Here is a 72,089-nt window from a genome sequence, read left to right as displayed (position 1 = left end):
GGCTGCAAAGAAATACATCCCAAAACTTGTAAGACACAAATGTATACTATCTATTAACTTATAGGGCTTAATATATGATACAAAACATACTGCATTCACATTATTGGAAGTAGAGGTAACATGCCCATTCACTTTCCACTACATTCAAGTGTGTATAATCAGAGACAAAGTAATGAATTGTGTACAATTCAAATATATTCTCTGCTTTGGTTGTTTATTTCAACTTAAATTTCTCTAGGCTGTTATGTTAGTGTCTTTCAGATTTATAAATTTTGCTACCCAGCACAATTCCTCCAGGCCAAAGTAAGAAGGATTTCACAGTCATTTATTTTCGGTCTACCACTATACTGTCTAGGACTCAGGACAATTTCCCATACAGGACTAACCTTTAAAGCAATAGTCTAGACAAGAATTCAAATATTAACTCAGATATACCTGGTCAGAATCAAACTTTCAAAATCACATCATAAATACACATATACATATCAATACATATTAGACAAATTTATTAAACAACAACTAATTGGATTATGTTATTTAATTTTAACAATTAAAAATCACCACTTCTAAAATTATGTATTCCTTATTTGCCTAGAATACATCAAGTAAAGTCACTCAGACCATACTAGACTTAGCATGGTGCATTTATCTAGCTGTCCCTTTTTTATGGGTTCTTATAAAAAAAAAGATACAAACCAAACAAGGAAAAAAAATAATAAAACCATAATTTAGAAAAGTGATCTCTGTCATACTTACATAATTTGCTGAGATTGTCTTCTCAGCCCTCAAAAGGGCCTTAAATCATAATTACTTTCTAAGGTAAAACTAATTTCCAAATGCCATACATATTTTTTCTCATTATGTATGCATCAATTGAAAAAGTGTTTCTCCCTTTATTTTGAACATTTTTATGTCAAAATAATATCAATGGGCTTATAACTCTTATACAAATGTGTAAATTAATAAAATCCAAACCTGACCTAGTAAAATTCTAAAATAGACTGGAAAAGAATATGTAATATAAAATAGACATTATGGAGGCTAGAATTAAGGTCAGCAGTGGATCACTTAGTAGCATGTGTATGGTGCTGGGTTTGATCCTCATTATTGAAAAAAACATTAGTAATAAAAATACAATTGGGCTGGGAATGTGGCTCAAGCGGTATCGCGCTCACCTGCCATGCGTGCAGCCTGGGGTTCGATCCTCAGCACCACATACAAACAAAGATGTTGTGTCCACCGAAAACTAAATATATATATATATTAAAATTCTCTCTCTCTCTCTCTCTCTCTCTCTCTCTCTCTCTCTCCCTCCCTCCGTCTCTCTTTTAAAAAATTTAAAAAAATACAATATACTTTATTAATAATTCTAGGAAAATAAATTTTAAATTATATATGAACAACACACATTTTTGAAAATGCAATAGACACACTTATAGTCTCCTAAACTATTTTGGGCAAAATACTTTTAACCACACACATCAAAATATTAAGGACATAACTTATAAGAATGTAAATTATTAACAAATATGGAAAGATTCTTATTTATTTATTTGCTTAATAGTATAGATATGACAATTCCAGGTATACTTATAACACATTGAAGCTGTCAATATTTGGCAGACTAATAAGGCATGATTCAGTAGAGTTCATACAGAAAATGTAAATGCAAAGGTAGATTTACTTTTACAAATCTGAGGAGAGGAGATTGTTAGTAGAAGCATGCTTTGTAAATTGAATTTCTAGGTTCCCATGTGGCTGGGACTACATGCCTGAGCCACCATGTTTTGCAACTTCTAGGTTCTTCCCTTTGTTATGTAAACCTCAGCCAGTTAATTAGTACTGTGTTAGTTTCATGTGAAAAAATGGGGATGATAATAGGATACCTCATAAAGAAGACTGAAATTCACCTGATATACACAGATATGATAAAATCAATTTCCAAAATAGATATCTATTTCTTTAGGTCTCTTAACCACCCCTGGCCATTGTGGTCCCTTTTGGGGTCCCTTAGAATGCTACACAATCCAACAACTAAAGCATGTGTGCATTACACACCAGGTAGGGAGAGAGCTAGCTACAGGACCTTACTATACCAGATGTTAAATATTTTGACTATTAACACTAATCGTAGTGAATTTTGTTATAATTAAATGGATCAATAAATAGAAAGGGCTTTAGAGAGTACCTGGAATACAATAAAAAATACAGCTACTTAAGTATTAACTATCATTATTATCAATTAAAGCTTTTACATCTATAAATCAAAAGAACCATTATATATTTCTCTTTATACTTGAAATTATGCAAAATATATAAAAAATATTTCCTAGTGTGATGTTGTCTTTAATAGTAAACATTAGAAACATTCTAGTAGAAATCAGAAACAGAAATAAAATAATAATTTAAAACTATTATTGATTTTTTACCCAGTGCTATGACATATTAAGCAAAGTTAAAATCAATAACTACTGAAAGAGAGAACATATTTATTATTTATAAGTTATATTACATTTGACATAGAGTATTCATTAGTACTAACAAGAGAGAGCAAAGAAAAAAATTAAATGAAAATTTTGATGGACAAGATGTTTTCACAAGGAAAAATAACCAAAATGAAGTATTTAAACTAAGAAACAGAAAAGTTTAAAAGGCCTAATAATAATACTTTGTGATAAATAATGTTGTAGGTAAATACACAGAACTAGAGAACATCATGTTAAGTAAAATAAGCCAGACTCAGAAGTCAATGGGTGAATATTTTCCTTAATATGCAGTAGCTAGAGAGATGAAAATAATTTAAACAGGGGAACTCATAAAATAGAAAGAAGATCAGTAGAGGAGAGTTAAGATATGTAGGGGGAGGAAGAGAAGGAAAGGGGAAGGTGTGGGAAATAAAATTGACCACATTATACTATATGTATGTACAAATATGCCATAATAAATCCCACTTTTATGTACAATTATAATACATTAATGAAAAATTACATGTGCATAAATTGAAGGAAAATGATCTACATAAAAAGAAAAATATAGAAAAATTGTTGAGTGAATTAAAATAAAGCTTATATGAATCAAAATATTACTATATAATTGTATGGAAAACTGCAGAAATATAAATACAGCATTTCTTCACAAATCACAACTTTAAACTTTCCCCAGTGAAAATTTCAATAACTTATTTTTTTCATGATGAAGGATTTAAAATTATTCAATAAAAATAAAAGAGTAAGAAAATTAAGAAAGTTGTATAGAGAAGAATCTTTAAGAAGAACTTGCCTTATTTGATATGCTTTTTTCAATTACTGTAGGAAAGAAGATTGGATACCATAAAGATGTAAGATAAATCAGTGGAGTAGAGGAAGGAGAACAAGAAAGAGACAGGAAAGAAAGAAAAGGGGTAGGAATATGGGAAGAAATAAATGATAACTTGTTACATACATATATGAATGTACCGAAAAAGAATTTCATTTGTGAGTGTGTGTGTGTATATATGATTGTGTGTGAAAAATACCAAACATAAATAAAGAAGTAAAAATGTTACAGAGCAGGAGCCTTCTTGGAGACTGAGGCAGCATGAAGAACCCCCTCTTCAAACCCTAATTCTTGTGATCAAGTCAGAAAGACTTTGAACGTGTCAGAGTAACAGGAATGAGTTTATTGAAGGGATAGGAAAAGGAAAAAGGGACAGTATCAAGGGAGAGAATCAGTCCTCTCAGAAAGGAGAGGGATAACATGCCTCTTCTGCACCCAGTTTTATTGGAGAACCCAGGGAAGTTTCCAGAGAGTCCTGCCCAGGTCTATCTCTTGATTTTGACTGACAGCAGGTTACATCAGACTTTCAAGTCCCCATTCCCATTATAACTATGTCACCTTGGCCTAGGCTGACTGGTTCTAATTGGATTCTTAATCAATTTTTACAGGTTTTATGGTTAGGAGGGATTATACAGATCTGGTCTGTGAAAAGGGTCACAGAAGTCTCTCCCTTCAAAGTAACTTGGGTTCCTTTTATCAACATTATTTCCTGCCTGCATTTCCTTGTGTTGAGGAATGTGTTATATCCTGTCCATTTAGGCCAGGCAGGCATGCAGGTAAATTGCTTTTTGACAAAGAAAGCATGTGGGGGTCCAGAAAGCATGTGGGAGTCAGCACACTGGGCTCATTTTATAAAGTTATTCTCTTAATCTCTTCTTTCCCACCTTTCTCATCTGTCTGTCCCTAACAAAAAGGAAGATCAATAGAAGAGAGGAGAGGGAACTAGGAAGGTAGAAGGAAAGGGAAAGAGAAGGGGGTTAATGGGGATAGAAATAAAATTCCTTGCTTGTATGTTTTGTCAAAATGAACCCAAATACTATGTAAAATTATAATACTCTAATTTTTTAATGCTATAAATTGGAGTTAGGTAAAGCCATTTGGCACTGGGGCAGATTCAACAAATAGAACATTAAAACAGAATAGTTAGCCCAGAATACATATACTGCCACCAAGAAATTGTACATCCATGAATTTATAGTAAAGAAATAATGAAGATGCCACCAAGAATTTATTATAATTTTTTTTTCTGTTATAGTACAGGTTAACTCAATATGAAGTATTTGATCCCTTAAATATTAAGACATTACAATACTCGCAATTAAAATAAGGTCAAATAACTTTTTTTACTGTTATGCCGCTACATAAAATATTTTAAATAATGTTACTTACATTAGTAATTTTGGATATTATCATATGAAAAAGTGATATACTTTTAAAATATGTGACACAATAGTACAATACACTCTAGCTGAGTTTCTCAATTTTATTAAACAAAAGAACACATACAATATGCACACACTTATATACATATACACATATATATGTATATGCATGTTGCTATAGAATGAATGTTTACTTCTCCCCCACATATGTAGAAATTCCTAGCCCCCAATATAATAGGTTCTGAAGATGGGGCCTTTCAGAAGTTAAATAAGAATAGTGAATGGTATTACTCAATAGGAATGGGCCCCAATTTAGGTCTTGTTCAAATGTGGAAACCACACCTGGAGACTAACCCATTTTGCCCTTCCCTTCCATTATTGTTCATAGATTTTATTTTTCAAATTTGTGAGTCAAGGTTCCAGAAGGAAATCTGCAAAGGGGGAAATCTAGTCTCATCTCAAAACTTTGGTTTCAAAGTGATTAGGTAATGAGAGCAGAGCCATATTGTATGAGATCAGTGTCTATAAACAGAGGTCTAAGAGAGAGTTGTGCACACAAAACTACAATCCAATTTTGTAAAGCACAAATAGTGGTGCCTATTAAATTTGTATAAAAATAGTATTTGAAAGAAATATACCAGTATTTCTTTTAACATCATGGGACTATACTTCTTCATTTTTTATGTTCTAAATTTTTATTTTCTAATATGAGATTTTGCTATCATAATCAGAAAATTAAAACAAAACCTTTCTGTTAGACTTTTTTTAAATTAATTACTACTTTTGAGTTTGTGTAGAATTCCAATTCTACTTTTATTCTTTATTAAAATGACACTTTGTTTCTAGAAAGTGAATTTACATTTTTTTAAATCATGTGCAAAGAAATTATCATCCCATGTTAGATTCTACAGTTTGAATTTATTTGACATGAAGTTTGTGCTTTGAGACTAAGAATAAAACAGATTTTTTGACCCTAAATGGATAGTTAAACTAAATGTTGAAAGATATTACTATTAAAAGATAGAGGAAACCAACTTTAATTTTATTACAAACTTTACTAGACATAAGCATCATTTAGATGAAAACAAAGAAATCTATATCTAATGACAAATATTGATGAAGTTTCTATAAAGTACACAGAAACAAAGAGATGAAGGTTAAAATTTTTTCCTGTTTTGCCTATTAGTTAGCACCCTGTTTTTCTTTTTCTTCTCTATCTCCTTTTCTCTTTTTGAACTTTGTAAGAGAAAGTTTTATCCATCCCTTGAATTTAAAATTTAGAGAAAAATAATGTAACTGTTCAGTTTTTAAACCCTGTCACTAATTTAAGGCTATGAAGATACATCAATTTTTTTTTTTTTTGTATGCTACTGACCGGCTTGCTATTCTCTGACCATACCATATACATTCATACCTGCACCATGTTGCACATGCAGTTCTGTATTTTCTTTCCCCCTCTTTTCTCCTAGATGAAATCATTATCATCATTTACAAAATTTAAACGCAAATGTACTTTCTTTGAGAAAACATTCAGTCATGCATTCCTTTATTCCCTTTCTCACTTTGCATCTACTTTTGTGATTCAGTTAGGATTATTTCTGTAGCAAATGAAAGAAAATCCAAAATTGGTGTGAGAAAAAGAAAAAAAAAAGTGTTCGATCCTCTTGGCAGTTCTTAAAAAACACACATGATTTGTTCTTTGATAAACTTGCCTTTAAAGCTCTGAGCCAGATACTGTGGTTAGGTCCAGACTGGCAGATGGGCTGGATATTGACCTACCCATGAATCAATCACTGTGTTTCCCAGGATTACGTTTTGACAGCTTGGGATTGCATAGACTGAATGGAAGCAATGATTTTAATAGCTGAAATACGGGAGAACATTTTTCTTTTCATTAGATGATGAAATTTTACTTTAGTATGAGAACTAAACTAGGTATGTAGAATCTACAAGTGGTTCTAATCCAAATTATAAATAATTATACCAATTCAAGAACTCTATAGACTCTGAAATAGCTATTAAATATATGTTTTTTCAATCTAGCAGTATAATAAGAACCTCACTTTTTTTCCTATAGATTGCTTTATAAGTTAAAGGCTTTTAAGATAATTAAATATAATTTATGGGAGTCAAGCATTTTGGACTGAACCCCTGATAAAGCACCAAGAGACCAGATCAAAGCAGAGAGCAGTGTGTGGTAATAATAGGTACCAAATAATCAAACTGAAAAACTGCCCAATATTCCAAAATTGCAAAAAAAACAAACAAACAAAGAAACAGAACCATATATTCAGAACAACTAAGTAGAAGGGACCCAGGCAACCTGAGCTAGCATAAGAAAATTCCTTCCATTTTAAACCTATAAATAAAATGACTTTGAAATGATCGATCTGGTTTTCATTTTTGTTTCTGCTTTCTTCGGGCTTTTCTGCTGAAAAAAAAATCCACTTCATTTACTCAGTTCATCAGAGCAACTTTTTATTCCTTTTATTGTGTAGATAGGATGCTGCCTAATTCATGAATAATTTATAAAAGACAATTATTTCTTTAAACTCAATTTGTTAAAATTTTGAATTCTATTCAAGAAAAAAGGAAAGGCATATACAGTAGACATTATAATTTTATAATATGGTTAGAATAATGGGCTGGGGATGTGGCTCAAGCGGTAGCGCGCTCGCCTGGCATGCGTGCGACCCGGGTTCGATCCTCAGCACCACATACCAACAAAGATGTTGTGTCCGCCGAGAACTAAAAAATAAATATTAAAAATTCTCTCTCTCTCTCTCTCTCTCTCCTCTCTCACTCTCTCTTTAAAAAAATAATATGGTTAGAATAAGCTTTATTTATTGTTATTTAGAAATTTATAGAGAAAATAAAACTCACATAAATATATATGATGCATTTGGTGAAAACAAATTTTACACTGTTTTTCAGATATTATACAAGAATAGTCCCATTTTTGCAATCACAGTACAATCCTATGGACCATAAAATTAAATGTATTTATATCTTTCTTCTTCTGCAAATATTATATGACTTCAAGACACAAAAACAGATTATATGTGTTGGCAAATACTGGGGAGTTTTTTTTTTTATCATCAAACTGGAATTCTTTGGATCAATAACTTTGCAACACAAGATTTACAATCTCTTCCAAAGAAAGCCAGAAATCGAACAGTGGTGCAGTGTTGTGAAGTAGACACCGTTGTAAGGATGCATGTGAAAGATTGCAGTCCTAGAAACCTTCCATAAACAAAGACTCCTGGCTACTTAGACTGCAATTAAAAGGTCACTCAACCAATCAACAACAACAGTTGACCACTAAATTTGTAGGTCTGACACTCTGCAATATTTTCCATCACATAACTAATGTCAACAATCTGGAAAACTGCCTAGTGCTATAGCCTCAGCTCTGTTACTTTTTTTTTAAGAGAGAGTGAGAGAGAGAGTGAGAGAGAGAGAGAGAATTTTAATATTTATTTTTTTTAGTTATCGGCGGACACAACATCTTTGCTTTTTTGTATGTGGTGCTGAGGATTGAACCCGGGCCACATGCATGCCAGGCAAGCACGCTACCGCTTGAGCCACATCCCCAGCCCCAGCTCTGTTACTTTTTAACCTAGCTTCACAGTCAGCTATAGTAATACCTGTTGGACCAAGAGTAAAATATGATGGTATTTCTGAGATTCTGATTCCATAAACTAAGCAAGCATCACTTGGCAGATTTAGCCGCAGTTCTAGAACAGTGTTGCTTCTTTTTTAAGAAGAAATAGTTCTAAATAACAATAAATAAATTTCTAAATAACAATAAATAAAGCTTATCCTAACCATATTATAAAATTATAATGTCTAGTGTATAATATTTATAAAATAAAATTTTGAAGGAAATATCAGTAATATATAATCCTATCATAAATAGGTAACTTGTTTAACCAGTAGTGTGTTGTGTATCACCTGTCAGGCATTTATCCCTGTAATATATGGCATAGTAATAAAGATGATTATGACAACAATTGACACTATTTATATATACCCTAAGTATACCCTCACTCAATTTTAACAACTTTAAATGAATTATATACTTAAACCCTCAAATAATCTAAAGATTGATTATCCAAATCTCTGTTTTACATAGGAACAAGAAGCTTAACATGGGAAAATAAACTGTTCAAGTTTCATCCATGTTGTATAATACTTCAGAACTTCATTCATTTTGTTGTTTTTAATTGACTTTCATTTTTTATTGGTTGTTCAAAACATTACAAAGCTCATGACATATCATCTTTCATACATTTGATTCAAGTGGGTTATGAACTCCCATTTTTACCCCAAATACAAGTTGCAGAATCACATAAGTTACACACCCACATTTTTACATAATGCCATATTAGTGACTGTTGTATTCTGCTACCTTTCCTATCCCCTACTATCCCCCCTCCCCTTCCCTCTCATCTTCCCTCTCTACCCCATCTGCTGTTATTCAATTCTCTCCCTTGTTTTTTTTCCCCTTTCCCCTCACAAACTCTTCTATGTAATTTTGTGTAACAATGAGGGTCTCCTTCCATTTCCATACAGTTTCCCTTCTCTTTCCCTTTCTCTCCCCCAACTCGTCTCTGTTTAATGTTAATCTTTTCCTCTTGCTCTTCTTCCCTGTTCTGTTCTTAGTTGCTCTCTTTATATCAAAGAAGACATTTGGCATTTGTTTTTTAAGGATTGGCTAGCTTCACTTAGCATGATCTGCTCTAATGCCATCCATTTCCCTGCAAAATCCATGATCTTGTCATTTTTTAGTGCTGCATAATACTCCATAGTGTATAAATGCCACATTTTTTTATCCATTCATCTATTGAAGGGCATCTAGGTTGATTCCAGAGTCTAGCTATTGTGAATTGTGCCGCTATGATCATTTTTTTTTTATTGGATGTTCACAACTTTACAAAGCTCATGACCAATCATATTTCATAAAATAGAATCAATTGGGTTATGAACTCCCATTTTTTCCCCAAATACAGATTGCAGAATCACATCGGTTACACATCACATTTTTACATACTGCCATATTAGTGACTGTTGTATTCTGCTACCTTTCCTATCCTCTACTATCCCCCCTCCCCTCCCCTCCCATCTTCTCTCTCTACCCCATCTACTGTATTTCATTTCCCTCCATGTTTGTTATCCCATTCCCCTAGTAAACTCTTAAATGTAATTTTGTATAACAATGGGGGTCTCCCTCCATTTACATGTGATTTCCCTTTTTTTCTCCCTTTCCCTCCCGCCTCATGTCTCTGTTTAATGCTAGTCTTTTCTTCCTGCTCATCCTCCCTGTTCCGTTCTTAGTTGCTCTCATTATATCAAGGAAGACATTTGGTATTTGTTTTTTAGGGATTGGCTAGCTTCACTAAGCATAATCTGCTCTAGTGCCATCCATTTCCCTGCAAATTCCGTGATTTTGTCATTTTTTAGTGCTGCGTAATATTCCATGGTGTATAAATGCCACATTTTTTTTATCCATTCATCTATTGAAGGGCATCTGGGTTGGTTCCACAGTCTAGCAATTGTGAATTGTGCTGCTATGAACATCGATGTGGCAGTATCCCTGTAGTGTGCTCTTTTAAGGTCTTCAGGAAATAGTCCGAGTAGGGCAATAGCTGGGTCAAATGGTGGTTCCATTCCCAGCTTTCCCAGGAATCTCCATACTGCTTTCCAAATTGGCTGCACCCGTTTGCAGTCCCACCAGCAGTGAACAAGAGTACCCTTTTCCCCACATCCTCGCCAGCACTTGTTGTTGTTTGACTTCATCATGGCTGCCAATCTTACTGGGGTGAGGTGGTATCTTAGGGTGGTTTTGATTTGCATTTCCTTGACTGCTAGAGATGGTGAGCATTTTTTCATGTACTTGTTGATTGATTGTATGTCCTCCTCTGTGAAGTGTTTGTTCATATCCTTGGCCCATTTGTTGATTGGGTTATTTGTTTTCCTATTGTCTAATTTTTTGAGTTCTCTGTATACTCTGGATATTAGGGCTCTATCTGAAGTGTGAGGAGTAAAAATTTGTTCCCAGGATGTAGGCTCCCTATTTACCTCTCTTATTGTTTCTCTTGCTGAGAAAAAACTTTTCAGTTTAAGAAAGTCCCATTTGTTGATTCTTGTTATTAACTCTTGTGCTATGGGTGTCCTATTAAGGAATTTGGAGCCCGTCCCCACAATCTGTAGATCGGAGCCAACTTTTTCTTCTATCAGACGGAGAGTCTCTGATTTGATATCTAGCTCCTTTATCCACTTTGAGTTGACTTTTGTGCATGGCGAGAGGAGGGGATTCAGTTTCATTTTGTTGCATATGGATTTCCAGTTTTCCCAACACCATTTGTTGAAGATGCTATCCTTTCTCCATTGCATGTTTTTAGCTCCTTTATCAAGTATAAGATAGTTGTAGCTTTGTGGGTTAGTCTCTGTGTCCTCTATTCTGTACCATTGGTCCACCCGCCTGTTCTGGTACCAGTACCATGCTGTTTTTATTACTATTGCTCTGTAATAAAGTTTGAAATCTGGTATCGCTATACCACCTGATTCACACTTCCTGCTTAGAATTGTTTTTGCTATTCTGGGTCTTTTATTTTTCCATATGAATTTCATGATTGCTTTATCTATTTCTACAAGAAATGCCATTGGGATTTTGATTGGCATTGCATTGAACCTATAGAGAACTTTCGGTAAAATCGCCATTTTGATGATGTTAGTTCTGCCTATCCATGAACAGGGTATATTTTTCCATCTTCTAAGATCCTCTTCTATTTCTTTCTTTAGGGTTCTGTAGTTTTCATTGTATAGGTCTTTCACCTCTTTTGTTAGGTTGATTCCCAAGTATTTTATTTTTCTTGAGGTTATTGTGAATGGAGTGTTTTTCCTCATTTCCGTTTCAGAAGTTTTGTCACTGATATACAGAAATGCCTTTGATTTATGTGTGTTAATTTTATATCCTGCCACTTTGCTGAATTCATTAATTAGTTCTAGTAGTTTTTTTGTAGACCGTTTTGGGTCTTCTAGGTATAGAATCATGTCATCCGCAAATAGTGATAATTTAAGTTCTTCTTTTCCTATTTTTATGCCTTTAATTTCTTTCGTCTGTCTAATTGCTCTGGCCAGTGTTTCGAGAACTATATTGAATAGAAGTGGTGATAGGGGGCATCCCTGTCTTGTTCCAGATTTTAGAGGGAATGCCTTCAATTTTTCTCCATTCAGAATGATGCTAGCCTGAGGCTTAGCATAGATTGCTTTTACAATGTCGAGGTAAGTTCCTGTTATCCCTATTTTTTCTAATGTTTTGAACATAAAGGGATGCTGTACTTTGTCAAATGCTTTCTCTGCGTCTATCGAGATGATCATATGGTTCTTATCTTTAAGCCTATTGATGTGGTGGATAACATTTATTGATTTCCGTATATTGAACCATCCTTGCATCCCAGGGATGAATCCTACTTGATCATGGTGCACAATTTTTTTGATATGTCTTTGTATCCGATTCGCCAGAATTTTATTGAGGATTTTTGCATCTAGGTTCATTAGAGATATTGGTCTGTAGTTTTCTTTCTTTGAGGTGTCTTTGTCTGGTTTCGGAATCAGGGTGATGTTGGCCTCATAGAATGAATTTGGAAGAGCTCCCTCTTTTTCTATTTCCTGAAATAACTTGAAAAGTATTGGTATTAATTCTTCTTTAAAGGTTTTGTAGAACTCCGCTGTATACCCATCCGGTCCTGGACTTTTCTTGGTTGGAAGTTTTTTGATTGCTTCTTCTATTTCATCTATTGATATTGGTCTGTTTAAGTTGTGAGTTTCCTCCTGACTCAGTCTGGGCAAATCATATGACTTAAGGAATTTATCGATGTCTTCACTTTCTTCTATCTTATTGGAATATAGGTTTTCAAAATAATTTCTAATTGTTTTCTGTATTTCTGAAGCGTCTGTTGTAATATTGCCTTTTTCATCCCGTATGTTAGTGATTTGAGTTCTCTCTCTTCTTCTCTTCGTTAGTATGGCTAGGGGTCTGTCGATCTTATTTATTTTTTCAAAGAACCAACTTTTTGTTTTGTTAATTTTTTCAATAGTTTCTTTTGTTTCAATTTCATTGATTTCTGCTCTGATTTTAATTAGCTCTTGCCTTCTGCTACATTTGCTATTGTTTTGCTCTTCCTTTTCTAGGGCTTTGAGATGAAGTGTGAGCTCATTTATTTGTTGGTTTTTCCTTTTTTTGAGGAATGACCTCCAGGCAATGAATTTCCCTCTTAAAACTGCTTTCATTGTGTCCCATAGATTCCGATATGTTGTTTCTGTATTTTCATTTATCTCTAAGAATTTTTTGATTTCCTCCTTTATGTCTTCTGTAACCCATTGATCATTCAGTAACATATTGTTCATTGACCATGTGAAGTAGGATTTTTCCTTCCTTCTTTTATCATTGATTTCCAGTTTCATTCCATTATGATCTGATAGAGTGCATGGTATTATCTCAACCCCTTTGTATTTACCGAGGGTTGCCCTATGGCATAATATATGGTCTATTTTTGAGAAGGTTCCATGTGCTGCTGAGAAAAAAGTATATCCACTTGATGATGGTTGATATATTCTATATATGTCAGTTAAGTCTAGGTTATTGATTGTGATATTGAGGTCAATAGTTTCTTTATTCAACTTTTGTTTGGAGGATCTGTCCAATGGTGAGAGAGGTGTGTTGAAGTCACCCATAATTATTGTGTTGTGGTCTATTTGATTCTTGAACTTGAGGAGAGTTTGTTTTATGAACGTCGCAGCGCCATTATTTGGTGCATAAATATTGATAATTGTTATGTCTTGTTGGTGAATGGTTCCTTTTTACAGTATATAATGCCCTTCCTTATCCCTTTTGATTAACTTAGTCTTGAAGTCGATTTTATTCGATATGAGAATGGCCACGCCTGCTTGCTTACGAGGACCGTGTGCTTGGTATATTTTTTCCCAACCTTTTACCTTGAGTCTGTGTATGTCTTTTCCAATCAGATGTGTCTCCTGGATGCAACATATTGTTGGGTTTGTTTTTTTAATCCATGTTACCAGCCTATGTCGCTTTATTGGAGAGTTTAAGCCATTAACGTTTAGAGTTACTATTGATATATGGTTTGTACTTCCTGCCATGTTTGATTATTTATCTTTTTTTTTTTTCACCCTAATTTAGTTTGTTTCTCCATGATTAGCTTTCCCCCCTTCCTCTGTCTTTACCGAGGCACTTCCCGCTGATGGTTTTGGTTATTGTTTTCCATTTCTTCCTCGTGTAGAGTTTTGCTCAAGACGCTTTGCAATGCTGGTTTTCTGGCTACAAATTCTTTTAGCTTTTGTTTATCATGAAAGATTTTTATTTCGTTGTCGTATCTGAAGCTTAATTTTGCTGGATACAGAATTCTTGGTTGGCATCCATTGTCTTTCAGTGTTTGAAATACGTTGTTCCAGGATCTTCTCGCTTTCAGCGTCTGTGATGAAAAATCCGTTGTCAACCTTATTGGTTTACCCCTAAATGTAATCTGTCTCTTTTCTCTTGTAGCTTTTAATATTTTCTCCTTGTTCTGTATATTGGATAGCTTCATAACAATGTGTCTTGGCGTTGGTCTACTGTGATTTTGTGTGCTCGGTGTCCTGTATGCATCTACAATTTGTATATCTGTTTCCTTTTTTATTTCTGGAAAGTTTTCTGTAATTATCTCATTCAGCAGGTTATTCATTCCCTTGGCATGAATCTCTGTGCCTTCCTCTACCCCGATGACTCGTAAGTTTGGTTTTTTTAAGTTATCCAAAATCTCTTGGATGTTTTTCTCGTGATTTTTTACCAGCCTATCTGAGTTGGCTAGACTCTTTTCAAGTTGACATATTTTGTCTTCATTATCTGACGTTCTGGCTTCTACTTGCTCCACTCTGTTAGTGATAGTCTCGATTGAGTTTTTAATTTGGTTTATCGTTTCCTTCATTTCTAGAATTATTGTTTGATTTTTTTAATAATCTCTATCTCCTGATAAAGATTCTTAACTTCTTCTTTTATCTGTTTTTGTAATTCCTTTTCAATGTGATCTTTAAGGTTCCTTTCCATCTGTCTAAGGTGTTCCTTGAGTTCTTTATATGGCCATTTTTCTGATGACTCCAGGTCCTCCTGAATATTTAGGCTGTCCTGCATTGTTTGTACTCCTTTTCTTCCTTCCTTTTTTATGCTCATGATGCTTCTTGTTCTGTTTGACTGCTGAGTTACTGTTTACTCTTATAAATTTATTTGATGCTTGGGAGGAGAGGTATTAGAGGGGAAGGGAAGAAGTCACTAAAGAGAGTGAGTGTAGGCAGGTGGGGTTCAAGAGAGGGGGAATAAGAAAGTTGAAAAGAAATGAATAGACAAAAGAGAAAAGTGAGATGAAAGAGAGAAAAAACGAAAAAATAAAAATTTAAAACAAACAAACAAAAAATTATAATGGTATTAAAAAATGGAAATTGAAGTTTAAAAAAAGAATAGTAATAATAATAGAATAAAAAGAATTAAAAAAAATTGAAACCATTGATAAGAAAGTTAAAGAACAACAACAACGTCAACTACAAAAAGTGAAAATAAAAATTAAAAAAATACTAATAATAATCATTAAAAAAAAGAATAAGAATAATAATAATAAATGCAGTCATAGAGCTCGATTAACTTCTCTTCCAGTAGGTGGAGCTATGCCCGCTGGGCCAGGCTTCTCCTCTTGATAGGTGGAAACCGATCACTGTGCCTCAGCTCTTCTTCCCATACTGTGCGAGTCTCCAGTCCTGAGTGCTTAGGTCCTTCTCTTGTGGTTCCCCAATCCAGGCCCCACTCGCCTGTGATGCTTACCACATTACTGGCCACACGCCGGGTCTGCTGCTCCTGGGAGCCCTGTTTTCCAGGATGCCTGGGCACACCCTTTCTGTTTTCCTCCCTCGGACCCTATGTTTGTAGGGCTTGGGGCTGAGGACCCCCAGCGAGTTTGTTTGCCCTCAGGTAGCAACTCCCCTGGTAGCTGGTGCAAGGGACCTCTGTTGTCAGTCCTGGTGGGAGCGATAACCGCGTTTTTGGGCACCGCGCTGGTCCACGACCTTAGCAGCGCCGCCGCGGCCTCCGCCTAGCTCCTGGGGCCCAAGCGGCTGCCGCTGCGTCTCTCCAACCCCCTCCTCCGGAGCACGGGTCCCCTCGCAGGGGGATGCCCAACGACCCCAGAGCAGGCTCTGCCCCAAGGTGCAGCAGGGAACAGGCGACCGAGGCGCTTGAGGCCGTGGTCCAGCCTTCAGAGGACAGGGCTCGGCATGCAGCCCAATTCCAGTCTCTAGATGTGGCTGCTGGACCGTGTAGACAAGGCCATCAAGGCAGCATGCCGAAAGCAAATGGCGGCTCCCGCGGAGTGGGTTTTCGGCCCCGAAACCCCAGCCCAGCCAACAATTTCAGACCACTAACTCTCCCTGTATAGTCATTATTCAAAAAAAAAAAAAAAAAAAAAAAGGGCGGGGGTGTACTGAGCTTTCTTTGCCTCAGGTACTTAAGATCCACTGCTGATTACCCATTCAGCTTCTCCGCAGGGGGCGAAGTGAAAGAGGAAGCATATGGGCGCAAAGCGCCAGTGGCTCTGAACAGGAAAGCGTCCGGGAGCCAAGCGTCTCTTTTTCAATCTCTTTGTTTTTTCTGCTGCTTGTTCGGGTGGTTCACTACAGACTAATGGTGAAAGGAGCTCTAACAAGCTGTGCAAAGTCTCTATTAAAGCCACTACTCTGAGCACCAGTTTCAGCACTTCAGCAACCCCCGTATGCAGCCCAGTTCGCTATTTCATAAAGGCTTGGTTAGATTCCCTTCACGTCGCCTCCTGCGCTGGGTGGGTGGGGGGCTGTTTGGCGTGCGGGCGGGGACCCTTATCGCCGCGCTGGGCCCGGCCGCCTGGGGCTGTTTGCAGAACCGGGCAGGCGGCGCCAGAGGCGCCGTTTGGCGGCGGCTGGCAGTGAGACTGAACCCCTGCACCGCGTGGCCAAGATTCACTCGTCTAGGACAAACTGTCACCTCTGATAAACTTACTGATTCCCGGCAGGTCTCCTTTCCACGGAATTTTGCTAGAAGTCCCTCCGTAGGTAGATTCTAGGTGTATTAATGGGTCTTTCTGAACGCGTTACTGTGGAGATACTGAAAATACTGCTTCTTCGCCGGCCGCCATGTTGGGTCTCCTCCGCTATGATCATTGATGTGGCAGTATCCCTATAGTATGCTCTTTTAAGGTCCTCATGGAATAGACCGAGAAGGGCGATAGCTGGGTCAAGTGTTGGTTCCATTCCCAGCTTTCCCAGGAATCTCCATACTGCTTTCCATATCGGCCGCACCAGTTTGCAGTCCCACCAGCAATGTACAAGTGTACCCTTTTCCCCACATCCTTGCCAGCACTTGTTGTTGTTGGACTTCATAATGGCTGCCAATCTTACTGGAGTGAGATGGTATCTTAGGGTGGTTTTGATTTGCATTTCTCTGACTGCTAGAGATGGTGAGCATTTTTTCATGTACTTATTTATTGATTGTATGTCCTCCTCTGAGAAGTTTCTGTTCAGGTCCTTGGCCCATTTGTTGATAGGGTTATTTGGTATCTTGTTGTTTAATTTTTTGAGTTCTTTGTATATTCTGGATATTAGGGCACTATCTGAAGTGTGAGGAGTAAAAATTTGTTCCCAGGATGTAGGTTCCCTGTTTACCTCTCTTATTGTTTCTCTTGCTGAGAAAAAACTTTTTAGTTTAAGTAAGTCCCATTTGTTTATTCTTGTATTTAACTCTTGGTCTATGGGCATCCTATTAAGAAATTTGGAGCCCGACCCCACAATATGTAGATCGGAGCCAACTTTTTCTTCTATCAGGCACAGAGTCTCTGATTTGATATCAAGCTCTTTGATCCATTTTGAATTAACTTTTGTGCATGGCGAGAGAAAGGGGTTCAGCTTCATTTTGTTGCATATGGATTTCCAGTTTTCCCAACACCATTTGTTGAAGATGCTATTCTTTCTCTATTGCATGTTTTTAGCCCCTTTATCAAATATAAGGAAGTTGTAATTTTGTGGATTGGTCTCTGTGTCCTCTATTCTGTACCATTGGTCCACCTGCCTGTTTTGGTACCAGTACCATGCTGTTTTTGTTACTATTTCTCTGTAGTACAGTTTGAAATCTGGTATCGCTGTACCTCCAGATTCACACTTCCTGCTTAGAATTGCTTTTGCTATTCTGGGTCTTTTGTTTTTCCATATGAATTTCATGATAGCTTTATCTACTTCTACAAGAAATGCTGTTGGGATTTTGATTGGCATTGCGTTGAACCTATAGAGAACTTTGGGTAATATCGCCATTTTGATGATGTTGGTTCTGACTATCCATGAACAGGGTACATTTTTCCATCTTCTAAGATCTTCTTCTATCTCTCTCTTTAGGGTTCTGTAGTTTTCATTGTATAAATCTTTCACCTCTTTTGTTAGGTTGATTCCCAAGTATTTTTTTTTTTTTTGAGGATATTGTGAATGGGGTGGTTTTCCTCATTTCCATTTCAGAAGTTTTGTTGCTGATATATAGGAATGCCTTTGATTTATGCATGTTGATTTTATATCCTGCCACTTTGCTGAATTCATTTATTAGTTCTAGTAGTTTCTTTGTAGACCCTTTTGGGTCTTCTAAGTATAGGATCATGTCGTCCGCAAATAGTGATATTTTAAGTTCTTCTTTTCCTATTTTTATGCCTTTAATTTCTTTTGTCTGTCTCATTTCTCTGTCTAGTATTTCAAGGACTAAATTAAGTAGAAGTGGTGAGAGAGGGCATCCCTGTCTTGTTCCAGATTTTAGCGGGAATGCCTTCATTTTTTCTCCATTTAGAATGTTGCTAGCCTGAGGCTTAGCATATATAGCTTTTACAATGTTGAGGTAAATTCCTGTTATGCCTAGTTTTTCTAGTGTTTTGAACATAAAGGGATGCTGTACTTTGTTGAATGCTTTTTCTTCATCTATTGAGATGATCATATGGTTCTTATCTTTAAGTCTGTTGATGTGGTGAATAACATTTATAGATTTCCGTATATTGAACCAACCTTGCATCCCAGGAAAATAAACAATATGTTACTGAATGATCAATTGGTTACAGAAGACATAAAGGAGGAAATCAAAAAATTCTTAGAGATAAACAACAATTCAGACACAACATACCAGAATCTATGGGACACAATGAAAGCAGTTTTAAGAGGGAAATTCATTTCCTGGAGTTCATTCCTCAAAAAAAGAAAAAAACAAGAAATAAATGAACTCACACTACATCTCAAAACCCTAGAAAAGGAAGAGCAAAACAACAGAAAATATAGCAGAAGACAAGAAATAATTAAAATCAGAGCAGAAATCAACGAAATTGAAACAAAAAAAAAACCATTGAAAAAATTGATAAATCTAAAAGTTGGTTCTTTGAAAAAATAAGTAAGATCAACAGACCCTTAGCCATGCTAACGAACAGAAGAAGAAAGAAAACTCAAATTACTAACATACGGGATGAAAAAGGCAATATCACAACAGACACTACAGAAATACAGAAGATCATTAGAAAGTATTTTGAAACCCTATATTCTAATAAAATAGAAGACAGTGAAGATATCGATAAATTTCTTAAGTCATATGATCTGCCCAGATTGAGGCAGGAAGACACACACAATTTAAACAGACCAATAACAAAGGAAGAAATAGAAGAAGCCATCTAAAGACTACCAACCAAGAAAAGCCCTGGACCGGATGGGTATACAGTGGAGTTTTACAAAACCTTCAAAGAAGAATTAATAACAATACTTTTCAAACTATTTCAAGAAATAGAAAAAGAAGGAGCTCTTCCAAATTCATTCACTTCAAAGAAAGAAAACTACAGACCAATATCTCTAATGAACATAGATGCAAAAATTCTCAATAAAATCCTGGTGAATTGAATACAAAAGCATATCAAAAAATTGTGCACCATGATCAAGTTGATTTTTCATTTTTATTGTGCTAAATTTTACATAAAATAAAATTTCATATATCATCCATTTTAGACTGTAAAATTTATTGTTATTTTGGATACTCAGGATATTGTATATCATCACGACTATCAAGTTTCAAAATGTTTTCATCACTTGTGATATTTTGGTAAGATCATAAATATTATATTTGGGTTTTTTTCCCCAGTTCCTTTCACCTAAGTCCTAAAGCTTTATAATTTCCCAAGTCATACAGGTGCTATATCTTTTTTTTTCTAATATTTTGTTTTTGACTCCAGTTCCTCATACACAGTTTCTAAATACCTTGGGATTTCTTGGGTGATAGAGGTACCTTTTTATTTTAATGAGACAACCCTTGATGAGCTACTGGATGGAGACTGGTCACTCCTGTAAAGACCAAATCATGATTAAAAGTTTGAATCAGTTCCACTCTCCCATCCCTAGGGAAAGGGAGAATACTGGTAGACTGAGTTAATACCATGCATACTGGAACAGTAACTCTGCTTTAGACATGTTCAAACCTTGCCTTATATACTTCTTCATCTGCCTGTCCATGTGTATTCTTTGTAATATCCTTTATAAGAAGACATTAAGCACAAGTAAGTGATTTGCTGAAGATTGTGACCCACTCTAGCAAGTAATGAAACCCGAAGAGGAGATTGTAGAAACCTCTTATGTTCAGCTTGTTGGTCAGAAGCACAGGTAATAATCTGGACATAGGACTAGCACCTTAAGTCAGAGACAGTCTTATGGATCTGAAACATTATACTGTGGGTCTGCACTAACTTCAGCAGTATTCCATCAAAATTAAATTGAATTAAAAAATTATAAATACCCAACTGGTATCAGAGAATTTGCTGGTATTGGAAAAATCCACACACTTCTGGTGATAGAAGTAAAGGTGTTCTGAATCCTTATAATTATGATATCTACATGGAGAAGCATGTTTACCTATATATAATGTACTTTTTCATCTTAAAACTGTTTTTATTTAAAGTTTATTGTTTCTGATATTAGTATAGACATATCAGCTTATTTTTGTTTAGTACCTGCATGGGATATATTTTTATGTCCCTCACTTTCATAGTCTTTGTTAATTTTAAATAAATTAAGCCTCTTCGTATTATATAGTTATATATTATTTTGTTTTTTTGAGTCAGGGATTGAAACTAGGGACACTTAAACACTGAGCCACATCCGCAGCCCTTTTTCATATTTTATTTAAAGACAGGATGTTCCTGAGTTGTTAAGGGCCCAGTTAAATTGCTGAGGCTGGCTTTGAACTTGCAATTCTCCTGTATCCTTCTGCCTCAGTCTCCCTAATCACTAGGAGTACAAGCATGTGTCACTGTACTCAGCTGTATATATTTTTAATTTTCTTGTCCAAATCTTACCTTTTAATCAAATATTTTAATTCATTTCCATGGAAGAATTTATTCTCCTTTTTGCTTTTTTTCTACTTAACATATCTTTTTGTTCCTCAATTCATCAATTATTGTTTTATTTTTGTTTGTTATTTTGTAGTATACTGGTTTGGCTTTCTTCTCATTTCTTTTTCTGTATATCTTTTGGGGTTTTTATTAGCTGTGATCTTGAAGGTTAAACTTTACATCTCAAATATATAACAAACTAGTTAGCATTAACTCAAAATTACCTTCAACAGTATATAGACCTCCATTCTTCTATAGATCTATCTTTTACTCTTTGCATAATTATTGTCACAATTTACTAATTTATAAATTGTGTATCCATTAATATAGATTTATAATTATTGTTTAATGCATTTATCTTTAAAATGATACAGTAAATTGGAATAAAAGTAACATATCAAAAATACAATATTGACTTTTATATTTGTTTATATATTTCACTTTAACAATGTCCTTTATTCATATTACTTGAAGTTGTTGTCAAAGAATTTTCATTTTCTCTTCAAAAACTTCCTTTAATATACCTTAAAGGGAAGGGCTATGAAAAACAAACTCTTATAGCTTTTGGTTAACTTGCAATGTTAATTATTTCTTCATATTTAGAGCATAGTTTTGGTTGGATATTGATTTTTGTTGTCAGTTTTCTCATCAGCACTTTAAATATGTTATCCAATAGCCTTCTGGACCCCATGGTTTCTGATTCAAAAGTCAGTTGTTAATCTTGTTGAGGTTCTCTTGTACCTTGCTGTTTGCAAGATTATCTTTTGTCATTGGTTTTGATGGTTATGTTGTAGTAAAATACATTGTGAAACTCTTTTAGTTTGTCTTATAATCCTTAAACTTGTTCAAATGTATATTCATGTATATCGCCAAATTTTGAAATTTCATAGCCTTCATTTCTTAATAGGTATTTTATTCTCTTTTTTGTCTCTTCTATCATTTTGCCTTCTGGAACTCCTTATACGTTTATGTCAGTATATTTACTTGATGTCTTTCTTGTCATTTGACCTCTAGTCATTTTCTTTATTCTTTTTCACTCTAAAATGGATAATTTCAAATAATCTTAAAGTCCTTTATTTTACCTTCTTAAGTCTGCATTTTGCCCCCTCTAGTAAGATTTTCATTTCAATTATTTAACTTTTCAGCTCCAGATTTGTGGTTCATCATTTATAACTTTTATCTGCTTTGTGGGGTGTTTGGTGAGACGTCATTTTATTGATTTCTTTGGTTCTATATCTATGTATTCCTTTAGCTGTTTAAGCATATTTAAGACTTGATTCAAATCCTTTGCTGAGACTGTCAAACATCTGGGCTTCCCTAAGGGGTAGCTCTTCATAATTTATTTTTGCCATATATGAACCATACTTCTTTTGTTTTATTTTTTAATTGATTTTGATTTTCAACTGAAAACCAAATGTATTTAATCTTAAAAGTAGATTAGTTTCATTTTTCAGTGGTGGAGGTAGTTGTTTGTTTTCAGTTTTACTTTTATTTATTTACTATAAAAATTCTAATGGCTGCATTCTTTTGCCATGTGTGGTAATTATTACATATGCTGTTTCATTAGTTTCATAACCAGCACTAGATTTGAAAGAAAATTATTTAAAAACCTAAAGCTATAACTAAACAGACAGGAAAGGAAAAGTCCTGCTCCTATTCTTGTCAGATTGGCTCTGACCATTTATAACTCTGCCTTACACTTTACATTCAGGTTGTGTTTCCACTATATATCAATAAGGAGTAAAAGCTTAGGGTTGTCTCAAGTTTTTCTCTGAGCATATGTCTAGATATGGATAGGTGAGCTTTCTAGTTTCCGCATCACGTGCAGGATGTTTCACAAACCCTTATTCTCCATACATCTCATTCTCTAGACTTTTTTTCCTAGGATTTTGGTCTGTCTGATATTTTATCTGCTTATTAAGAAGCTATACACTAAAACCTTATTAAATTTTTGGATAACAATTAGAAATATGTATGTCAATCTGAGATAGCTAGAAGCCTCAAAAACAGAAGGGAATTTGTGCTTGCCTAGGAATTTTTCATGATCTCTATCAGGTATTTGTGAGAAAGATTAGGATAGGACAGAAGAACATGCCTTGGTGATGAAAGGGTGTAGGAAGTGACTTTCTACCTAAATCCCAAATCTCTGCCTAGATCCTTATGCCAAAAATTTAAGAGGCAAAGGAAAGAAACAGCAAACCACAATACCCCTTAAATATAGGTAAAAACAAATTCTGGCTAATGGAATTCATTTTATTTTTTTCTTCTTCTAAATATTCAAAATTATTATTATACAATGGCAAATTATATTAACACAGATTTCTTAGTGAAATTATATTACTTAACACAGATTTCTTAGTGAAGTCTTATAAATTTCTAGTTAGCTCACTTTTTATATTTTAATACTTATAAACCATATTCAAGCTATTTTAGATTTTTTACATGAATATATATATATATATATATATATATATATATATATATATATATTCAAGTTTTCATTAAAAACCAATATATACCTTTTTCTACTTTTAGTAATCTTGGGATTTGAATGTTTTGATGTTTTGATTATTGAAAAATAACTGCACTACATATATGGTTAAAAAAACCTCGTTTAATTATATTCCATACTTGTATAAGTACGTCAAAATGAATTCCAATATTGTGTGTGTATAATGAATTAATGATAATTGTTAAAAAAACCTTGCATTCTTATTAAGTGATCAAATTAAATATATAAGATTCATTACTAGGGGCTTGAGTTGTGGCTCAGTGGTAGAATGCTTGCCTTGCCTATGTGAGGCACTGGGTTCTATCCTCAGAACCATATAAAATAAAAATAAATAAGTAAAACAAGGGCATTGAGTCCATGTTCAACTAAAAAGATAAAAATATGTGAAACTATTAAAAAAAGTAAGCGATTCATTACCAGCTAGGCACAGTGGCACACACCTGTATTCTCAGTGGCTCAGGAGGCTGAGGCAGGAGGATCTTGAGTTCAAAACCAGCCTCAGCAATAGTGAGGCACTGAGCAACTTAGAAAGACCCTGTCTCTAAATAAAATACAAAATAGGGCTGGAGATGTGTCTCTGTGGCAAGTGTCCCTTCCTGAGTTCAATCCCCAGTACCTTACCCCAAAATGATTCATTACTAAAACCAAATAGTTCATCCCACCCTGATAAGTGATCTAATGTATCTTACTCCCAATTCTTTGTTATGCATAACAGTATTTCACTCTCTTCTCTTCTCGCCTGCCTATATATATATATATATATATATATATATATATATATATATATATATATATATATACATGCACACATATATACATATATATTCTTTTTTCTGATATACATAGTTTAATTTATTTTTGATTATTAGAGCATTACAGTTATACATAGTACTTAGGTACATTTTGACAAAATTATACATGCAAGGAATTTGATTTCAACCCGCTTCTCCCTTCTTTTCTTCCCCTCTTCTCCCCTCCTCTACTTGACTGATCTTCTTTTGCTCATTTGCTCATTTATTTATTGGTTGGTACTTTATACATCTACATAAAGGTGAAATTCCTTTGGTACATTTATATATGCATATAACAAGATTTTTAAAAATTCATTCCATATTTTCTTCCCTTTCTTATCCTTCTCCCTTACTCTCATTCTTCACTTTTTACTCCACTGACATTCCCTATATATTTGTAATATGAATCCCCCACCACTATCTTCTTTCCCTTATTTTTCTCTAGCTTGCACATATAAAAGAAAATATTGGACCTTGATTTTCTGAGTGTGGCTTATTTCACTTAGCATAATGTCCTCAATTTCCATCCATTTACAAGCAAATGCCATTATTTCATTGTTTTTGTGTGGCTGAATAAAACTCTATTGTGTTTTTTCCACACTTTTTGATCAATGTCTCATTCATCTATTGATAGGCACCTGGAACAATTCCATAATTTGGCTATTGTGAATTGTGCTGGTATAAACATTGAGTGATTGTATCATTATAATATGCTGTTTTTATTTCTTTTGTATAAATAGTAAGGGGTGAGATAACTGGATCATATGGAAGTTCCATTTCTAGTTTTTTGAGGAATCTCCACATTGCTTTCCAGAGTGGTTGTATGATTTTGCAGTCTCATCAAAAATGTATGAATGTACCCTTTTTCCCCACATCCTTGCCAACATTTATTATTATTTGTGTTCCTGCTAATTGCTATTCTCACTGGAGTGAGATGAAATCTTAGGTAGTTTTTATTTGCATTCTCCTGATTATTAGAGATGTTAGAATTTTTTTCATATATTTGTTGACCATTTGTGTTTCTTCATTTGAGAAATGTCTGCTTAGTTCGTTTACCCACTTATTGGCTGGGTTAATTGGTGGTTGGTTTGGTTTTGTGTATGTTTGTATTTTTTCGGCATTGAATTTTTTGAATTCTTTTATATATTCTGGATATTAGTCCCCTGTCATAGGAGCAGCTAAGAATATTTTTTCCATTTATGGCTCTTTATTCAGAAGAAAATTTTAATTTGATGTCACCCACTTATTTATTCTTCATTTTATTTCTTGCACTTTAGTGTCTTATTGAGGAAGTTGATGCCTGCACCTATATGATGAAGTGTTGATCCTATGTTTTCTTCTAAGAGTTGCAAGTTTACAGGTCTAAAACCTAAGTCTTTAATCTATTTTGATTTTATTTTTGTGCAGGGTAAGTTATAGGGAACTAATTTCATTCTTCTACATATGGATATCCAGTTTTCCCAGCACCAATTGTAAAAATTACTATCTTTTCTCCAACATATGTTTTTGGCACTTTCATCAAGTATTAGATGGCTGTAAGTATATGGGTTTCTCTTATATCACACATTCTGTTCCATTACACTTCATCTTTATTTTTATGACAATAACCTGTTTCTTTTTATTACCGTGGCTCTATAGTATAATTTGAAGTCCAGTATTGTGATGCACTAGCATCACTCTTCTTGCTCAGAATTTCTTTGGTTATTCTGGGTCTCTTATTCTTCCAAATTAATTTTAAAACTCTTATTAATAGTTCTTGGATTATAAAAACGGGGGTCATTGGTATTTTGACAGGGATTACATTGAATCTGTATACTGTTTTTGTATACATATACTTATGACTATACTGACAGTATTAATTCTACCTGTCAATCTTCTTCATTTTTTTTCTTTAGTGTTTTTTAGCTTTCATGGTAGAGATCTTTCACCTCTTTGGTTAGATTAATTCCCAAGTATTTTATTTTTTTGAAGTTATTGTGAAAGTGATGGTTTTTCTGATTTCTTTTGCAGCAGAATGGGTGATTACAGAAAAGCTATTGATTTAAGAGTGTTGATCTTGCATCTGTTACTTTAATGAATTCATTTATTAGCTCTATAAGTCTGGTGGAGTTTTGGGGTCCTCTAGGCATAGGATCATGTTATTAACAGAGGTAGTTTGACTTTTTCTTTTTCAAGTTGTATCCTTTCAATTTTATTATTTTGCCTGATTGCTTTGGATAGAGTTTTAAGAACTTTCTTGAATAGAAGTGGTAAAAGGGGACATCCTAGTCTTGCTGCTGATTATAGACAAAATGCTTTCAGTTTTTCTCAATTCACTGTGATGGTGGCTTTGGGTTTGTTGTATATAGTCTTTATTAGGTTCAAGTAATTTCCTTCTAACCTTAGTTTCTCTAGGACTTTAACATAAATGGGTTCTGTATTTTATCAAAGACCTTTTTTGCATCTATTGAGATGATTATATAATTCTTAACCTTAATTCTATTAATGTGGTAAATTACATTTACTGATTTGCATTTGTTGAAGTAACCTGCATCCTTTGGATGAAGTCCCCTTCATCATCATGTATTATCCTCTTGATGTGTTTTTGAATGTAGTTTGCTAAAGTTTTATTAAACATTTTTGCATCTATGTTCATCAGTGTTATCGGTTTGTAGTTTTCTTTCCTTGATGCATCTTTGTCTGGTTTTGGTATCAGGGTGATACTGGCCTCATAGAATGTATTTGGGAGAGTTCTCTCCCAGTAAATTTAGTGGAATAATTTGAGAAAAACTGGTGTTACTTCTTCTTTAAAGGTCTTACAATGTAGATGAGAATCCATCTAGTGTTGGGCTTTTCTTTATTGGTAGGCTTTTACTTGCTGTTTCAATTTTATTACTTGATATTGGTCTGTTTAGGTTTTCTGTATCTTTCTGGTTCAATTTGAGGAGTTGATATAATTCTAGAAATTTGTCAGTGTCTTCTAGATTTTCCAGTTTATTGAAATATACATTTTCAAAATAGTTCCTAATGATCCTCTGGGTTTAAAGTGTCTGTGATTATATCTTCCTTGTCATCTTTAATTTTGTTTGTGTCTTCTCTGTCTTCTGGTTGGTTTGGCTAAAGTTTTATCAATCATTTTATCTTTTTGAAGAACTAACTCTATTGCATTGATTCTGTGTATTTTTTTTTTAATTCTCTGATCTTTATTTCTTCGTGTGTCCTACTGGTTTTGGAGTTAGTTTATTCCTCTTTTTCTAAGATCTTGAGGTTTTCTAAAATGTAGGCACTCAAAGCTATACAATTTCACTTTAACAGTGTTTTCATAACTGTCCTCAGAGATTTTTATGTATTCTATTGCTGTTTTCAATTGTTTCCAAGAATTTCTTCATTTTAAAATTTCTTTTTCTGGGCTGGGGTTGTGGCTCAGTGGAAGAGCTAGCTGTTTGTCTAGCACATGCAAGGCCCTGCGTTTGATCCTCAGTACCACATAAAATAAATAAATAAAATGAAGGTATTTTGTAATTGTGTTCAACTACAAATAAAGAATATTTTAAAAAATTCTTTTTCTGTCCATTTTCATCCATTTCATTGTTCAGTCTCCATATGTTTATATAATATTTTTTTCTTATTTATTTCTAGTTCCATCCCATTATGATCCAACAGGATGCACAGGATTATATCTTTTTTTTTTTTTTTTTGGTATTTGCTAAGACTTTCATTGTGATCTAGAACATGGTCTATTTTGGAAATGGTTGCATAAGCTGCTGGGAGGAAGATAAATTGAGCTGTTTTGGGATGAAGTATTCTGTAAATGTCTATTAGGTCCATTTCAGTTTTAGTATTATTTAAGTTGGATGTAACTTTTTGATTTAGTGCTTTGATTACATGTCTATTTATATTACGTGTATGTTGAAACCATCTACTATTATTGTATTCATATCTATCTAAAATTTAATGTCAATGAGTATTATTTTTTATGTAATTGTATTCACTGATATTTGGGGAACATATGTACAGCCATTATATCTTGTTGGAATGTTCCCTTGTTGGATTGTGGCCTTCTTTATGTCTTCTGATATTTCTTGTGCTGCTTGATAATTTTTTTCCACACCTAGAGAATTATCCATTACTTACAGAATGCTTTCCAGCCCTGGGGTAAGTTTCTTTGGTTTAGTTTTTACTGAACTGCTTTCCCTAAGATTTTGTGTCTATTAATATTAGCCTTCCTCTCTAAACCTCAGGTTTCCTCAATTCATTTTTTCCTTTTTTTTATTTTTATTTTTATCTGCTGGCCATGCTGTCCTCTCTACCTATAGCCCCCTCCCTCCACACCACTGCTAGCAGCTATACTGGAGTATTTCTGACATATTATTTTTTATATTCAAGTTTTTTGATTTTTCTGTGTCTCTATGGTTTCTTTTACAATCTAATTTTAAGTTTCAGTTAGTTCCCTTAATTACTCACCTTGATGAGGAGCAGCCTCCAACTTCTTATGTCTACTGCTAAAAAACTGAAGGGAAATATTTCCTTCCTCTAATCCACCATCCTCTCTCCTGTATATTATTAATATGAATTGTGGCGTAAGGATTGGTTATTGAGTCATAAACAGTCTTTTTCTCAAAGGTGCTGATTACCTCCTTTCAGCAGGAGAGTTGCTGAATAAGCATCTTTATTTTGTTTCAAACCAGAGGGGATTCAACTTTCATTTATGAAGCATTTTCTCAAACAGTCTCCAAAATCTTCGAAATAACTTCCATTAATATTATCTTAGTTGGCATTTTTTACTTCACCCACTAAAATGAAAATATTTTCAAAAAGTACATGTAATTACCAGTGGTGTGATATTGATGATGATTTGTGCTCTATCTGTATCTTGGAGCATTATTATAAATAAATATATTTCACACAAATATTGTGCCTTCCAGAATCTCAAAGACACTGTTCATCTTGCACATTTGCATGATAAAATATCTATTCTAACTGTTGAGTTAGGAAGGTAGAACAGGAGTTAGGATCACAAACCAAATCTTTCAACTAATCCTTAATTTTTTTAATGTTTTTGATTGATATTCAGTAATTGTATATATATATATATATATATATATATATATATATATATATATATATATATAAAAGAATGTAATATTTTGATTCATGTATATACTATGTAATCATTAACTCAAGGAATTAACATAGGCATACTTTTAAACATATATCATTTCTTTATAGTAAGTACACACAAAATCCTTTCTTCTAGCCATTTTGAGATGTAAAATGCATTAGTGTTAATTATATTCATCCTATTATGCCATAAATCACCAGAAATTATTCCCTCTAGCAGTAATATTTTAACATTTTACTAATCCACTCCTACTGTCTCTAGCCTCTGTTCTCAATCTCTATGAGACAAATATTTTTAGAATCCCATGCAAATGAAATTATACTGGTTGTATTTCTATGCCTGACTGATTTTGCCTAACATAATGTCCTTTCAGTCTATCAATGTTGTCAAAAAGAACTGGATTTTGCATTTCTTATGTTTGAATAGTATTCCATTGTGTATATCTACCACATTTTCTTTATCCATTCATCTGTTGAAGGACATTTAGGTTGATTCCACACTCTGGTTATTTTGAAAAGTGTGGTAATAAAAATGAGAGTATAGATTGTATTTTCAATGTACTGATTCAATTTCCTTTTGGTATATTATCCATAATGGTAGTTAGAGTGGTAGTTTTATTCCAATAGAGCTAAGATACCTTCTACAGAATGGGAGAAAATATTCCCAAACTATACATCTGAAAAATATATTTTGAATTTACAAGGAACTCAAACAACTCACTAGAAACAAAACACAAACAACCCAATTAAAATAAATTAAAGGCCTCAATGAACATTCCTCAAAATAAGATAAAATAACTAACAGATCTATGAAACAATATTGAACATCACTAACCATCAGGGAAATGGAAATCAACATTACAATGAGATATCACCTTACCCCAATTAGAATGGCTATTATCAAAAAAACAAAAATATAACAAATTCTCCATAAGATGTCAAGAAAGGGGAACTCCAACACATTTTTGTGAGTATATAAACTATTGTAACCATATGGGAAAAACTATGGAGTTTCCAAAACTCAACAATTTTTTTAAGAGTATCCCTATGTATTCTATTTGTCTCATTCAAGCTGTGATAGATGTGATGTAAATATATATGTAAAGTCGATGCCTGTTTTAGTACATTATTGTTTACAAAACATTATGCATTCAATGTAAAATATTGGAAATTTAATATGTTGCTTTTTGAATCAGCTTTCATTGCTGTGCCTCAAATACCATACTGACAAGAACAATTTAGAGGAAGAAAAGTTATTTTGGTTCATAGGTTCAAAGGTTCAGTCCATGGTCAGTTGACTTCATAGCTCTAGGCCTGAGGTAAGGCAGAAGATCATGGAGGAAGGTCTTGCCAAAGGAAAACAGCTCAGGACATGGAAATCAGGAAGCAGACAGAGAACTCCAGAGACAAAATATAAACCCCAAAGGCACTCCCTCACTAACCTACCTCCTGCAGTCACATCCTACCTGCCTACAATTACCACCCAGCACTGATTAGCTTACAACTCTCAAAACCTAATCTTTTCACCTCTGACTATTCTTTCATTGTCTCACACATGAACTTTAGGGGCAGTCCTTATATCTAAACCATAACAATTGCCTTATATATTCACGTTTATTTTAAATCAAAATTTTTAAAATATTGGTCATACTATGGAAATTATGACTCTGGACAACAAAATTTACAGAAAATAATGAATATTCTGTTAATATATTACATGGCAGTGTTTTACTGATTATAAGGATGTTGCTTAGTTTGGTGCATATTAACTTGTCTAGAAAATATTTTCCATAATGCATAAAACCTATGAAGGCCATTATTTAAAAAGCATTGCTTTAATTAGTCACTGTATGACACTTATTTTAATGTCAGAGAAATATTTTAACTTTTTAATGAGTAATACATTAGACCTCATGTAATCTTGAAGTCTTGATCTTCTGAAGTGTATCTTAAGCAATTGCTTACTGTTTCAGTCTTCTTTCTTTCTTTCTTTTCCAAATATCTAGGGAAGCTGTTAACTTTGTTAGTTATAAGAACCAAGTTTAAAACTGATTCTTAACACTTTTTGTTTTCTTTATTTCAAATTCATCTACTCAGAATCTTACAATTTTTAGTTTTAGGAATCATGCAGAGGTTTCTCAACTTTTTAATTGGTGCATATTAATTATAAATTGTGGGTTTTATTGTGTCACATTCATACATTCACATAACATAACTTCTTTTTCATTCTCTCATCCCTACCTGCAGAACTCCATCCCCTTTCCCTACCCTAGTGGTTTCCCCTCTATTTTCAAGATAATCCTTTTTCTTCTTCTTTACTCCATAGATTCCACATGTGACATCAACTATTACACTTGACTTTCTTAGTCTGGCATCTTTCACTTAACATGATGTTCATCCAGTTCTCTCCATTATCATGCAAATAAAATAATTCTGTTATTATTTACTACTAAATAAAATTTTATTTTGTGTATGTATAATATATGTGTGTACAAAAGAGGTGAAAGATTTATACAATGAAAATTACAGAACCCTAAAAAGAGAAGTAGAAGAAGATTTTAGAAGATGGAAAAATATACCCTGTTCATGGATAGGCAGAACTAACATCATCAAAATGGCTATATTACCAAAACTTCTCTATAGGTTTAATGCAATGCCAATCAAAATCCCAATGGCATTTCTTGTAGAAATAGAGAAAGCAATCATGAAATTCATATGGAAAAATAAAAGACCCAGAATAGCAAAAGCAATTCTAAGCAGGAAGTGTGAATCAGGAGGTATAGCGATACCAGATTTCAAACTATATTACAGAGCAATAGTAACAAAAACAGCATGGTACTGGTACCAAAACAGGCAGGTGGACCAATGGTACAGAATAGAGGACACAGAGACTAATCCACAAAGCTACAACTATCTTATATTTGATAAAGGAGCTAAAAACATGCAATGGAGGAAGGATAGCATCTTCAACAAATGGTGTTGGGAAAACTGGAAATCCATATGCAACAAAATGATACTTGTATTCTTGATAATTGGCATTTGGATTTGTGGTATATTACAGAATAGAATATTTCTCAGCCATAAAGCAAAATGAAATTATGGTATTTGTCAGTAAGTGAATGGAACTCAAGATTATCATGCTGAGTGCACTAAGTCAATCCCAAAAAAACAAAGGCCGAATGTTTTCTCTGATATGTAGATGCTGACACATAATAAGAAGGGGGTGAGAACAGAAGTTCATTGGAGTAGACAAAGGGGAAGAAAGGGAAGGGAGGGGGGATGGGAATAGAAAAGATACTAGAATGAATTGGTTAGAACTTTCTTATATTCATATATGAATACATCACCAGTGTAACTCCACATCATGTACAACCACAAGAATGGAATTCTAATTAGAATAAGTTATACTCCATGCATATATAATATGTCAAAATACACTCTACTGTCATGTATGTCTAAAAAGAAGAAGTAAAAAATGCACAAAAAAGACTAATAACTCTGTTTTTCAATAAAAATAAAGTATAGGTAAAGATATATAGAGAAAATTTTTAAATATTGTATACCAGTAGAAACTTTTGTACTTATCCATGTTATATTTATGAAAATTATAATCTTATTTTTGAATTTTAATAAGTCTCTATCCATGACATATGACCAAGAAATTAATTTTAATTTATAATTATAATAGGAAATGTTGGCCAAGCTCATACTTATATGCTCATGCTAAGAAATATCATTATAATATTAGTAAAATTTGTGAAGTATAATTTCAGATTTTTCATAAGCAATTGAAATTATATGTATTAAAATATATGCCTATTTTAAAAATTAAAATTATCTTATCAATTGAAAATTGTGATTGAAATTAAATCATGAATACCGTGTCAAATAATTTTAAGGAAAATATAGCCAGTAGTGTTTAGTGGCATATAAACAGCATTTATAAGTGTAGTTTTCTAGGCACTGAAACATTAGAGAACTAGTTCAGAAATACCATTATGCACAATACATACATATTTTTTGCATAATTTATTTACTCTTTTGTAATTGTCTAGGTGACTTTTGTCTTATTTGATAGAAATGATGTTTGCTTAAATGGTTAACTTCCAGATCTATGATATTAAGTACATAGAATTTGTCATTAGTTAATGGAAGAGCAGCATTTAAAAATTGAAGAATAAAAATGATAAATAAGTCTGGTTGAGTAAGTACTTCAAACATAGCCATAGTTTCCATGAAAACAATCACAATATTTAGCAAAGTATTCACTGTCCAACAAAAGGTTGCAACCTTTTATGCTCAAGAAATAAATTTTTTGAAATACACTCTTTAAAATATACTCTTCACAAAAGCATTTGAAATTTTGAAATGTATTACTAATTTTATTTGTCAAATGTAGAAGTATATGGGGATAATGAACCACTTAACTTTGTCCATTTTATTTACATATATTATGCATTTCTTGGATATATGTGTGTATCTGAAAATGCATGTCTGTATATATGTTTTTAAAGGTACATTCATAAAAGTGCATGTAGTAATCATTTCCCTTATTTAATTTTCACAAACTGAGTACAGTAATATTAGTGGTACCCCGATTAAGAAACAGAAAATTACCAGCAGTACAAAAATTCCATCATATCCCTTTCAAATCAACAATTTCCCAAAGTTAACAAAAATCTGGCCTTTAATAGAATAAATTAGTTTTGCCCATTTTGAGAGTTAATATAACATGAATCTCATAGTGTACATTGTTTTTGTGTCTGAATTCCAGTACTCTAAATCATTGTGAAATGGAGAGAGTCATTCATATCATTGAGTTTAATTCTACCAAAAATATTTAATTTGTTTATTATCATTGCTGTACAGTATTTCATTGTGTATTTGGGAAGTTTCCAGTTTCAATTTCTTATGAAAAAATGTTGCTACTAACAATCCAGTATATGAATTTTGGTGAACAAACATACCCATAGCTTCTGGGTATACTCTTCTAGTGGAATTGTTAGAATATGATGCATTTATAAGTTCTACTTTTGTAGATCATGTGAAACAACTTTAGACATTCACCCTTTCAATTTGCACTCTATTTCTGTAGTTTATCAGAGTTTCAATTGTCCTACATTATTATTAGCAATTGGTATTTTTTTATTGGTTGTTCAAAACATTACATAGTCCTTGATATATCATACTTCAGACTTTGATTCAAGTGGGTTATGAACTCCCATTTTTACCCCGTATACAGATTGCAGAGTCACATCAGTTACACTTCCACTGATTTACATATTGACATACTCATGTCTGTTGTATTTTGCTGCCTTTCCTATCCTCTACTATCCCCCCTCCCCTCCCCTCCCCTCCCCTCTTCTCTCTCTACCCCTCTACTGTAATTCATTTCTCCCCCTTGTATTATTTTTCCCTTTCCCCTCACTTCCTCTTGTATGTAATTTTGTATAACCCTAAGGGTCTCCTTCCATTTCCAAGCAATTTCCCTTCTCTCTCCCTGTCCCTCCCACCTCTCATCCCTGTTTAATGTTAGTCATCTTCTCATGCTCTTCTTCCCTACTCTGTTCTTAGTTACTCTCCTTATATCAAAGAAGACATTTGGCATTTGTTTTTTAGGGATTGGCTAGCTTCACTTAGCATAATCTGCCCTAATGCCATCCATTTCCCTCCAAATTCTATAATTTTGTCATTTTTTAATGCAGAGTAATACTCCATTGTGTATAAATGCCACATTTTTTTATCCATTCATCTATTGAAGGGCATCTAGGTTGCTTCCACAGTCTTGCTATTGTGAATTGTACTGCTATGAATATCGATGTAGCAGTGTCCCTATAGCATGCTGTTTTTAGGTCTTTAGGGAATAGACCCAGAAGGGGAATAGCTGGATCAAATGGTGGTTCCATTCCCAGCTTTCCAAGAAATCTCCATACTGCTTTCCAAACTGGTTGCACCAACAATGTACAAGTGTACCCTTTTCCCCACATCCTCGCCAGCACTTGTTGCTGTTTGACTTCATAATGGCTGCCAATCTTACTGGAGTGAGATGATATCTTAGGGTGGTTTTGATTTGCATTTCTCTGACTGCTAGCGATGGTGAGCATTTTTTCATGTACTTGTTGATTGATTGTATGTCCTCCTCTGAGAAGTGTCTGTTTAGGTCCTTGGCCCATTTATTGATTGGGTTATTTGTTATCTTATTGTCTAATTTTTTGAGTTCTTTATATACTCTGGATATTAGGGCTCTATCTGAAGTGTGAGGAGTAAAGATTTGTTCCCATGATGTAGGCTCCCTATTTACCTCTCTTATTGTTTCTTTTGCTGAGAAAAAACTTTTTAATTTGAGCAAGTCCCATTTGTTGATTCTAGATATTAATTCTTGTGCTATGGGTGTCCTATTGAGGAATTTGGAGCCCGACCCCACAGTATGTAGGTCGTAGCCAACTTTTTCTTCTATCAGATGCCTTGTCTTTGGTTTGATATCAAGCTCCTTGATCCATTTTGAGTTAACTTTTGTGCATGGCGAGAGAAAGGGATTCAGTTTCATTTTGTTGCATATGGATTTCCAGTTTTCCCAGCACCATTTGTTGAAGATGCTATCCTTCCTCCATTGCATGCTTTTAGCCCCTTTATCAAATATAAGAAAGTTGTAGTTTTGTGGGTTGGTTTCTGTGTCCTCTATTCTGTACCATTGGTCCACCCGCCTGTTTTGGTACCAATACCTTGCTGTTTTTGTTACTATTGCTCTGTAGTATAGTTTGAAGTCTGGTATCGCTATACCACCTGATTCACACTTCCTGCTTAGCATTGTTTTTGCTATTCTGGGTCTTTTATTTTTCCATATGAATTTCATGATTGCTTTCTCTATTTCTACAAGAAATGCCATTGGGATTTTGATTGGCATTGCATTAAACCTATAGAGAACTTTTGGTAATATCGCCATTTTGATGATGTTAGTTCTGCCTATCCATGAACAGGGTATATTTTTCCATCTTCTAAGATCTTCTTCAATTTCTCTCTTTAGGGTTCTGTAGTTTTCATTGTATAAGTCTTTTACCTCTTTTGTTAGGTTGATTCCCAAGTATTTTATTATTTTTGAGGATATTGTGAATGGATTGGTTGTCCTCATTTCCATTTCAGAGGGTTTGTCGCTGATATACAGGAATGCCTTTGATTTATGCATGTTGATTTTATATCCTGCCACTTTGCTGAATTCATTTATTAGCTCTAATAGTTTCTTTGTAGACCCTTTTGGGTCTCCTAGGTATAGAATCATGTCATCTGCAAATAGTGATAATTTAAGTTCTTCTTTTCCTATTTTTATGCCTTTAATTTCTTTCGTCTGTCTAATTGCTCTGGCCAGTGTTTCGAGAACTATGTTGAACAGAAGTGGTGAGAGAGGGCATCCCTGTCTTGTTCCAGATTTTAGAGGGAATGCCTTCAATTTTTCTCCATTCAGAATGATGCTAGCCTGGGGCTTAGCGTAGATTGCTTTTACAGTGTTGAGGTATGTTCCTGTTATCCCTATTTTTTAGAGAGTTTTGAACAAAAAGGGATGCTGTACTTTGTCGAATGCTTTTTCCGCATCTATCGAGATGATCATATGGTTCTTATTTTTAAGTCTATTGATGTGGTGAATAACATTTATTGATTTCCGTATATTGAACCAGTCTTGCATCCCAGGGATGAATCCTACTTGATCATGGTGTACAATTTTTTTGATATGATTTTGTATCGAATTCGCCAGAATTTTATTGAGGATTTTTGCGTCTAGGTTCATTAGAGATATAGGTCTGTAGTTTTCTTTCTTTGAAGTGTCTTTGTCTGGTTTCGGAATCAGGGTGATGTTGGCCTCGTAGAATGAATTTGGAAGTTCTCCCTCTTTTTCTATTTCCTGAAATAGCTTGAAAAGTATTGGTATTAGTTCCTCTTTAAAGGTTTTGTAAAACTCTGCTGTATACCCATCCGGTCCTGGGCTTTCCTTAGTTGGTAATCTTTTGATGGTTTCTTCTATTTCCTCAATTGATATTGGTCTGTTTAGGTTGTCTATATCCTCCTGTCTCAATCTGGGCAGATCATATGACTTAAGAAATTTATCGATGCCTTCACTATCTTCTATTTTATTGGAGTATAAGGATTCAAAATAATTTCTGATTATCTTCTGTATTTCTGAAGTGTCTGTTGTGATATTGCCTTTTTCATCCCGTATGTTAGTAATTTGAGTTCTCTCTCTTCTTCTCTTCGTTAGCATGGCTAAGGGTCTGTCGATCTTATTTATTTTTTCAAAGAACCAACTTTTAGTTTTATCAATTTTTTCAATTGTTTCTTTTGTTTCGATTTCATTAATTTCAGCTCTGATTTTAATTATTTCTTGCCTTCTACTTCTTTTGCTGTTATTTTGCTCTTCTTTTTCTAGGATTTTGAGATGAAGTATGAGATCATTTATTTGTTGGTTTTTTCTTTTTTTAAGGAATGAACTCCATGCAATGAATTTTCCTCTTAGAACTGCTTTCAATGTGTCCCATAGATTCCGATATGTTGTGTCTGTGTTTTCATTTATCTCTAAGAATTTTTTAATTTCCTCCTTAATGTCTTCTATAACCCATTGATCATTCAGTAACCTATTGTTCATTCTCCAAGTGATGCATGATTTTTCCTTCCTTCTTTTATCGTTGATTTTCAGTTTCATTCCATTATGGTCAGATAAGATGCATGGTATTATCTCCACCCCTTTATATTTACTGAGGGTTGCCCTGTGACATAATATATGATCTATTTTTGAGAAGGATCCATGTGCTTCTGAGAAAAAAGTGTAACTGCTTGATGTTGGGTGGTATATTCTATATATGTCTATTAAGTCTAGGTTGTTAATTGTGTTATTGAGTTCTATAGTTTCCTTATTCAACTTTTGTTTGGAAGATCTGTCCAGTGGTGAGAGAGGTGTGTTGAAGTCTCCCATGATTATTGTATGGTAGTCTATTAGACTCTTGAACTTGAGAAGAGTTTGTTTGATGAACATAGCTGCACCATTGTTTGGGGCATATATATTTATGATTGTTATGTCTTGTTGGTGTATGGTTCCCTTGAGCAGTATGTAGTGTCCCTCTTTATCCCTTTTGATTAACTTTGGTTTGAAATCTATTTTATTTGATATGAGTATGGACACTCCTGCTTGTTTCCGAAGTCCATATGAGTGATATGATTTTTCCCAACCTTTCACCTTCAGTCTATGCAATTGGTATTTTAAAAAATTAGTCACAGGGCTGGGGATGTGGCTCAAGCGGTATATTGTTTGCCTGGCATGAGTTAGGCCAGGGTTCGATCCTCACCACCACCAACAAAGATGTTGGGTCCACTGAAAACTAAAAAATAAATATTAAAAAAAATTATTCATGTTGGGGAATATATAAGTATAGTTCATTCTAGTTCAAATTTTTAATTTCCGGATATCTAATGCCTAATGAAGTTAAGCAATATTTACTATGTCATTTAGCAACTTACTTTTTGTAATATGTATGTGTGTTTTACCAGTATTTCTTTCCAATTGCTATATTGTTCTTATTACCTTGTGAGATTTCTTTACATGTTCTCTGTGACAGTATTTCAAAAAATATGTGTGTATGTGTAGGTGTGTGTGTGTGTGTGTGTGTGTGTGTGTGAGAGAGAGAGAGAGAGAGAGAGAGAGAGAGAATATTCTTTACTCTGGGAACTATTATATTTTAAATCTATTGATAGTTTTTTTCTATGGACACATGTTCTTGGTTTTTAAAATACAGTCTAATTTATCCATTTGTTTCTTTCAAGGTTGGTACCTTCTGTGCCCATTTCAAAGAAATCTTTGTTGAAATCTTTGGCTATCCCAAAGCTTTAATGATGCTCTTAATTTTTCAAAATTCTGTCTTTACTTAATTTCATGTTTAAATTTGTAATATCTCTGAACTTGGCTGGGTTTTTTTCTTCTATCTTTCTTTTTTAGGATTGGGAAACAAACTCAGGACCTTGAGCATGCTATATCCCCATTCCTAGACTTGATTTTTAGTAGAATATGAGAGAGAAGGTGTGTCCAGATCAAGTTATTTATATGAAAATTTAATCAATCAATTTGTTGTGAAGACCATCCTTTCCACCAGGCACAGTGGTACATATTTAAAACTTGTTGTATGTTTTTAAAGTGGTACATGGTGTTCACAGTGGCTTAAAAGGCTGAGGCAGGAGGACCACAAATTCAAAGCCAGCTTCAGCAACTTAGAGAGATTCTAAGCAACTTAACAAGATCTTCTCTCAAAAACAAAAACAAAAACAAAAACAAAAACAAAAAAACGTATAAAAATGGCTGGGTATGTAACTCAGTGTTTAAGCTCCCTTGAGTTCAATTTCTGGTACCAAAATAATAATAAAAAAAAAAAACATTGCACTTGTTGAAATCAATTGTTGGTTCAATTGTCAACTAATTAATTCAAGTACCCTAGGTGGGCTATGGTCAGTGATAAAACCTTCCTGATGGGATGGCATTATGCAATCTTCTATGAAATTGTCCTATGAGGGAATAGGTGAGTTCTAAGAGGATAGAATAAGTGTTTGGTTGAAGCTAGACGAGTTATTAGTGTGCTTTTGAAGCGTCATGTTGGTTAAGTTTATGTTTTTTGCATCGTCAATGAGGAACTTTTGAAGAATTTAAATTAGTGACGAGATATGGTCAAATCATACTTGAGAAATATCAATGAATGCTGGGTGTGGTGGCACATGCCTGAATTCCCAGCAGCTTGGGAGGCTGAGACAGCAGGATTGTGAGTACAAAACCAGCCTCAGCAAAAAGTGAGGTACTAAGCAACTCAGTGAGACCCTGTCTCTAAACAAAATACAAAATAAGGCTGGCGATGTGGCTCAGTGTTCAAGTGCCCCAATCCCTGGTACCCACCATCCCCCAAATAAAGTAATGTCAATGAATATTTGATGGATGATATCATAACAAGGACTAGTATAAATCCTGATAGTCTGGAATTTTTGGTAAATTTTTGCTTGAAATTGCATGATAGATTGAACCAAGGCATTATGCTCAGAGCTGATTCAAAATAAATATATTCAGTCTGTATGAAGCCAGCACATAGAAAGTGATGAATAAATTTCTTTAATGCTTGAATTAACACATTTTTATTCATTCCAAAGCCTATTCCATTTATAAATTCATTTAGCAAGTTATTCCATATTTCAGGATTTTTATAAAAACATCTTTTGGATACTTTAAACCTACTTCCATTTCCTGAAACATTGACTTCGGGAGTTTTCTGTCTATTATCAATTATAGTATGATAAAATTTCAAAGATAGTATTTTTCCATTACTGTAGATCAAGGAAAAAGATTTAAAATGCATTAAAGTACCAGAAATATCTTATGAATTTACAAAGGAAAGTATTATAATACATAAAACACATTATTTTTACCTAAATGCTTGTTATAAGTTTTAAAAGCAAAAAAAAAAAACTATAGATTGTATATGTGCAACTATATACCTCTCAAGTACTAGTAGTGTTACCTTATCAAGTCATTTAAATAAAGTGATGTTAATGAGAGAAATTAACACTCCATTTTCTAACTATGGCAAATAATCACAATCAGAAAATAGTTTGTGGCTATATATTAATAATTTCTGTATCCCAAGTAACAAACAACCAGGAATATAATCATACTAGAAATTAAAACAAAACAAGAACTAACATTTAGTGAGCTCTTAGAATTACTTAGGCACTGATATTAGTGGTTTCATATGTTAATTTATTTAATCTCCAAAGCAACTCACAGACAATGGTATATGGCTATACACAGAAAAATTTCCAGCTTATACCTGATGTGAAAGAGCTTGGACATTGCCACTCCCATCCTTGTGACAAGAAAAACTTGAATGAACTTTGCTGAGAACAATGGATCACTCACAGTCCAAATTGGAAACTTACAGAATTGGAGTTTTGGAGTACGTTATTATGCAGAAATGCTGCATAAAAATTATATTTTGAGTTTGTAAAAGTACTAGTTCAATATTTTAAAATTTATAATATTTCATGTATTATTTATAATTAATATGTTTTTATTATTTTTCCTTAATATAGTACTATTAAATTAATACTTCAGAAATGTGATTCTCTTTGATTTTCAGATTACTGAGCAAAATATTTTATTAAATTATTCACTGATTATAATTACTGCAGTCATGGAAATAATTTCTACCTCTACTGTACCTAACATGCACACATATATACATTCCTATTTTTACTAGGCAGTTGTGAATTTCAGTCCATGTTTTTGAGTTTTATTTTTCAAGTCTATCATAGTACTGTGATATAATAAGAAAATTAAACTGGGTGTCAGGAGACTGGGATCTGAGACTGGGATTTGCCACTCACTAACTTGATGATATTGGCAATTGAAAGCAGTCCTCTGAGCCTCAGATTATGCAAATATAAAATGATAGGATTAAAATAGTTTTCCAAGGTCCCTCCTAGATTTAATCTTCTATTGGTCCATAATTCTAAGATACTTAATAATTATAGGTTTACTTCATTACATTTTTATATTTTTCGTCATGTATTTTTAGAGATGGGATGGAAAGGAGGAAGGAAATGATAAAAGGTACCCTTTTTGGTGCACCCTATTCCACATCATTGTTTAAGAGTGATTGTTCACTGTTTAGAATAATATGACTAAACATTAATGGCAAGAAATATTCAGTTTGTTGACAGACAGCAGGACAGTAGTGATAACAAATGCATAAGAATCTATTGAAGGCTGGAAATGAGCAAACCATTGTACAGAAATATGTGAATCTAGAGACTCACAGCCAAGGTCTGCTTTCCAGCAGCATACACTGTGAGAACCATAACTTGTAAAAAACATTTTAATGGTAATTGGGTGAATTGGTACAAGTTGAAATGCAGACATGAACCTGTAAAAGATTATTTGAATTCATAAGATTTATTTAAGTATAGGGAAAGATCAAGAGTTCACAAAAAATGTCTTCAGTTAGTAGAAGAGGGAAATTTTAAATCAAGTTGAGGCATCACATAAGTAGAAAGAAATGGAACTTATTTCAAATTGTATTGGACTAGGGGAAAGATTTGAAAAAATAGAATGCAGAGAGTATTTAATTCAGGGTTTCTATAAATTAAAAAAATTGAGAAAATCCATTCTAAAAGTATGATACATTAGAAGTAGAAAATTCAGCCCTATACTTTATGCAAAATTAGATTTCAAGGTACAGCTAAGAACCTAGAATTTATCTACCTTCATATCTTCTGCATCCTGAAATTCACTATTTTGTATATAGCTGATTAAGACAAGCTGATACCCTATAGAAGGAAATTTATATATAATCAGTATGTACAGATTTTCTGAATTCAGTGTCACAGACAAATCCCTTCTTATTTACCTGGGTGGCAGTAGCAGAAATTATGAGAGCCAAACAGAACTTTTCCCTGAAGCAGTGATTATTTTGTAGTTAGGAAATGGAACAGAAGCCTGTTCTAATATTCTTACTTAGGGACCCATAATTTGAGTACATGCCATTACCAGGATCCATTTTCTTGACTTTATAGGAATATATAGTCCACATTATTAAGTTATTGTCTCCTTTATCAGATTTCTAAAATGAGATGACTCAAATGTTATGAGCATAACAACCTCCATAATGATATGGGCCATCGTTTGTGTTTTTTCTTTCTTCACAATAGGGACATGTTAGCAGCTGCATATCATTTAACCTCCAACTTCTAAAATATTATTGAATAACACATCCTCTTTCACAGAAAATGTGATTTCACACTTCCACCTCTGATGTTACTATGATTCTGTTTCCTCCCACAAAACTACACTAAGCTTATCTGTAAATATATATATATATATATATAGCTATATATTTAGCTATATATTATAGCTATTCTCTACATCAAGATTTTGCTTTAATGCATGTTTCAATACATCTGATGTCACATTTACTGGACAAAATATCTTCATATATCTACCTATTTAATGATTTCTGATTTTACTACATGTCAGCTGCAAAATATTACACTGAGCACATAGGAACTTTTACTAAGAGTAATTTGTTTTGTAGGTGAACACTTTCCATATGTACCCAAAGTCGTATGCAATTAATGAGTGCATGTGCCTTAATCCTCTAGCTCTGGACTCATTCTTTTTTAAATATTACAATATAAAAACTGAATTACAATACTTCTATGTTTAAAGTTGCTTTAGTAGCTGGCAGGTAGAAGATTGATGTTAATCCTGAGAGTCTCTGAACCCTACTTCTTCATTTCTACCAAACACTGCTTACCAAGTATTTTGCATACATCATATTAAAATTGAAGTTTTGAGAAAATATAGTGGTACTGCAGAACTATGGGGAAAAAATCTTAAAATTTAACATAAAATATCACTATTCTAAACTTTATCTAACCTTTCTCACCACTCAGTTTCTTGGTGGCTGTATCCCTTCCTTAAGCTATTACCTTGTAAGTTTTCTTCAGGTCTATTTCTTAAAGACCTACTTCCTTCAACTTAATCTTCACATTGGTGTCTTTTATCCTCTTTTTCAGGCTGCTTGCATGAACTTAAAATCTCTTTTATTGTCTTAGGCAACACTATTAAATTGAATCTTTTAGTGTTCTGGATTCTTTTTCAACTGAAAAGGTTCTTGAAAGTGCATTGTGGGCATTTCCCTAAGTGGGGAAACAGTGATATTCACCATTGAGAAAATTGTTGCTTTCCCCCTAAAACACAGCAACAAAGCAGACATTCTGTTTTTTTTTTTTTTTTTTTTAATGACATTTTCCCCATCTGGCTACGTGCAAGGAAACCTTCATGGCCCAGAATTTCACAGATGTGTGCATGATATTGCCATCTTCCTGGGAGCTATATGTCAGATCATTTATCTAGCTTGCAGTGTCTTAAAGAGTTTTGTTTTCTATTCACAAATTATGAACATCAATATTTCCAGTTCCGTTTGCTCACAAAAATGCCTTTCTTTTGCCTTCTTGCCCCCAATCATCTACCTCCCATTTACATCATTTCTAACAAATACTCCAACTTCCCTCCTCAGAATTGCTGGGTTTAGTGGCAATCTTACATATAATATAATGAAGAAAATGTACATCAGAATAATAATCCCAGCAGCTGGGGAGGCTGAGACAGGAGGATCTCGAGTTCAAAGCCAGATTCAGCAATGGCAAGGTGCTAAACAACTTAGTGAGACCCTCTCTCTAAATAGAATAAAAAATAGGGATGGGGATGTGCCGCAGTGGTCGAGTGCCCCTGAGTTCAATCCCCAGTACCAAAAACAATAATAAATAAATAAATACATAAATACATAAATAAAAAATAAAAGCGGGCTGGGTTTGTGGCTCAGTGACGGAGTGCATGCCTCACACATGTGAGGCACTAGGTTTGATCCTCAGCACCACATAAAAATAAATAAAACAAAGATATTGTGTCCATGTATAACCAAAAATATTTTTTAAAAAAGAGTAAAAGATGGTGGGTATAATTTTCAATTTTTTCAGATATCAAACATCATAAAAAACAATATACATGAAGTCATCAAGAAGTAAAATGAAATTTTAAACAAATTACAGTTCTATGTCATTTTACTTATTGATTATATTCCTAAATAATTATGTATAAACTTAAATTCTATAAAATAAGTCATATTTAGGAGCTATTAAGAAAGTGTTACTTAAATGTCACTACAATATATTATGAAATAAACTTTTATGAATATATTTATATATTTTTATTTGAATATAAAAAGTTGTTTACACTTGATATATGATATATTATTCTTGTTGAGAAATTATTAAACGATGCCTAAAATAGGCTTATTTTGTGAAGCAGAAATGTGTTTTGTCATAATTTCCTTCCTTACCTGATTATATAAATGAAAATTAAGTTTATTTTGTGTCCATAAATAATAAGTGGAGAGTTTGGATGATTCTCTGAGAAAGAGTTAACGTATCTGGCTAAATAAGTTTGGTTATTTTAAAAATGGATATAAATCTAGAAAGAGAAGAAGAGAAAGGAAACATAAATCTAGGAAGAAATTTTATTTGTATCTTATTAATATATATGATACACAAACTATATAATATTCAGAAGTTAAGTGATCAGATTGATACTCTCACAATTAAATTTATCAAAGCCATTGATGTATCCTATTGTGAAACCTTCAGAAATAAAAGATAGATTTCCCATAAAATGTGTTATTTTACCCTTTTAGTGACAATTGGGAGTCATTAGTAATTTCCTTTAAGACAACGGATAGTATCCTGATCATAACACTTATTTACAAGTTTTACGATCTTGGATAAGATAACTATTCTATGGATCCATTTCTTTATATATCATATGGGTCTAATAATAAGATTGTTGCAAGAATTAAATAAGGTAATAAGTACAAAGAACAACTCGTAGCCTGAGATATAAATACTTGATACCTATCAGTTTTTCTGTCTATAAAAACTGTTAGATGCTGAGTAAGAAGAGTTCAGTATTATAGACAAAGATGTTTTATATTGACAAATAGTAAAATATACATTCATTGCATTAAAAAATATTATTTTAAACTACTACATATCATGACTTATGTTGACATTCAGCTACCTTGGCAGTTAACAATGAAATAATGGCATATTTTCAGCAACTCAGCTCCCCTAAAATGGTAATAGTAAAAAAAAAAAATGAAGTTAGTCAAGTATTCTATGCCCAGTGTATATGGAAAAAAAATTTCTTGTGTCACAATGAAGTACAGTTTCAAGCATTTGGGATTCACAGTTATGTCTGACTGCCAAAATTTGGAATGCTAAAGCAATTGTGGCTTGGCAGGCATGAATTGCATGATGTTATTTCCCAACCAAATATCTAAGGCTTCAGACTTCTTGATAGTAGGATTCTGAAACACAAAATAAGTTATACTGACTCTCTATAAAAAGTTATTTTTCAAATATTTCTTATAAAATAATTGAATGGGGGTGAAATGGGAGAAATACATAAAAGGAGAAGCAGTATAATTCAACTATCAAACCCACTTCATTTAATCTGCAGAAAATTTAATAATGAAGTTTGTATTTCAAAATGGAAAATGTTGAGTTGTCGTTTTCTTTCAACTTGAAGCATATCTGAAATCCTAGTAAAACAAACATTATTTTATTACTAGTGTAATCTGAATTTTAGTGCATTTTATTACAGACATTCAAATTAAAATCTGTCAGCAGAGATAAAGGATGTAAATATGGATTCTAAGGGAATTTAATTAGATTTAAAGGTCAGCAATAGCAGCAAAAAGTCAACATATCTAAATAAAACATAAACTCTCAGAAAATATGCTAATATTTCATGTAAAGTACTTGTCAAGCACATCCAGACTTACTCCATATAGTTAACTATTTAATATGATGATCTTTAACGTAGTAATCCTAGATAATTTTCTTTTTAAATATACTCTGTTTACTTGTTTTTACAAATGGCTGAGTTTAACTTGTAGATCATATAGTTATACTAGATGATATTCTTTCTCAAAATATGAAATTTGTTTAAGAATCTTGTGTTCATTATCTTCTTTGGTTTTCTTCCTGATATATAGATAAATATTGATGTGATTTTTCAAAGATAAATGTTTCAGGTATTATAAATTATTCTTTATTACACTTTAATTAGTATACTCCTAGAGATGCTCAATTATAAAAGCTGCTAATATTTCTGAGAGTTAAATTAAGATTCTACACTGTTAGTGAGCAAACTCATTAAAGACATGAAAGGATGACAAGATGAAAAAGGATTTACATTTGTAGAATCTCCTGTAAAATTATTAGAAGTGACAGGTTCCATTTTTTTGATGCTGGAATCAAGGTTGCATGTCTAAACCATAGTGACACCACAGTTAGATTTTGCATAGCTGAGAACTAATAGGAAATTAATAGAGTGTAATACAGGTCTATTGAATTTGGTATAATGGTGCTACTTTGATGTTTAAGAACAGAAGGCATAATTTCAATCTTTATTTAGTGTCTTGGACAGCCAGACTCACTAACATCTAAGTATGGTCAGGATTAAAAATGTGATGGATAGTACCATAGCACCTTCTTGACAGCTTTTCTGTTCAAATACAAATTTCTGTCATAGCCCCAGAAAGTTTGAAGGAGAATTCAGAGATGAAATATTGTAGCTGCAACAAGCCTAGTGTGAAGCTATTATGTTTTGAAAGGAAAAATAATTACAAACTGTACATCTCCTAGGAACATACATGTATTAATAATGCATAGTAATAAATACACAGGAGTATACTAATGAAATGCTATTGAACATTGAAGTTTGAGAAACCATAGGGTTATGAATCTATCAAGAAAATGTCAATGCATATGTCTAGTTTCAGATTTTTGTACCTGTTAAATAAATATTTGGGAGAATTCTAAAAAAACCATGATTTATTCTATCTTTCATAATGTCTCTTCAGCACATTTTTACAAAGAAAGTTGAAGTATTGCTAAAATGTTTATAAACAAAATGATCAGTAAATCCACTCCAAGAAAAAAGTTTATGTTGATCCACCATAATAATTTTGAACTCTATAAAAAATTACATTGATTCTTTCAAGGAAAGATCATTTTCATGAGGTATTTCAGCACTGTACTTGAAAGCATTTTTTTCAAAACAAAAATTGAAATGATATACCTGAAAATAAACATTAAGTTTTTACCTCAAATTCTGCATTTATTTTATACTAGAAATACATTCTGCAATAAATTTCAAGGTTTATTTTCCACTATGGTGATATATGTCTTCTCCTATCATTACTTCAAGTCAATTTTTAATAGCAATAAATTAAAATATTAGTGTTAGGAATTTTCAGTGCCCTAGAGCATTAAATTCTGCTCCTTGAAGAAGGAAATTAACAAAGGTCATCTTAAATGCCCAGTAATAATTTGTAAAATTCTTCTCTCTTAAACAAAGGGTAACTTGCTACCCTTCCTGACAACTGTTTCTGAGTCTGGGAACTAAGTGTTTGACAAGGACATTGAATACTGAGTCAATCATATCATTGGTTTATTGAACACTAATTCTATTTTTGATATCTTTGCAATGAACATATTCACTATAATAAACTAGTTGTCTTCTGTGTCTGTTACCACATAATTAAGATTAATCACTCAATTAATATTGAACACTTTCTCTGCTTAAGACAGAAATATAAGGGTATCCTGCATGAGCCTAAAATTTTCTACTAGATATTGCCCATCAAGATAATACTTAAGACTTGAAAGAAAGAAAAACAAAAAGAGCATTTGAAAGCTAAATAACAGGAAATTGTTTTGTTCATTTTTTTCATGCAACAAATACTTTAAAATATTGTGTCATTTACTGTGCTGGTTTTGATGGATATGCTCAACCATCTGTCCATTTGTCATTTAGCAAATATTTACTGAATGCCATATTACATATAGTGGGATTGTTTTATGTGTGTGTACTGCTGAGGATTGAACCCAGGGCCTTGTGCATGCTAGGTAAGCACTCTACCAACTGAGCTATATGCCCAGCCCCGCTACTGAGATTTTGAATGAGAACATGACACACTTATGTGATGAAAAACTGAACAGCATTTTGAAACTTGTTAGTCTTATAATAGTCCACATCTAATACATGTGTTCATTTTCTTCCACCAAAACTGAGAAGTCCCCTCTTTTTTCTCAACTATTTCCCACTCAATTCCCAATACTTCTGTCTTTGAAATAATATCCAGAGTTCAAAATCATCTTACTAGTTGCACTGCTACCATTGTGGTCAAAGCCATTATCTTTCTCATGATATATTGCAGTAACCTTGTGAATATCCTCCTTACCTCCACCCTTTCCTCATCACAGTGATGACTCTCCTTACTTCCCCATTACAGAGTAATTTTTTTCTACAGAGTTTACATACTTATCATCTTTTTTTAATTTTTTAGTTGTAGTAAAATATAATATCTTTAATTAATTAATTTAGTTTTATGTGGTGCTGAGGATCAAACGCAGGGCCTTGCCTGTGCTAGGCGAGCTATCTACCACTGAGCCTTAAATCTAAAATAATTGACCAATTATCTTATCAAAACTCTCCAATAAATCTTTGGTAGCTTTAAATATGCTATAAATTCTTTGAAAATTCTATCAAATGATGAGAAGTATGTCATCTTACCTTGAATTGCCTTCTTTCTCATTTGACCAGTAGAGTATTGAAGAAGTGATTCTATATAACTTCCAAAGGTAGGTCATGAAGCATAAATCAGCTTTCACCTTGTTAATTACACTTTTACAGCACCCAAACTCATTTACGAAATGAAACTGTCCTGGTATGCTGTGCTAGAAATGCCAGATTTAAGGGCTGTTTGATAGTCTTACCCTACTTCATCCTTTCACCTATCACTGCCCAGGTGCTAGACATGTAAATTAAGCTTTCTTAAAACCTCCTAAATGGGCTGGGGATGTGGCTCAGTGGTAGAGTGCTTGCCTACCATGCATGAGGCACTGTGTTTGATCCTCAGCACCACATAAAAATAAAATAAAGATATTGTGTCCACCTATACTAAAAAATAAATATTAAAAAACCTCCAAAGCAATCCGTCTGTTGACTGAATGTCAAGAACTTACATTCATTGATGCCACATGGACCAGAAATCACCCAACCAAATCTTACTTGAAATTTAGCATAATATATCATTAATTTGATGTTGCAGTTAAATCACTTTGTTAAGGTTTATGTTATTCAGATTAAAGTAAAAATCTTTTCAAACTTAACATGGTAAAAAATAAATTCTGAATCAACCTCTCTAATCCGACTCCTCCACAAAGAATCCTTAACACAGTAAATGAAAACTCTATTTTTATTCTGTATTTTAAGGTGTAAAATATGACGTTTGATGTACAAAAATGACTTTTATGGTCAAGAAAATTAAGATATTCATTACCATTCCCAGTGAATGTTTGTTTATGGTAGTAAGAGCATCTAATCTCTCTCTTGGTCAATTTCCACTGTGCAATACAATATTAAATATAGTCCTCATTCTACACATTGCATCTCATGTTATTCATTCTACATAATGGCAACTTTGTATCTTTTAGCATATATTTCCCAATTTCCCTTCCCCTCCACACCTCAGGTAACCATCATTTTACCCTGTTTCTATATATTTGATCTTTCTTTTTAAATTCCATATAAAAGTGAGATCATTTACTATTTTTCTGTTTCTAATTTATTTCACTTACTGTAATGTCCTCCAAGTTCTCAATGCTATCTAAAATGGACTTCCTCCCTTTTAGAGACTGAATTGCACATATAAACCATGATTTGTTTACTATACATCAATTGATGATTACTTAATTTTTTCAATATTTGGCTATTTTGAGCAATGTTGCAATAAGTATGGGACACAGATATATTGTCTTAGTGCTGATTTTTCAATATGAAAGTGCAGATCAAAACCACAACAATATATTGCCTCATATCTCTTAAGATAACTATTACCAGAAATAACAAACATTGGTGAGGGTGTGGAGATAAGGAACATTTTCACACTGTTGGTGAGAATGTAAATTAATAGTCACTAGAAAAAAAAATAGTATGCATTGTCTTTACAATTTAAAACTAGAATTACCATATGACCAGCATCTCCATTCCTTAAGTGTTTTAGGCTAGAAAGTTGAATTATTCTGATTCATTTTATTCCTCTAATATTTCACATAAAAGCTCATGGCAAAACTTTTTGGTTCTATTTTCAAATTATATTCAGAATATGACCACTTCTTGCTACTTCTACCAGTCCAAGTCGCAATCATGTTTCATCCATATAATTGCAATAGACTCTCAAAGCCCACTCCATCTTTTTAATATAAATTTGAAATGTTAATATACATTTAAAAATTAACTTCAAACAATCTATTTCTTCACCTAAGAAAATATTGTTGTAATTTTCTTTCTCTTCAGTTTCCCTTCATTTTTCTCCCCCAAATATTTGCAGAATTGGTAGTATGTAAGATATGCTCAGTTCTGGATTGCTCCATACCCAGGCATGTCCAGATAACACAAGGGCATTAATTCTTCTGTTTATTTATAGAGATGGGAAAGTACATTGTTTCTGGGCACTGTTTTATATTTGAACAATAATACATATTTGGATAAGAGTAGTGGTAGAGAAATTCTATTAGAATATACAGGAAGCCTTTTCAAAAAGCATACAAAAATCACCATATACATACGTACATATTCAAATTCACTCACTTAAATAGTGGTACATCTAAACTACTTTCCACAACCTTGACTTCTTTGTACACTAGAATTAATATTGTAGGATTCATAGAGAATTTAAATGTACATCATTTTTTTCTAAATACTCCAGCATATTTTCTTGGATGGAATAAAACTTAATCTTGGAAACATGACCAGGGACATAATATAAATTGATTGATGAAAAACATAAAATCCCTATAACCACTAGAGAAGATAGCTCCCCTGTTCTCTTATGGTTATGGTCATGTTGAGCACCTTGTAATTCAGTATATATCTATTTTTTATTTGAAATCTTTTAGAACACAGGCAAATAGAACACATGACACACACACTCTCACACACACACACAAACACATACACTCTGAATTCCTTATTATATAGTTCACTTAAATCAAAAGCACTTGAAAAAAAGTGGGGTTTTTTGGTACCAGGGATTGAACCCAGGGGTGCTTCACCACTAAGCTATATCCCCAGCCCATTTAAACATTTTATTTACTTACTTATTTAATTTTATTTTGTGACAGGATCTTGCTAAGTTTCTTGGGGCCTTGCTAAGTTGTTGAGGCTGGTTTTGAACCTGTGATCTTCCTGTCTCAGCCTCCTAAGCTGCTGGGACACTGAAAATATTTTATGTCCATATTTACAAATAAAGAAGACCAAACTTTAACTTCAGTTAAAGATGGCATGTCAATTGTAGGCCCCAAGTGAGAATTTGTTTCTTTTCTATTTTACTTTTTATATGTATAGATTGCTATAGGGGAAAGTTAGGTTGAATAAAAGGACCTGGGAAAGTAGAAAAAAGGGTTTGGAAAATAATTGTTGGAATTTGATGACCCTCTATACTGAGTTAAAATGGAAATTAGTATTTTTCCCATGAGCTAATTGAGACTGCATTTTAAAAGTCACATGCATTGTAATGAAGAACGAGGTCAAGTTGTGTTATGTCTGGGTGACATACAGCACAATGGAATGTCTAGACTGCAAGGACCAGGTCTCCATGGAACTTTGGAAGCTTCATTTAACACGAGTAATTTCTATGTACTTTTGACATTAGGAAGAGCTCTACATTTTCCATTTTCAAGTGATCTCTGTCCTCAAATAATATTTTCATCCTTCTGAATATGCTGTTGCTGTCTCTCCTTATGACGCTTGCACAATGAACATTTTTCTGCCAAGATGATGTATTTTAAAAGTAAATAATTTACAAGGAAATGGGAAAGAAGAAAAATGGAGGGTTAACTGCCTACAAAAACCTGTGCTCTTGAGGTTTATTATCTGTGAACTTTTAGAAAAAAATTATAGCCTTATATTCACTGAGTGACCTAAAAAGAATCAGGTGAATACTAAAGGACTTTTTGTTCAGATATGTAACTCTAAATTAATTATACATGAAAAATGAAGTAGAAAGAGAAGTTTAATCAGATGCCTGTACTGAACACCAAAACACATCCTAACTAGGCCATTTCAGATTATGTTCTAAAGAAAACCATTATTTGTTATCATTTTATTGGTTTAAGTTTCCAATGCCACTCTACTCTTAAAGCTGTTATTTTATCCCACTAAAGACAATTCTTCAGTGGAGCTTTTAATATCAACTTCTATACTGCCTGTAAGATTGGTGACATGAATCAAAGATTATTTAACTCTGCTTCTTTCATATAAAAAGAAAATATTAGTAAAATTACTACATATAAACAATAAAGAGAACTGAAGATTGAAGAGCACAGAGCATGGAGTAATAGTTAATGTGTGCAAAATTAAAATTAATACCATGGGCTAGGGCTGGGGTTCAGTGATAGAGAAGTTTCCTAGCTTATGTGAGTCACTGGGTTCAATCCTCAGCATCACATAAAAATAAATAAACAAATAAAAATATAAAAACAATAAAATTAATACCATTAAATTAGCAAACTGTTTAATCTGTAAGATTGTTATTGGATTGTCTGAGTTTAACAGACCACCCAAATTGTCTTTTATTTAATTGATATTTCTTGAGTTACTGTTATATGCCAAAAATTATACAGAGATTAGGGATACAAAGATTTTGAAGTCATTTGCTGTTCACTGAAATATCTCATAATAACCAATTCAATAAGAACAGATGAATATTTAATTATTGGAGGGTGTATATGAAGACCTTCAATTGAATATTCTTGCATATGTGTAGAATAACTTGGTAAGCATTTAAGAAACTAATAAACTAGTTATCCCTAGCTTGAAAAATTATGTACTTAGGGGAAGGGTAAATTAAGGAAATTCATTTTTAGCTATGGGAGTTTTTATGCTTTGGGAATTTGGCATGCACCATATTTAGTACAGATTTGAAATAAATATAATTGTTTTTAAAATTGTTTCTAAAATATATCTGCTTTCCCTTCTATTCCTATTTTACCCCATCAAAATAGGTCTATCAAAGTGACTGGCAAATTTTGCAGTTTAGGTGTTTTGGGAACATTCAGCTGAAAAGGACATTAAGTAGATACACACATAGAAATCTAAAGTCAGCTCTTGGTCATCTGGGCCCACTGTGACAGATTTTAACTGGACTTGGTCTTACAGATTATATAGTCATTGTGCTTTTCTTTAATTATACTTTATTCCGGAGTCTTGGAATCTTTAGTCACAAAAGTCCCCACTTAATGGTAACTTATGTTTGTATCAACAGGGAGGAATCTAACTTTCCTCATTCTTGAGAGAATAGCTCTACAAATAACAGGTTGTTTGCTGAGGCATATGCTCAGCACAATATAAATCATGTCCTATTGACTTAAGCTAGAGTAGGGCCAGAATGGGTTTAGGTAAATTGTTTTTTAGGGGAGAACATGTGAAGGGTCAGCATGTATGCCCAGTTTATTATATAATTATCTCCTGAACCTCATATTCTTACTGCTCATGTATAGCTATTATTTATCAATAGTACCTGAATTTGTACAGCATATTGAATATTTAACATATATTTTGTTTATTTTTTATTTAGATAATTCATGAGGGTTTGAGTATAAAATGCATCCCAAAGGCCATGTACTGAAGGCTTTGTTAACATCCTGTGATCTATGGGAGGTGGTGAGAACATTAGAAAGTGGGATCTAATTGGTGGAGGAAGCTCACTAAGGGTCATGCCCTTGAAGAGAATATTTTGTCCCCAGACTCCCTCTCTCTCTCTTTCTTCCTGGCTGCTACAAGATGAGCAGCTCTATTTTACCTCATACTTCCAACCATGATGTTCTTGCCCACTATAAATCATAACCATGGGGCTAGCAACCATGTACTGAAAATTCCTCATTCCTCCCATTAAAGAGGAGCTTGCATAGGATGCTGATGGAGCAGCCTTTCGATACTTAGGATCTCCTAAAAATCCAAATTGAAAAAGCTAAATTTCTGGCAAGTGTAATTTAGAATTCAGGAGTTCCCGTGTTTTACCCAACAATTACCTTTAAGGCAGAAGCTCTGTTCCATGGGTGGTAAGCTGAGAGTACTGATACTCATTTATCCTTTATCTACCTTACTTGTAGGGCACAGATCCTATGCCATAAAGGGCAGATAAAAAATATCAGATGTGCGGTTGGGGTTGTGGCTCGGTGATGGAGCACTTGACTAACATGTGTGAGGCACTGGGTTTGATCCTCAGCACCTCATAAAAAATAATAAATAAAATAAAGCTATAAAAATGTGGTATCTAATTTAAAAAACACCAGAGATTCTGTGTCTAATAGAAGAAAAAGTAGACCCTAATCTTCATCATGTGGGATTAGGCCCCAATTTCCTTAATAAGACTCTTATAGCACAAGAATTAAAACCAATAATCAATAAATGGGATGGACTCAAAAAGTTTCTTTTCAGCAAAAGAAACAATCTGTGAGGTAAATAGAGAGCCTACAGCTGGGAAGGAAATTTTTACCCCTCATACATCAGACAGAGCACTAAAGTCTAGGGTATATAAACAACTAAAAAACTAAGCACCCAAAAAATAATAATAATAACCCAATCAATATGGGCCAAGGACCTTAACAGACACTTCTCAGAAGAGGATATACAATCAATATATATGAAAAATGTTCATCATCTCTAGCAATTAGAGAAATGCAAATCAAAACTACTCTAAGATATCATCTCACTCCAGTCATACTGGCAGCTATTATGAAGACAAACAATAATAAGTGTTGGCAAGGATGTGGGGGAAAAGGCACATTCATACATTGCTGGTGGGACTGCAAATTGGTGCAGCCAATATAGAAAGCAGTATGGAGATTCCTTGGAAATTTGGGAATGGAACCATCATTTGACCCAGCTATCCCTCTCCTGGGTCTATACCCAAAGGAATTAAAAACAGCACACCACAGGGACACAACCACATCAATTTTTAGAGCAGCACAATTCACAATACCTAAACTGTAGAACCAACCTAGATACTCTTCAGTAGGTTAATGGATAAAAAATATGTGGCATATATACAAAATGGAATATTACTCAGCAATAAGAGAGAGTAAAATCATGGCATTTGCAGGTAAATGGATGGTGTTGGAGAAGATATTGCTAAGTGAAGTTAGCCAATCCAAATAAAACAAATGTCGTATGTATTCTCTGATATAAGGTGACTGACTCATAGTGGGGTAGGGAGGGGGAGCATGAGAGGAATAGACGAACTCTAGATAGGACAGAGAGGTGGGAGGGGAGGGGAGCGGACAGGGGTTAGCAAAGATGGTGGAATGTGATGAACATCATTATCCAAAGTGCATGTATGAATACACAAATTGGTGTGAACATACTTTATATACAACCAGAGATATGAAAAATTGTGCTCTATATATGTGTAATAAGAATTGTAATGCATTCTACTATCATTTATTTAAAAAATAAATTCAATTAAAAATACCAGAGGTTACCACATGACTTAGTGCCCCAAGATTTTTCTCAGAGGAATAGGCATTCCATAAAAATTATAACTCTGTAATTCTTCCTGAAAATCATTACTTTATTTGAAATAGCATGTAGGGAAGTATAAGGCTAAGGACATTAACAAAAATAACAGCATTTCTTGATTAAGAGTCATTAGGTATTTGTGCACCATATTTTTAAATGAGCTATTTTACCTAAAATTCCAGGGAAATAGTCAAGAGAACTCCACCTAGGATCAGAAAAAAAATAAATAAATCTGAAAGACTGGCTTCAAAACCTACCTCTTAGTAAATTCAAGTTTACTAGAATGTTGAAATATTTATGCCCCAGAACATTGTCAAATATTCTTACCACAAAAAATAATAAGTATTGAGGTGATAAATATTTTAATTAGTTTGATTATATACCATAAATCCTAGCATCACTTTGTACATCATGATTATATACAACCATATTTGGTCAATTTACAATTAAAATTAAAAACAAAAATTAAAAGTAGAAAAATCAGAATTGGTGGAGCCCAAATATCATACTGATAATTCCAAATAAAGCAGATGCCTAACTGTGAGATCAGGGAAGGAGAGAGTTACAAAGTCCTGTAACTTTAGAAGATGGAAACAGCACCCATATTCTTGGATACCCTGAAATAATAGTATCAAACGAGCCATATGACCTAAAGTATTATACAGATTCAATACAATCCCCATCAAAATCTGAAGTACATCCTTCACACAACTAGAAAAAAGAGTTCTAAAACTTGGAAGAATAAGAGAGCCAGAATAATCTTGAACAAGAAAAGTGAAGATGGAGGCATCACAACACTGGGCCTCAAATTATACTATAGTAACAAAAACAGCATGATATTGGCACCAAAATAAATATTAAGACCAATGGAATAGAAGACAAATATATAAAAAATAAAAAGCAATAAGACAAAAAAACAAATTAAATAATTCAATTAATGAATACATAAAAGAAATAAACAATCATTTCTCAAAAGAAGAACTGCAAATAGTCAACAAATAAACAAACTTGAAAAGGTGTTCAACATCTCAGGGAAATGAAAATCAAAACCACATTGAGATTTTGTCTTACTCGAGTAAGAATGAAAATTTCAAGAATACAAATAATAATTAATACTAGTGATAATGTGGGGGGAAAAGTACACTTGTACATTGTTGGTAGGATGGCAAAATAGTGCAACTACTCTGGAAAGGAGTATGAAGATTCCTCAAAGAGTAGGAATGAAACCACCATATAACCCATATATTCCACTACGTGGTATATATCCAAAGGACTTGAAATCAGCATACTATAGTGAAACAGCCACATCAATATTTAGAGCATCACAATTCACAATAGCTAAGCTATTGAACCAACTTAGGTGGCTTTTGACAGATAAATGGACAAAGAAATTGTATGTATGCACAATGGGATATTAATCAGTCATAAAGAAGAATGAAATTATGGCATATACTGTTTTACATATAGAACTGGATATTATGATGCTAAGTGAAATAAACCAGACACAGGAAATCTAAGGCTGAATTTTTTTTTCCCATATGCAAACACAAGACCAAAAAAAAGAAAAAAAATCCCATGGGGACATTTTATGGAAATAGAGATCAATGGAATAGAAGAAAGGAATTGAGTAGGAGGGAGGAAGGATGGAAGAAGAGGGGGATGGTGTAATAAAATCCTCCTGTGTGCATATATGAATATAACAGTAAATTTCAATATAAATATATATATATATATATATAGATAGATAGATAGATAGATTTACTAAGACTGTATTCATTATATATATATATATATATATATATATATATATATAGATTTACTAAGACTGTATTTTAGAAAATGGCATGTAAAACTAAAAATAACAAATAAAAGATTTTTTTTAAATGATATGATCTTAGTTTCTTTTATATTTTTTAAAAAATAAGTGACAGAATGCATTCCAATTCTTATTACACATATACAGCACAATTTTTTATATCTCTGGAGTATATAAACTGTCACCAATTCGTGTCTTCAAGCATGTACTTTGGATAATGATGACCATCACATTCCATCATCATTGCTAACCCCCTGCCCCCTCTCTTTCCCTCCCACCCCTCTGCCCTATCTGGAGTTCATCTATTCCTCCCATGCTCCCCCTCTCTACCCCACTATGAGTCAGCCTCCTTATATCAGAGAAAACATTCAGCATTTTTTTGGGGGGATTGGCTAACTTCACTTAGCATTATCCTCTTTAACTCCATACATTTACCTGCAAATGCCATGATTTTATTCTCTTTTACTGCTGAGTAATATTCCATTGTGTATATATGCCACATTTTTTAATCCATTCACCTACTGAAGGGCATCTAGTTGGTTCCACAGTTTAGCTATTGCGAATTGTGCTGCTATAAACATTGATGTGGTTGTGTTCTTGTAGTGTTCTGTTTTTAAGACCTTTGGGTATAGACCCAGGAGAGGGATAGGTGGGTCAAAAGGTGGTTCCATTCCCAATTTTCTAAGAAATCTCCATACTGCTTTCCATATTGGCTGAACCAATTTGCAGTCCCACCAGCAATGTATGAGTGTGCCTTTTACCCAACATCCTCGCCAACACTTATTATTGTTTGTCTTCACAATAGCTGCCATTCTGACTGGAGTGAGATGATACCTCAGAGTAGTTTTGATTTGCATTTCTCTAATTGCTAGAGATGATAGTTTAATTTTCTTAATAGACATTTATCAAAGGAAGAGTAATTCACCATACTAAATCAAGATAGCTTTCTAGATCTGTTTTCTATGTAATGGAATCTGTTATTTTGTAAACTCTATGGCACTTTTTTTTTTTAATTATGTGCAATCCATCTCCAGGGCACTTATGTGATTACAGTGCTTTTATTAAATGTGTTTAGACTTCATTACTATTATTTATTTTATACATTTTAACTGACAAAAAATTATTAAAACTCTACACATTATCAGTGTACTATGCAATGCTTTGACACATGTACACATTGCACAATGTTTAAGTCAAGTTAAACATACTTATTTCCATCAGTATTATTATTATGTTTTAAAATTTGGAATCTTCTTAAAAGCTTAGTGGTTTAATAACTTTATCACTTATTTGGGAGTAATGAATCTAACAAGATGGGTCATTCTCCAAACATGAAAACATGGTTATCTTCATTTTCATTTTCATACTCTTTTCAAATGAGCAAATTATTCTCTAATCAGTTTAATTACTATATTTCAATCTTGAAAGAACATTATGCATTATCTATTTATATTCATCCTGAGTTGTTCAATTCAGTTTCATAAAATCACAAGACTATTTATACTCCAGTTGAATATCTACTAAATCCAACAGATTAAATATTAGGAAATACATTGTATTTCCAGTCTCTTTCCAATTTTCTCCACTCTGTGTAAGAACCTCCAGATACAGACACTTAGGACTTTTGTCACTTCTTTTTGGAGTTCTCTATAGATATCAAGGTTATTTCTTTGCACAGTGGGAGGGACATCAGGTTTACATAATTTCATTTGTAACTTATTGGAGAAAACAAATAAGTCTGCATCAAAATAACTGACCTGTGTTCTTTAAGTGTCAAAGTCATGAGAAAGACTGGAAGAGATGAAGTTGATAAATCCTGGAAGAGAATAAGGATATTAGTTGAAACACTAGTGAAACTGAAGTAAGTTCTGAAGACTATTAATAGCATTAAGCCAATGTTAATTAATTGCTTTTGATTATTTTATTACTTATAAATAATATCTTATAATATTATAAGACATTATGTAATATCTTATAGATAGAGAAGCTAGGGGAGGGAAAGACAAGAACTCTATGATTTTATCATTTGTTTGTAAATACAAAATTCCTTAAAAATTAGAAAAAAATATTGTTACAACAATTGAAATTACTCAAGTCTCAAGATACAGAATCAGAAATTCATTAATTCAAGATAAAAAAATAAGAATTAATTTATTTTAAGCTATTTCCTCTTTAATAAAGCATTGTTTTTAGCATTTGAAAATATATTCACATATCATTCCTCTTAACCAAATCTACCATAAAGTATGTAGTAAGTGTATATGTAATGAGAGATATTAATCATGGAGCTGATCAAAAATAAGCCATAGTCTAATGATGAGATTGATTTTTAGAGGAATGATGTTAGACTCAGAGGAAAAAATAATTTCTCTCGTTTCTCTTTGTCTAACTATTATGTTCTTTAATGAGCAGGCATGTGACAGAATACAGATTTATACTTGTAGTTTAAGAAGCCAAATTGCAACAAAACAAGTCTGAGGTGTGGAAAGTCATTTTTTTTAGTTTTAGAATTCCCAACGTACAAAAACAGATTTTGAGTATACTCAAACCAACATGTTACCACACTAATATATACAATTTTATGTTTTTATTTATCAATTAAAATTAATTTAAGAAAACTAAAACCAGAAATGATTCACCTTATAAATATAGACCTAAAACCCTTGATAAAATATTGAATCCTTATCAAATATCTGAATCTAGCAAAATATAAAAAGGATTGCATATCATGAATAAATGGAATTAATCTCAGGAGTGAATAATTGGTTCTGTGAATGAAAATCAATGTGCTACATCATATTAAGAGACAAAGACAAAATACACATGATCATATCAATAGATGCAGAAAAAGCATTTCAAGTAAAAGTGTGGACTAAACAGAAATAGAGAGGAGAACATCCTTAATCTAATAAATGACATCTATGAAAAATCACTAATAGTATCAGATTTAATGTGGAAAAATTAATGACATACTCCGATAATCAAAAGTAGTTCAAAGGTATTTACTTTTATTTCAACATTATACTGGGGTATTTTTCTGAAGTAATCAGCAAGGATAAAGAAGTACAAAGCATCTACACTGGAAAGGATGATGCAAACTATGCTCCATTGCAAATGACATGATCTTATTATAAATAGAAAAGGTTAAAGTTTCATTAAAATTCATATTAGGATTAATAAATGAGTAAGATTACTGAATGTAAAAAAAATAGTTTTGAAATTTTATCAGATAAAATACTGAAAAGAAAATTAAGAGTATAATTTCATTTACAATAACACAAAACAATAAAATACTCAGGAATTGGTTCAATAAAGAACTAGAGAAATTGCACACTGAACAATAACAAACATCAAAGAAAAAATCAAAGAGACTTTAGTAATATAAATACATCCAATGTTCAAGAATCAGAAGACTTACTATTGTTAAATTTGCTATGTTCTCCACATCAGCCTGTAGAATTTATGCAATCCATATCAAAATCCCCGCTGGGTACTATTTTTTCTAAAAGATTAACAAGCTGATCTAAACAATTGCTGTGAAATACAAGGAATCTAGCATAACCAGAATCATTTTGTAAATGACCCTGTTAAAAGACTAATTGTTCACTATTTTTAAACCTATTACAAAGCTATAGTAGTCAAAACAATTATTTATTAATATAAACATATAAATAGAGATAAAAGGAATATAACTGGTAATTCATAAATAAACTTATTTTAACATATTTATTTATTTTAAATTGACATATAAAATGGGTAGATAGTTGTGGGATACTGTATCATTTTCAGATATATGTATACATTGTGCAATGTTTAAATCAGGGTAATGATTTAAACATTGGTAAAAAGCATTCAAAATCCTTCTATCTTTTTAAAAATATATAGTACATTATTGTTTTCTATAATCATTCTACCATGTAATACAACACAGTTTATATCATTTATCCACCTATATCTTGTTACCATTTGACTACCATTTCCTCTTTACTGCATCTGTCCTATTCTCCCCAGGCTCTGGTAACTAGTGTTCTACTCTGAATCTCTAAGAGGTCAACATTTTATTTTCAACAACTAAGTGATATCATTCTGTATCTGTCTCTCTGTGACTGGTTTATTTCACTTTAGCATAATGCATTCCAGCTTCATCTATGTTTTCACAAATGATAGGATTTCATGTCTATGGCTAAATGGTATTCAGTATTTCCTATAAGTACATTCTCTTTATCCATTCATCAGATAATGGACACTTAGCATGATCTCATATCCTGACAATTATGAATAGTGCTGCAATAAATATGGGAATGTAAATATCTCTTCAACATGCTGAAATTAGTTTCCTTTAAACTTTTGCATTTATGGTCAATTGAATTTTGATTAAGGGAGCCAATGAATTTCACTAGGGGGAAATTTCAGTGATGCTTCTGAGATAACTGAATATCTAAGGCAAAAAGTGAATTTGGAACTGAAATGAACATGTTGTGCAAAATAAATTAAAAATGAAGTCATAAATATAAGAGCAAAAAATATTGATACTTTTGGTAGAAACTAAAGGTGCAGATCTTGATGACTTTGAATAAAAAATATTTTATTATAAAAAGGGGCAAGCAAAAACAAAATTAGTCAAATTAGACTATATGAAAATTAAATACTTTTGTGATTCAAATACTATAAGAAATTGAAAAGAAATCTCAACTGGGGAAAAATACTTCCTAACAATGCATCCTACAAAGGTTTAATATAAAAAATGTATAAAGAGTACCAAAATAAACAATAAATAGACAACAATGCAAATTGAAAAGAATAAATAATTGGAACATGCAACTTTTTGAAGTAGATATACAAATGGCAAATTAGAAAATGAATCAATATCATTAGCACTAAAGATAGCATGGATGGAAATCATCATGGGATACTACTTTATACTAACTAGCAGGTAAGACAGATAATAGCAAGTTTTGTTGAAGATGAGAATAAATGGGAACACTCATAAATTGCTTTCAAGAAAGTAAAAAGGTATAGCCATGAAAGCCAGTTTGAGAGTCCTAAAAAATATAAGTATTGGGGCTCGGGTTGTGGTTTAGCGGTAGAGCACTCACCTAGCATGTGTGAGGTCCTGGTTTCAATCTTCAGCACCACATAAAAAATAAGTAAAATAAAGGTATTAAAAATAGCAAGTATTGATATTATCTATGACACAGCAGTTCAATTCTTAGTTATACACACCAAAGAAATATAATGCACATGCAAACACATTTCATAGAAATATAGCTCATAATAGTAAACAATAGAGTTAACTCCTACTTCATTAACTGAGGAAAGAATGAATAATAAGTGATATATTCATAAAATGAAATTCTTTTCAGCAACTAAAATGAACAGAGTACTGCTACGTTTTATAACATGGATGAACTTTCAAAAGATGCTATGGGACAGAAGCCAATCTCAAAATACCATATAATGTGAGATTAAATTTGCATGAAATGTCCAAAATTTCTTCATAGAAACAGAAATTAGACTACTAGATGTACAAGACTGAAAAGATGAACGGATGGAGGACAAAAGACTACTAATGAGCATGGTGTATCATTTTCAGATGACGAAAAATTTCTGAAATTCAATAATGGTTATGGTTGCCCATTTATGTGAACATACCAAAACCTCTGGACTAGACACTATAGTATAAATTTTATGGCTTTTGAATAACAACTCAATAAAGATTATTTAATTAAATTAGCAGATCTTATAGATGGACATTAAAAATATCAGAACTAATGGGAATACATAGGTTTTTCTTCAAAGCAGTAGGTAATACCACAAAAACTCAGTTTACTGCACAATAAATACATAAAATATTCTAAATTTTTAATTGGATTAATTAAATAGTATAACATTTCATGCAATATAATAAATATCAAGAAGTGTTAAGAAAACTATATTAAAATTAACTGTTTTTTATTGATTTAATACCCACAATATTAAATAGCTAAATAATCCTAAAGTTAATTGCATAAGAAGAGGCAAATAGATAAGTTGTGAAGCACAGTAATCTAAAAATGGATCTAAGCATATTGAAAATTAAAACATGACAAAATTGGCATTTCAGTTCAGTTGACAAAGCATAATTTATTTAATAATGGTGCTGGAAAAAATTGACTATTCATTTGTAAAAATGTCTGCTGCTCAAAAAATAAGTTCCATATACAGTGAATATTTAAACTTAATAAATAAAATAATAAAAATATTTTTCTAAAACTGTGGAAGTACTCATATTACCATGGAAAGAGGAATGCTTTGTTAAAAAAGATAGAAAAATGGAAGCCATTAAAATGGTTATTAAGCTCAAATAACTAATTGTTTGGAGAGACATATAATAAATAAAGTAAAATGCAATAACTGACTATAGTTAGTCTTCTCAGTAAAACACAGGAATCATAAATAAATTTGAATTTCAGTTAAACATTAAGAACTTTTCAAAATATATATGTGTCCCAAATATTTTCTAACATTGACAACCATAGTTAATATGACTAGCAAAAAATCCAACTCTTACTAAGGAAACAATTATCAAATAGAAATACAAAGAACATGAATAGCCAATTCAGAGTAAAGAAAACCAAAATGTGCATATTCATTTGAAAAGAGATTTAATATCACCAGTGGTCAGGGAATAATAAATTGTAACAACAATATAGAGGCAGACACACAGTTTGAGGAGAAAAAGATTTAAATACAGTGCAAGAAACCTGTGTGACTCAGTACCAGAGCTGCAGTTGACACAGGAGAAGTATTTGCAATAACAGGTAATCATCAAGTACCCTTAAAAAAGTATATATAATGGATCAAAACACCAAGAACATGTTGAATGGACCCTCTGACACTGATATATTTACCAGTCTTGGAACACATACTAAAGTGAAAGCAGTCTACTAAAGCATCTTCCAATAAACAGTGGGAGAAAGATCCACTCTATGAGACTGGTAACTTTCAATATAGAAATATAGGAAACATGAGAAAGCAAGGAAATAAAATGCCTACAAAATTTTACAACTCACAAACAAGTGAATCCTCAAATACTGAAGTGGATGAAATGTCAAAGAATTTTAAAAAAGTTTAAAGGATGGTTCAATTGATCCAGGAATTAAAGAAGATATAAAAAAATGAACTAGGAGGAAAAACACAGAAAGTGAAAGAGCATTTCAATAAAGAGAGATATTATCAAAAAGAACCAAATGAATACCTTGGAAATACAAGAATAAAAAAAAATAAATAAATCAAGTAAAAATTTGATGGAAAGTATCACTAATAGATTACACCATACAGAAAAAAGATTTCTATTCTTTGAATACAAGGTATGTAAAATTGAAAATTTAGAAAGCAATAAAGATGATAAGAGACTATGACCAGGATATTAATGACATACGGGATGGCATGAAAAAAACAAATATAAGGATCATTGGCATTGAGGAAGGAGGTGAAATACAAAGGAAAGGCATATATATATATATATATATATATATATATATATATATATATATATATATATATATAAAACCTTTTCAGTGAAATAATATCAGAAAATTTTTCAAACTTTGGTAATGTATGGATATCCAAAAAGACAGATCAAAATAGATCCTCTCCAAGGCACATTATAATTCAATGGTCAAATATACAAAACAAGAATAGAATTTTATAGCTGCAAGATAAAAAATGACAGTTCACATGTAGAGCCAAACCAATATGAATCACCACTGATAACTTAGCCTAGACTTTAAAAACCAGGATGGCTTGGAAAACTGTGTGCCACGCTCTGAAAGATAATGATTGTCAATGAAGATTGCTTTATCCAGCAAAGCTATCCTTCATAGTTGAAGATTAAATTAAAACTCTCCTTGATAAGCAGAAACTAAAAGAAATCATGACTACTAAACTCTTACTACTTTAAGGTTTTGCTATATTGCTAGATTCCATGAAGAGGAAATGCAAAAGAAACTTCAAAGAGAACAAATGAATAAAACTCACTAGAAGAGTAGCTTAGTAAAAGAGAACCAAGTCTGAATAAAATGACAGGATGCTGTCTCTGTAATACACTGAATGTAAAGGTCTCAACTCTCCAATTAAACATAGATTTGGAAAGAGGATTACAAACAGGACACAAGCATGTGTTATTTACAAGAGACTCACTGTAAAGGCAAAGACATTCATAGAGTAAAGGTGAAAGTTTGAAAAAAGATATACCAGGGACATGGAGACTGAAAGCAAGCAGAGGAGGAGCTCTCATATCTGAAAGAGCAGACTTCAAGCCAAAATTAATCAGAAGAGACAATGAAGTTCAATTCAAACTGGTAAATTGGCATATCCAACAAAAACACGTAATGATTATAAATATTTATGTATCTACTTACATAAAACAAGTAGGTGGCAGTGTACTGCTTACATAAAACAAACATGTAGACATACCGTCTCAGATAGTCTCCGATATAATAATACTTAGGGATTTCAACACATCTCTCTCACCATTAGATAGGTCATCTAGATGTAAACTAAGTAAAGATTCCTCAGGAAAAGAAAAAAAGAAAAAAATATATATATATATATACACAAAATCAACATAAGGAAGCTAACAGATATCCATAGAATATTTCATCCATCAACAACTGAATTCAATTTATTCTCAGCTGCACATGGAACTTTCTCCCAAATAGACCATATTTTAGGACACAAAGCAAATCTTAAGCAAATACAAAATCATTGAGATAATTCTTTATATCTTATCACCTAATAATGGAATGAAATTAGAAACAAATAACAAAATAAAATACTGAAGCCATATTAATACAAGAAGATTGAATATTATACTTTTGAACAAGGAATAGTCAGAGAAGAAATCAGGGAACAAATTTAAAAATTAGAAACGAATGTGAATAGAGATACAATATATCAAAATCTCTGAGACACTATGAAGACAGTTTTAAGAGGAAAGTTGATAGTATTGAGTGCCTCCATTTAAAAAAAAAAAAAGAAAGATAACAAATGAATGATACAATCTTACATCTCAAGTCCCTAGAAAAGCAAGAACAAATTAATTCCAAAATGAGTAAAAAACAGGGAATAAGATTAGAAACAAAGTCAATTAAGTTGAGAAAAAAGAAAGCAATACCAAAGATTAATGAAACAAATGGTTGTTTGAAAATATAATTAAGATTGATAAATCCAGAGCCAAACTAACCCAAAGAAAGAGAGGAAAAACCAAAATCAACAAAATAAGAAGTGAAAAAAATATATGGCCATAGACATTACCTAAATACAGAGGATCACTAGGAATTATTTTGAAAACTCTAATACAAGGAAAAAACTAGAAGATATTGACAAGTTTCTAGACATATGACTTCCCAGATTGTACCAACAGAATACAAAATACCTAAACATACCAAAAGAAAGCCAATGACATTAAAGCAGTAATAAAAAGTGTCTCAACAAAGAAAAGCCTAGGATGAGATAGATTCTGTTAAGTTTTATACCTTTTTTTTTAAAGAGAGAGAGAATTTTTTAATATTTATTTTTTAGTTTTAGGCGGACACAACATCTTTGTATGGGTTGCTGTGAGGATCGAACCCGGGCCGCAGGCATGCCAGGTGAGCGCTCTACCACTTGAGCCACATCCCCAGCCCAAGTTCTACACCTTTAAGGAACAATTAATGCCTGCATTTCTCAAATTATTCCATGAAATAGAAAGGAAGGGAATACTGCAAAATTCAGTTTGACACCAGTATCATGCTGATACCAAAACCAGATAAAGACATGGCAAGGTAATGTAATTAGAGAACAATATACCCTTTTGACTTTGGATGCAAAGTACATAATAAAACATTAGCTACTTGCCTTCAAAAACATATTAAGAAGTTTGCACAATCAATTGCTTTCGATCTATGAATGCAAAGTTGGTTCAACATATGTAGATAAATAAATGAAATTTCATTATGTACTATCAAGGACAAAAATCACATCATCATCTCTATAGGTGCAGAAAAGTTTTTGACAATATTCAGCACCAAATTATGTTAAAAGCACTGTAAAAAGTAGGGATAGAAGGAAAATAACTGACATTATTAAGGCTCTGTATGACAAACACAAAGCCAACAACATACTGAACAGAAAAACTGAAAGCATTTTCTCTAAAATCAGGAAAAACACAAGGATGTCTGCCATCACCACTCCTGTTTAATATGGTTCTTGAAACTCTAGCCTGAAAAACTAGGCAAGATAAATAAATTCAAAGGAAACAAATAGAAAAAACAGAAGCCAAATTATCCCTGTGTGTTGATGACATGATGATTCTATAATTAGAAGACCCAAATTACTCTACTAAAAGACTTCCAATGAAGATAAGCCAATTGAGCAAAGTAGCAGGATAAGAGATCAACATACAAAAATCAATAGCTTTCCTATACTCCAATAATAAATTTTCTGAGAAATACATCAAGAAAACAATTCCATAAAGACAAGCCTCAAAAAACTAAAGGCTTGGGAATAAATAAACCATAGAGCTGAAAGAGCTCTGCAGTGAAAATTTAGAGCTTTGAAGAAAGAAGTTTAAAAAGACCTTAGAATATGAAAATTTTTTCCATGTTCTTAAAACAATAGAATTAATATTGTCAAAAATAGGCATACTACCAAAAATGATACACAGATTCAATGGTATCCCCATCAAAGTACCAATGTTATTCTTCACAGAACTAAAAAATCCTAAAATTTATATGGTAGAATAAAAGACCCAGCATAAGCAAAGCAATACTGAGCAATAAAAGTGATTCTGGTTCCATTAAAATACCAGATCTCAAGTTATACTACAGAATAATAATAACAAAAACAGTGTGGTATTGGCATCAAAGAAGATATATAGTCCAATAGAATAGAATAGAAGGCACATAGGTAAATTTACATAGACACAGTCATCTTCCCATATACCAAAAAGAAGTAATTCTTCTTTTGGTTGTTTGCTACCAAAATAAAAGCACTTATTCCTTCCTGAAAGATCACTTTATAAAACAGCATTTGGATATTAGTCTGAAGAAAATGGAAAATACTGCACATATAGAAGCAATAATGGACCACATACCACTCTGTATACACTATCACTGTCAAAAGATAACAGCCATCAAAAATTATACATATATAATATGTGTGTGCATATTTTATATAAATATATAAAGGTATGTTTTATAGACATATGTTAATATATTCTTTATAGATGTAAAATATACTATATACATATACTTACACACATATCATATTCATATCCTATTTTCAATCTGTTTACAAAATAGTGTTGAGCATAATATGTTGCTTATTATTTGATAGAAAATTCTTGAAATGGGAATTTAAATATTTTTTTCTGTGTGCCACATGGCATAATCTTGCTCATCCTCTGGTATGAGTATATGCAATCTTAGAGATCAATGCTATAGACCATCATTCTGTTTCTATATAATTCTGTTCTTATTCCATTGATTATCCGATGATAGCAACTCTCAGCTTTCTTGCAGCGTTTAAATACTCGCTCTGACTCTGTGGCTCTCTCCATTGTATATCATCCATTGTTATTAGAGTCACCTTCTTTCCATCTTACAGAAATTTGTCAAAGCTCTGATCTTCTGATGACTTTCTAATTTTCAGTGAATTTACAGATTCACTGTCTTTAGCACTTCATCCTTGTTATTCAGAACGATTTTTTTTTTTTTTTTGTATCAGGAGTTGAACTGGGGGTGCTTAACAACTGAGCCACATCTCTAGCCATTTTTTAAATGTGTGCAAATATTGAGACAGAGTCTTGCTAAATTGCTTAGGGCTTCACTAAATTGCTGAGGCTATCTTTGAATTTCAATCCTCCTTCCTCAGCCTCCTAAATTCCTGGGATTATAGTAAAGCAGCACTGTGATTGGCATTTAGGATTTGGGGCATAAAAATATTACAAAGGTGTAGTGTATGTCATCTTGAACCAGGAACCTACCAACTCTTTTAATTTTTAATTTCCCAAATTATACAGTACATTTGTACTGCTAGACTATAGGCATTGGATGGTTTATCCAAAGGGAACATAATTTTACATCAATTAATAAAGGTAATATTTCCAAGGATATTATTGTTAAATCTCCATATATAACTAGTAGAGCAAGTCCCTCAGCTATGATATTTTTATGTTAAACAGATTATAAACACTGAACTCAAGTATTATTTAAAAAACACACGATATTAAGGAATTTTGTTGGACATGAATAGCTTTCTAATGCATCATTTTTAGTTTTAGATATAATATTAGTGATTTAGTCTAGCATTAGTCTCCTCCATGTGAACATAATGTTATTCAGGTACAGAGACCACAATGCAAATTGTAGAGTTTGACTTAAAGAATCCCTTTGGCCAAGGGAAAGTGCTGGTGGTTGTAATAGTTAAGCGTATTAAAAAAATTACCCATATCATTTTGAAATTTTATTCTGCGTGGACATTTTCCCTGTGAGTTCAGAATCCATTTTAACAGCAGATTTTCTAAAAATATTCTGAACACTTCCCAGAAAATGTTAAATGTGGCATACAGAGAGAAGACTTTACTTCTCCTTGGTGCCTGTTATGATTGTTTTTGGACCCAAATCTGTAAGTTTTCATTAAATGTATCAACTGTGATTTTCTTGTGATATTTTATATAAGAAACATTAGGTAACAAAACTTTCTGGATAATTTTACAAAATAAAAATACAAGGACAGTTTTATATACTTTTCAATAGTGAGTATGGAAAAGAGTAGGGAGAACTTTTTTTTTTTTAAATCGTGTATATATTAAGTCAGTTCTATGGGAGAAATACACTAGTGTTAGCTAAAAACCTAGTAGTCTGGAAATCTGACTTAACAAAGAGCTATAATATAGAGAGTCTAGTTAGTACATCCATTATTTCAGTGGCTTCCATTCAATCTAATCATCAAAAATAATTTGGAAATCTCTAAAAATATGCATTTGTGTTTCTGATTTTTAAATATGATGTTTTAATATGCTTGGGGTGGGGTTAACACATCAATATTTTAAAATATATTTCTCAGGTTATCCTTTATTGGCCATTTGACATCATTATACTCCAGGTTTCCATAACTTGCAGCCAGAATGCTTGTGCCCTATGTAAGTGAATATTATGTTTACCTGATTCCACTTATGATCATATTTTATTTTACCTCTGGCTCCCAAGAAGGTGTATTACAGGCATGTTTTCCACGTAATCTCTATAAATCCAAATATTCTAAACTTTAAAATTTGAAACAATAGGTATACCACTGGCCTGAATTCCTGGAGACTGTATGGTGTCATGGCTTAAATAAAGTGTGTGGATGAGCAAGTATAACACTTAAAGGTAGAAAAGAAGCCAGGCACTCTGTTGCATGCCTGCATTCCCAGCAGCTGAGGAGGCTGAGGCAGGAGGATGGTGAATTCAAAGCCAACCTTA

The sequence above is a fragment of the Spermophilus citellus genome (assembly GCF_964194105.1).
Source record: "Spermophilus citellus genome assembly, chromosome: X".
Taxonomy (NCBI): domain Eukaryota; kingdom Metazoa; phylum Chordata; class Mammalia; order Rodentia; family Sciuridae; genus Spermophilus; species Spermophilus citellus.
Note: the sequence above shows the minus strand (reverse complement) of the source record.